The sequence below is a fragment of the Capra hircus genome, chromosome 22, assembly GCF_001704415.2.
Source record: "Capra hircus breed San Clemente chromosome 22, ASM170441v1, whole genome shotgun sequence".
Taxonomy (NCBI): domain Eukaryota; kingdom Metazoa; phylum Chordata; class Mammalia; order Artiodactyla; family Bovidae; genus Capra; species Capra hircus.
Window position 1 is genome coordinate 53146168 of NC_030829.1, and position 72089 is coordinate 53218256.

At 42.9% G+C, this 72089-nt stretch overlaps 1 protein-coding gene across 1 annotated transcript; it reads right to left on the bottom strand.

The window, feature by feature from the left end:
- CCR3 (C-C motif chemokine receptor 3) lies at window positions 9047-49227 on the bottom strand. The gene is given in 3 exon segments (XM_018038409.1): window positions 9047-9485; window positions 9488-10477; window positions 49149-49227. Coding segments are annotated over 2 exon segments (1074 nt in total). The 5' UTR covers window positions 10467-10477; window positions 49149-49227; the 3' UTR covers window positions 9047-9390.

A 72089-nucleotide genomic window follows, 5' to 3' on the forward strand; every position in this document is an offset into this window, starting at 1 on the left:
AGAGAATTCCAGAAAAACATCTACTTCTGCTTCATTGACTAAGCTAAAGCCTTTGACTGTGTGGATCACAACAAATGGTAGAAAATTCTTAAAGAGATGGGAAGCCTACCTGCCTCTTGAGCAGCCTGTATGCAGGTCAAGAAACAACAGTTAGAACTGCACGTGGAACCTCGGACTGGTTCAAAATTGGGAAAGGAGTACACCAAGATTGTATATTGTCACCCCGTTTATTTAACTTATATACAGAGTACATCATGTGAAATGCTGAGCTGGATGAAGCAGAAGCTGAAATCAAGATTGCCAGGAAAAATATCAATAAGCTCAGACATGCAGATGACACAATCCTTATCACAGAAAGTGAAGAGGAACTAAAGAGTCTCTTGATGAAGATGAAAGAGGAGAGTGAAAGAGCTGGCTTAAAATTCAACATTCAGAAAACTGAGATCATGACATCTGGTCCCATCACTTCATGGCAAATAGATGGGAAAACAGTGAAAACAGTGGCTGACTTTATTTTTCTGGGCTCCAAAATCACTTCAGATCATGACTATAGCCATTAAATTAAAAGATGCTTTCTCCTTGGAACAAAAGTTTTGTAAACCTAGACAGTGTATTTAAAAACAGAGACATCACTTTGCCGACAGAGTTCCATCTGGTCAAAGCTATGGTTTTTCCAGTAGTCATGTATGGATGTGAGAGTTGGACCATAGAGAAGGCTGAAAGCAGAAGAATTGATGCTTTTGAGCTGTGGTGTTGGAGAAGACTCTTGAGAGTCCCTTGGACTGCAGGGAGATCAAACCAGTCAGTCCTAAAGGAAATAAATGCTGAATATTCATTGGAAGGACTGATGCTGAGGCTGAAGCTCCAGCACTTTGGCCATCTGATGCAAAGAGCCAACTCATTAGAAAAGACCCTGGTGCTGGGAAAGATTGAAGGCAGGAAGAGAAGGGGACAACAGAGGATGAGATGGTTGGATGGTATCATTGACTCAATGGACATGCGTTTGAGCACGCTCCAGGAGGTGGTGAAAGACAGGGAAGCCTGGCGTGCTACAGTCCATGGGGTTGCAAAGAGTCAGGCACAACTGAGCTACTGAATAGCAACAACAGGTAAAAAGGAGCGAGGGGTGGGAGGAATCGGCAAGATCCAGAACTAAGAAATGGATCTGCTGTGCCACCAGCCCCCAGTGCTGCTTCAGGGAGAGGGTTGGGGGAATAAACACTCTGATCTCACTCTTTTCCCTTCTTCCAGCCTCCTGACGGTATTCCCCATAGACCTAGTCCAGAGAACAAGGGAGAAAACTGGTGTGGTCCATTCAGGCACAGAGCAGGGTGGAGAGTGGATCTGGATGGGGCAACAGAATATCCACACACTCCCTAACTTGATAAATTCTCATCTTGAGACAAGCTACCATGTTTTTGTTTTGTTTTAACCATCCCCTTTACCTCCTTGCCTCCTTGAAATTAAAAGACGCTTACTCCTTGGAAGGAAAGTTATGACCAACCTAGAAGCAAATTGAAAAGCAAAGATATTACTTTGCCAACAAAGGTCTGTCTAGTCAAGGCTATGGTTTTTCCAATGGTCATGTATGGCTGTGAGAGTTGGACTATAAAGAAAACTGAGCAGTGAAGAATTGATGCTTTTGCACTGTGGTGCTGGGGAAGACTCTAGAGAGTCCCTTGGACTGCAAGGAGATCCAACCAGTCCATCCTAAAGGAGATCAGTCCTGGGTGTTCATTGGAAGCACTGATGTTGAAGCTGAAACTCCAATGCTTTGGCCACCTGATGCGAAGAGCTGACTCATTTGAAAAGACCCTGATGCTGGGAAAGATTGAGGGCAGGAGGAGAAAGGGATGACAGAGGATGAGATGGTTGGATGGCATCACCGACTCGATGGACATAGGTTTGGGTGGACTCCAGGAGTTGGTGATGGACAGGGAGGCCTGGCATGCTGTGGTTCATGGGGTCACAAAGAGTCAGACATGACTGAGCGACTGAACTGAACTGAACTTACCTCCTTGCATAAAGACTAGGATGATTATATATGTTCAGTGAAGTGACCAGTTGAGGTTTGACCAATGAACAGCATCTTGATTGAACAGCAGTAGGATGAGCAGAACATCTGTCCATCTGTCCCTTCTCACATGTCTTGGGTCAGAGGAGTTGCTGTTCTGATTTACAGACTTCAGAATATTGATTAGGCCATACTTACTAGCATCTCCTAGAGTTTTGCCCCTAGCATCTGGGGCTTTTTTATGTCAGAAGGCCCCATGCGTGCCCTAGCAAGGCTAGTCTGTTTCCATCCTCCTAGAGGCTGTATGCCTATATCTGATCCTGTCCGACTGAAGTTGCAAAACTCTAGGAGATGTCATTTATATCCAAAGGAATTACGAGATGCAGTGGCCCCAAGAGGGAGAAACAGAGGATAGGTAGAAACACAGTTTCAGTTTGTTATTACCAGGGCTAATTCCCAGTTCCCTAGTGTAGGGCTTTAGTAAAGCTGGTTATCATTCAAGTCCTAAGAAATTAGGACTGTTCCTAATTTCTGTTCTGATTTACAGACTTCAGAATATAGATTGGGCCATAGCATCTCCTAGAGTTTTGCAACTTCAGTCGGACAGGATCTGATATAGGCATTCCTGAATTTCTTGCTGTGACATCATCAAAACCTCACCTCCCACCTAGCATATGGGCGTTTTTTTGTTTGCTTTACTGTTCTCTTGAGTGACTGCATGGGGCTAGCAGCAGCTCTGGTGTTGACGAAGGCCCCCTACTGGTCACATTTCCCACTGCGACTAAGTGAAGCAGGCGTTAGCAAGTAAGGGGCAACCTGAGACCAGGGATCAATTTCCCAGGACCCAAACTAAGCCACGAAGAGTCCTGTCTGCAAACTGAGAGGCTTTCTTCAATTCAGAAAGTCTAGATTACAAGAGGTAACCAGTCTTCTTTTTTTCATTTATTATTTTTTAACTTTATTTTTAAATTAGAAGATAATTGCTTTATAACATTGTGTTGTTTCTGCCCTACAACAATGTGAATGAATCATAATTATATATACACATTCCCTCCTTCTTGAGCCTCCCCCAGCCATCCTACCCCTTTAGGTCATCACAGAGCTCCATTGAGCAGTGGCCAGGGGATTAGCTCCTGCTTAGCCACGAGGCAAAATCTAGGTGTATAGAACTGTAAAGGCATTATTAAGTATTTCTCGACCTTAGTCTATATTAACATGTATTTATATCTGTCTATATGTATTAAGTATCATCGCTTTTTTCTCTCTCTGCCTTATTTCTTGGCCAGATCTGGGGGCTCTAACATCCATTTAAGTCCTGCAGAATAGTCCTGCAAACTCATGTAAGTCCTCTGTGGACCTCAAGAGCTGAAATGTGGGGTCCTTGAATTTACCGCCAGTGTGTTGAACCAACAGGGCTTATGAGGTAGAATCTGCTTGCATGTCTCACATCCCTTTAAACTGAATTAGAGGCTGAAGTTCTTCCAGCCCCAGTGAAAAGTTGTGCCTTCCCATGACTTCTGTCATCAAGCTTAGGTGCAAAAAAATCCCATAATCATTTGAACTCACTAAAAGAAGAGGGTTCCAATTCAGAAATTGAATGGTTGATCCCCGTATGAATAGCAAAGGTCAACTTGATTTGACTTTTAAACCTTCCTCCACCTCCCAGCTGGCGGAGGGATGAACCACGCACAGGGGCTGCCAGGCTACTTGTGTCTCTCCTTCCTTGGCATTCCTGCTCCTCCTCCTGCTTGCTAAACGTGGATTCTAGTCCCCTCACTGGTGGGCTCTGGGAGAGGAAGGAAAGTTCTTGCTTGACTGACCCTATCATCAGGTGGTGACTTCACCCCCAGCTCCACCCGTGAGACTGGCAGGTGTAAAGGTTGATTCTTTCTCTCATGGACTGCTTTTGTGGAGTCATTAAAGACATCCCTGGGAATATTCATCTTCAGCATAACAGGAATATCCTGTCGTTTTGGCTGTCCACTGCATACATATTTTTCTCATCCTACAGACATATTCTATCCAGGCAGTCTTCTTGGGCAAGATTAGAAATCCCCCAGTCAGCTCTTTCTCATTTGGTCTGTGGAAAACAATCCCACGTTCTCTGCCAAAATCAACTCTGAAAGCATAGATCTATCCCAAAGTAGTGGCAGTTTTTCTCTCCTCCAGCCCCAGAGCAGATGGCTGGCCTGTCTCTGGTCTCCCCATTTCCTGAATGAGAGTCAGATCTTCTTTAACCTGAGTGACTTGTATCAGTCTCTTTGTGTGGCTCCATTGGCATAGCTCTTGACAAGCTTGAGGTGAGAGATAGCACCCATCATGCCTTCCTTCCTCCCCATCCCTGAAAGAGAGGTGGTACCAGCAGACCTCAGCAGAGTTTCAAGTGTCTCCCTAATTTTAATCAATTCAATTTCTTTGTCCCCAGTAGAGGTGAGGTGTCTCAAGAGTTATGAAATATGTTTTAACAATTCCTATGTCCAGTCTGCATATGGCCTGCTTTAGAATACCGCATCTGTGGGGTCTGGCTGCCCCAGCTGAAACTTTCAGTGTGCTCTCTTGGTATAGACTGTTAGCATTTTTGCATTAGTGACCAGCATTTGACTACTATACAATCCAACCCTATTTTGATTGTTTAGAGCTGCATCCATGGTCAAGCTAGAACTAACCTGAGGATTTCGGCAGCTTGTCTACAAACCTCATGTGCTGAGTAACCCCCCTGCCCTGCCCCAAGTCTAGTCTCTCTTATTTTGGCTATGCATATCAGAGCCGCAGATCCTGTGGGGCATGACTTATCCAGGTTCAGGAAGCTTCTTCTGTAGAGACAAGACGGTAAGTGGGTCAGGGTTTGTGGACTGTGCGGCCTCTGTCACAGTCGCTCAGCTCTATTATGGCAGCACAGCAGCAGCCACAGGCCGCTCATAAGCAAACGAGCGTGGCTGTGCTCCAGGGAGACTCGACTCACAGACCAGACAGTGAGCTGCGTTTGGCCCCTGGGTCACAGAGCACCGGCTCCTGGATCGGATCAGTGCATTGAGAAGAGAAATGGCGGCCTTAACTAAACCGGGGATTTATCTGGGCAGAAAGTGGCGAAAACCTCAGTGATTGAAAGCCCACAGACTATGAAGAACACAAACCTGCTTTGTTCAGAAGGTGTGAAGATTAGAAATATGGCTCTGGAATTTGAAGAAAACTTCAAAAACTCAAGCTGGAAAAGGATCGTATTTTTTAAACCAGCAGGATATGATTCTCAGCAAAAAAAAGAGGAGCATCAGGAAAGTCAGCACTGAGGTGTGCTCAGGGTCACCTGCCATTGTCAAGGTCACCCTAGTCTTCACCACAGTACTCTCTCTAGTGCACTTTTGTGTCGTCAGGGCTGCCAGCATATTGACCTACCTGCCTGGACATTGCTCTCGCTTCCCCTCTTTGGTACATGAAAAAGTCGTTCAAATATGTAGCAAACACTTTATCCCGCAAGCCTTAACTGAGTGTGCCCAGCTGGCTTCCAGCATCCATATCTGCATCTTGTTGCCGGGGAGCTTTTCCCAAGGCTGGAAGGGCTCTGAGAGCCAGGCAGGCTGGAAGTCCTGGAAAATCAGTGCCAATCAGCCTATGACCAATAGGAGTGGAATGTTAATACCCCAGCTTGCTTCCCCCTCACGTCGGATAATGGAGGACTATGAGTTACACTGTTTCCCAACAGTTCTCTAGTGGTTTTGAGCTCCAGTTACCCCTCAGTGAAGATACACTGTAATGTACCCTTTTTTGGCCTCTTCCTCTCCTGTTGAACTTCCCCACTCCCTCCTGGAGTTTCCTTTCAAATAAACTCTTTGTTCTCCACTCCCTGCTCAGGAATTGCCTTGGGAGGAACCCAGCCTAATCAGAATATCATTTTCTCTGTTTACCTTTCTTCAGTGATTTCATTCTGTTTCTGCTGCAGGGGCTTTTGGGCACCTGTCACGTTTCATTATAGTCACTTGAGTCTATTCCACGGAATGGTGAGTTTTCCAGAAATGCATCTTATTCATCTTTGCATCACTGGCATTTTCCCTAGCCTGTCACACAGTGTTCAAGATGTGATTGCTGACTACAGGAGGCTTGATGTACAGGCAGAAGAGCGATGAAGAGGCAAGTCTGAAGAGGCTAGTGCTGCACCACTAACCACATGAAGTAGCCACTAGCCGCATGTTGGCTATTTAATTAAAATGGAATGAAAATGAAAACTTCACTTCCTCAGTCTCACTAGCCACATTTCAGGTGCCCAGTAAGTGCATGTGATCAGTAGTGATTACATTGGACAACACAGATGTAGAGCTTTTCTATCACTGCAGTTGGTTCCATTGGACAGCCTGGGGATGGGGAGCAGGGTGGAGCCCACTGAATCCGTGATTTGGTTTTGTGCAGCTTTGTGTGGGTCACAGAACTGAAAGCTTTCAGGATCGAGGGAGTATGAACCAGCACCTATAGATCCTGCACTTGCGGTTATCTAAGGGCAGATACTTCACAGTGCAAGAGAGAATCAGAGGTGTATCGCTTTTAAATGATTGCTTCATTTACATTTTGGCTGAACCACAAAAAAGAGAAAAAGTAACTTCAGAGTTTCCCAGCCAAATTGAGATTCGTGTTGTGCGGTTTAGTGTTCCAAAGTTCATATCCTGTGCTGTCCGTTTAGGGTTGGACTGAGGTAAGACCTTTTAGGCAGGGTCACATGAAGGTGAGAAACCTCAAGGCCACCCACCAGCAGTTGAGGCTGGATTGCATGGGGAGCTGAGCACACGCATCATTTCTCCAAGCATTTGACTAGAATGTGAAATGTTCTGGAGCTGGAGTGTTTTCTGGTCTTGAAGGCAGGAGAAGAAGGAGCTGACAGAGGATGAAATGGTTGGGTGGCATCACCAACTCGATGGACATGAGTTTGAGTAAGCTCCGGGAGTTGGTGGTGGGCAGGGAAGCCTGGTGTGCTGCAGTCCATGGGGTCACAAAGAGTTGGACACAACTGAGTGACTGAACTGACTGAACTGGTCTTACGGTGGAAGCCTCTGTCATTTGGATTGAATTTAGGCATTGGCAGTTTTTAAGACATGATTTTGAACTTGGGCGGCGTAGGACAAAGCAGTGTCCAGTTCAGTCTGACAGTAGCTTCCTGAGGGGCTTAGTTAAGAACATGACATGTGCTCAGCGAATGTTTATTGAGTGAATGGATAAGTGACCAGGTGAATAACTGAGCGCGTGACAGCTGAGTACACCTTAGTGAGCACAGGAACTGCACTCGGCGTCACGGCCAGTAGGAGGTGATGCTTCAGAATTGTTCACTGGGTCACAACCTCCTTTTAAAACAACAACAACAACAATGGATTTTGTAGACTTTGAGCATCTACTTTCTAAAACTTTATCAAGATCAGAGTTTACTTTGGCTATAAAGGGGCTTAGAAATAATCTAACCAGGTCACAAGGTTCATTCGTGGCAGAGGACGTCTAATCTCTTTATGGTTAGTATAATGGATACCACATATGAATAGTAGCCTAGTCTTTCATTTTTAAAATATAATTCTAAAATGTTTATTTAAAAAAAAAAAAAAAAAAAAAAAAAAAAAAAAAAAACACGTTCCCATGTTTCAGAGCCCAAAAGATGCAGAAGAGTGTTCAGAGAACCATCCTCCTTCTCTTCTCTACACGTGCCCCTCCCTAAAGACAGCCATTGCTCCTCTTTTCTTCTATGTCCATTTTAAGAGGATGGTCAGTGCATCTAAACACAATGAAAAATGTGTGTGTCTCTTTTTCTTAACATTGTTTTGCGCCCCGCTTTTTTTCCGCATCAGCCGTATACTACTCCTAGTGTTCTGACTCGTCCTTCACACTGTCTCTTGGCCAGATTATCCTCAGGGTGCTCTTGGCACCTCTCTTGATCGGTCGCTGATCTTTCCTTGCCTCCACACTTGCACTTGTCTCCTAACTTAGCTCCCTGCACAGTTCTGGGGCCTCTACTCCATCCTCCATGTGATACCAGAATTATCTTCCTGACACACCATTTTGATTGCCTTGCTCCCCGTGCCTTCCCAGTAAAGCCTAAGGTGCTCTGCCTGAAAATCATCCCCATCCCAGCCTCCCCACCTCACTCTGCCATCCACCCGCATTCGTGCCTTCCCCTCTCCTCACTGGCTTACAGTGCCTTCCCCCCAGACCTCCCCTTCCATCCTGCCACTTCTTCAGAGTCCTGCTCAAAAGCCACTTCCTCCATTAAGTCTTCCTCAGATTGCAGTGGAAATGGTCTTTCTTCCTGACCCAGGTGTAGCATTGAGTGTGTTCCTCTTTGCACTGGAGTTATTTGTTTCTGTCTGACATCCTCTACTATAGGAAAAGTTTCATGGGGGCAAGGATCGTGTTTGTCTAATACAGTTTGGCATCCTTCACTTAACCTAAGACAGTGTTTGTGCATCCTGCCTGTATCACCTAACACAGTTACTGGATACACTGTGAGAGTGGGGTAAATTAAGACAGTGTCCACACATCTCAGGGCTGTGAGAAGTTTCTATGAGCAGGACCTTTATTCTCTGTACTGCTGCTGCTGCTGCTAAGTCGCTTCAGTCGTGTCCAACTCTGTGCCACCCTATAGACGGCAGCCCACCAGGCTACCCCATCCCTGGGATTCTGCAGGCAAGAACACTGGAGTGGGTTGCCATTTCCTTCTCCAATGCATGTAAGTGAAAAGTGAAAGTGGTGTCCGACTCTTAGCGACCCAGTGGACTGCAGCCCACCAGGCTCCTCCATCCATGGAATTTTCCAGGCAAGAGTACTGGAGTGGGTTATTCTCTGTACTGAAAATGTCAGATTCCTCATCTTTTATTCTCCCCCCTGCCTTCAATCTTTCCCAGTGTCAGAGCCTTTTCCAGTGAGTTGGCTCTTCGCATCAGGTGGCCAAACTGTTAGCATTTTAGCTTGAGTATCAGTCCTTGCAATAAACTGATTTATTACATTGTATTAAAAGAAGAAATGTAATTGATTTATTAATATTTCATTTATGTTTATTATGTTTCATTTATATCAATAACTGGCTGAAGTTAAGGTTTAAGATATAAAAAGCTTGACTAGTTTGTAGCTGCATATAATAACCATCTAACATTCAGGTGCATTAAAATTATGTGACTCGAGTGAATCAAGCAAAGCTCTGCCGTTCAGGGTTCATGATAAGTCATTGCCCAGCTGTTGACATTTGGTAATGACCTTGGGGTGCATAGATACACCGTCACCATTGTGTATATATTTTAATGACTTCAAGAGCTGTAGCCATTGTGCTGGAAGTTCAAAGGACTGCTGAAGAGGTCAATGTGTTGGCTTTGTCTGGTCTGTGCATCTTCTTTAGGCATTGTTCTGCTCTTGATCTAAAATACAGCAGAGAGTTCCTGCTCCCCTGTTGATGGGGAGACAGAGCTGGCTCTTTCCAATTTTTCACTAGGAAGAAATGGCATGAATTTCCCAGGTAGATGGCCACATGTCTGTGGAAAAAGTGGCGGAGGTGCTTCCGGAACCTCTCACCAACGAAGGCATAGATCACGGGGTTGACACAGCAGTGCGTGTAGGCGATCACCTCGGTCACCAGCATGGCCAGGTCCAGCTGTCTGCTCTGCTCACAATCGGTCTCTAAGTGCATTTGAAAAGCAAGGAGTAGGACAATCAGATTGTAGGGTGTCCAGAAAATAAAGAAGACCACCATAATGACAAAAATGAGTCGAATGGCTTTGTATTTTTTTCTGCTGGGACATCTCAGCAGTGTCTTAATAATTCCTGAATAGCAGACGGCCATAACGAGCAGGGGCAGAGCGAGACCCAGGATATTCATTCTCAGAGCATGGAATTGCTTCCAGGCATTTACATTATTCTCTGGGTAAAGAGGACTGCAGATAGTCAGTCCAGCCTCCTCTTGGGTCTCATGAAAGAAAAATTCAGGGAGGGCTGCTAGCCCTGCCAGGCCCCAGGTGAAGATGCTGGTAACGATACCAAAAGTGACTGTCCGGGCTCGAAGGGCAAACACGGCGTGGACGATGGCCAGATACCGGTCTATGGTCAAGAGGATGATGAAGAAGATCTCGCTGTACAAGCCCATGTAATAGAGCCCGGAGAGCAACTTACACATGTGGTGGCCAAAAACCCACTCTTTCCACCTAACATAGTGAATCCAGAATGGCAGCGTGACTAGGAAGAGCACATCAGAAATGGCCAAGTTGAGCAGGTAGATGTTGGTCATAATACGGAGCCTCTTGTATTTTGTGAGGATCACCACCACCACTACATTGCCCAGCAGGCCAATCATGAATACCAGGGAGTACAGCGGCGGCAGGAACTGGGCCGCCAGCTCCTTGACATTGCTTTTCTCGCATGGCAGTGCCCCCTCATAGTCGTAGGGTGTGGTCCCAGCAACTTCACCCACAGTTTCGATCCCATCAACTGAAGTTGCCATTTTCCTTGTCCCTGTGATAGAAGAAGGCAGAAGTAACCCCAGTTAACGATGATCACTCCTTGTGACCCACACCAGTCAGTTTATTCACTTACCCCCTAAAACCATGTGGAATAAATAGCCTATACGTTCTTCAGCATGTATTTCCAAAGGTGTATCAGATATGCCATGGGGCAGGGGGAAGTGTTAGGAGTGAAAGATGCAGTGTTTTTTGAGAGTCAGCATGATCCATCCTGGGAAAAGAGACAAACATTGTGGATGGTAGTGAAGAGTGGAGATGTTGATCCTGAAAGCATTTGGAAGAAGAAATACAAAACAGGAAGAGATAGGTTGGGTAATGATAACAATAATCTTATAATAATTATATTATCACTGTATTTTTAAATTTTGTATTTTATGTTTTATAGTTTATATATGGCCTTGAAAATCATCCATTTAAAAACCAAATGCTAATCATAGTGATTATCATCCTTAGGAATAACTACCCATTTCCATGGCTCCATAACATAAAATGCAAAATTTTAAAATACAGTAATGGGGAAATTGAACCTTGAAGAAATTTAATAATGAGTCCAAAATCCTTTAGTAAGCAATTTCAAAAGTCCAGGCCAGATCTTCTGTATCTATGCTCAATTCTCTCATCATTGGATTCAAGTACAGTGATTTTTAACTTATAATAATTATTATAATAATGAGCTTTTGTAGTAGTTATTAACTGTTGTAACAATTATAAGCAGCAACCCCTCTTCCTGTTCCTGACAATGCTGACAAAAGCCAGTCATGTGCCTACAACAGACCCCTTAGAGCTTCTCCCTCATAAAGGGGCTGAGCATGTGCCAATGGGACTACTTCTTAGATTTTGGATTTTTAAGACCAGGATCCCTAGGGTCAGTGCCTGCTTTTCTTAGAATTACAGACTTGGCTGGAGAAGAAGGAAAAAGAGACAAGGGAATAGTCCATGAAAGGTAGCTAATCCCTACCCTGCTTCCTCAGGAGTCCTTTCTCTTTTAACCTTCTCTTTTCTGTGAAAGCACAAGTGTGACGTCATGAATGTACGTCAGCAGGTATTCTCAAGGCAGGCCTTAGAAATGCATTAATTGGAGCCAATGGCAAGGATTGTCTTTGCTTTCCTAAGAAAATACTGGGTCCCTAAAGTCAGCACCTGTTGGGGTTCTGTGGAGTCCAAGTGACCGTAGAGAAGGGAGACACAGGAGCTGTTCCTGGCCATTCTGCTTGCCAGTGAGAAGACTCAGACAAGCCCTTAACTCTGAGCCTTGTTTTCTCATCTCCAAAATAAGGATCATGATAGCCACCCAAGGTTGTGGTGAGCATCAGATCAGAGAGTCTACATGAGATCATATTTTAAACTAGAAAAACTGTAAATTGGTAGAAAGCAGAACTGAAAGAAAGGCAATGAGAAGTGGTTTCACATGAAATCAGGAAAAAGTAGAGGCTCTTGGACAGAACTTGATCTGTTTTCATAGCTCTGGCCTGGTCCATCATCTACTGATCAGTGACACATTCAGGCTTTTGAGGTTAAAAATGGAATTTGAGTAGCAACTGACTTATATGATCTTATCAGCTTTTGAAATTCGCAATGGCATAATACACAGCAGCTGAGAAAAAATACCCATCATTTGGTCTGTTATGCATTTTCGGTCATGAGAGTATCTCTCTAAACCTTAATGTTTAAGGCAAGAGTGGAAAAAGCCTCTCATTAATTATTTATATTTTCTTTCCTTTTCTCAGACAAGTCAAACTTTAAAAAAGAATTTCACTGAAGTGTTGTCCAACTTGAAGATCATCTTTAATTCATGTGTCATTTCCATAAATCCTACATGATGAGTGTAAGATGATAGAATCTTGTGAAGGGGAAGGGGCCTAGACTGCAAAGCACAGGAAAACAAGTAGAGTTAGAAGTTAAGTCCTTGACCCTTAGTTACATGAGATCAGAGACACAAAAACAGGTATAATTTTTACCTGTCTGCACTCCTAATCACAGTCCTTGCAGTTTGGAAAAATTATATAGTAATAGTAAATGAGCAACATCAATCATAAAGAAAAGGAAAAAATAGTAAAAACCACCCCAGATCTCACCATGATGAGTTTACTGCCATTAACATTTCTCTATATATGCATACGTGAATACAAAGTTTTACCTAAATTGACATCATACTCCTTTAGCTGATTCACTAAAATTGCCCATAGTACAATTCAGTTTTGCAATGTAAATGAAGTTTCTTTAGTTTCCAAAACTATTTGAATCTCTGTTACCAGCTTCCCACCTGTTGGGTAAAAGGAAAAAGTATTCACAAATTTTAGTCCTAAGTGGTTTAAATTTAGTCTTGTCCTTCCATTCATTTGAATGATAACTTTAGGTTTTACTCATCCTCTGTTAATCAGCTTATAATTTCAGTTCCTTGTCTCCTCTCATTGGTCTTTTCTAAGATGGCAGTAGAGAAGGGCCAGCATGACTGGATGCATGGGCAGAGGGAGAAGAGGGTACTCTAATTTCCTGTTGGTTCTTGATTGACGTGACTGGTGTCTGCTAAGGTGGGGGTCGACCCAGTCCCAACCCTGAGTGTTTGTGCTGGCATCTGCTGCAGTGTTTGTAGTAATGACCTCAGGATCCATTCCTTCTCAGTCCTCCCCAGGCACAGTGACCTCTCCAAGTGATGGAGTCTCCACCCAGCCCTGTAGCATGGAGAGCCACACCGCCGTTGAGTTCCTGGCCCGAGCTCTGCTCTTCCCTCTGAACTGGCAGGCACCCGGCAGACTTGCTCCTCTTTGACTCCATGTGCATGTCCTGTACGAACCAAGGGACACGCAAGCCTGCAAACCAGGTCTTTCTTTCGGCCTGACCACCAGCTTAACTGCTCTGGCCACCCCATGTGGGTAAGAAGGTACTTTGCAGAGAGATATCCTCCTGAAAGTCCCCTAGTTTATCAAACAGCTCTCCAGACACCCTAACTCTGGTCAAAGCCTGGATGGGAGAGATAGGGACACACAGCTGTGACTGCTTCCTTCCAGGGTCTCTTTTCTCATAATTTCTGAAGTCAGAAGCGGGGAGCCCTTTCCCTGCCATTCTTGTCTGGCCAGCTCCAATAAATATATGTGCAACCTTCATCTATACTATGATAAATGGGATGAGGTGATGGATATCTCATAACTTCATAAATTCACATTCACCAGTGTAAAATTTTAGTGAGTGTTGCAAAGTTGAATTGGAAAAAAAAATATTTAGAATTGGGGATTCTTCTTTAGAAAATATATTTAAGTTTGAAATGTCATTCTAATTATATTTAAAAAAATCTAATGGTGATGCTCAATGCTGGTGAGTTTGCAGTGAACCTTAGTCATTGCTGGAACACTTACTCATTGCTGGTGCTATGTGACTTGTCATAATAAATCCTGTATCTAACGTGAGCCATCAAGATACACATGGCTTTAATCCATTAGTTCTAGTCCTGTGATTTCACCCTAAGGGGAAAAGGTGGAAAATGTGTTGCTGATATAGAATGTGCACAAAGATGTTCGTTGTGGCGTTGTGCTCACAGTAGAAAACAAGAAATGGGAGCAGTCTAAATGTTTGACGCATGAAGGATGTTTTAAATAAATTGTAGTCCATTTAAAGAGTAGATTATTATGTAGTGATTAAAAGTAGTTTTGGATACCGGATAAAATCACAGACATGTTTCTAAGAATGAAGAGAATGTAAAATATGTAAACAAAGATTGCAACAACCTGAAATTATATGCACATATAAAAGGCAACAGGCAAATAATCAAAGTAGTTGCGAGAGGTAGGTGGATTATCACTTTTAAAACTGAAAAATTTTAAATTTTCTGTATTTCCTCATCAGTTAAATTGTCACTGAAAGCCAATGATTTTAGGCAGGCACTGCTAGAAGATTTGGCAGACATTTTCTAGGGTGAAAACCTAGGCAAATTACAAGATGAAGGGTTTACTCATCAGAACTTGAAACCACAAACTGAAATCTAAGGGACTTGAAGAAGAGGGCACACTAGGCAAAGCATTTGAATTTTGTTTTCAGATTAAGAGATCTTAGGGGCTAGGTTCTCCCCTTTGATCTTGGGTTGAGCTGGCATACAACCACCCAGACTTGGAGAGGGGAGGCGTCTTTTCGGGTCTTGAGACCTGCATTGGCAGGGGCTTGGCCAGCCTCCACAAGAAGAGTGAGAAGGCAGTTCAGATGACCGCAGTGGGCACCTGCGTGAGGACAGGTGGGCCGCGGGACACCAGCTCCCTGGATGCTTCCAAATTGTTCGTGTAGATTTATTAGATTATTTATGTGTATTATCTGATTAAACAACTGCCTTTCAGTATTCATTTCCAGTATGTCTTATCTTTTAGAACCATTTGTCCTATTAGATAAACTTTTGGATCACCTGGTCAATTACTTACAAAAACATAATTTTGAGTGAAATTTTGTTACATTTGTAAATAAGTTTAGGAAGAATCGATAATGTTACCTGTCAGGCTTTTATATTTGGGAACATACTATGTCTGCTTCCTCTGCTTACCATAGGGCTTTAAGTTTTTGGTGTTGCACGTTTCTTTTTACATTTTTACCTACCTTTATATTTCTCAGGTTATTGGGAATGAGATATTTTTCCCTAACAATTTTTCTAAACAATTGTTGGTAGTATGAAAGAAAATATATGTTTTAAACAGATTACCTTACCAACTTTTAAAAATAAATTCCTTTAGGACTACTAGGTAGATAGTCACATTATCTGTAAAGCACTGACAGAATTATATCCTCCTTTCTGGTATTTCTCATTTGTTTCTCTCACCTTATTGCTTTGGTGGGAACTTCCCACAGTGATGTTAAATAATAGTGGTGTTTCTTGTTCCTGATTGTAATTAGACATCCACCCTCCAACCTTCAAAGTCCCCAGAGTACAAAAAAGATACTATTAATTTGAAATCTGTTTTATTCTAAAACTTTACTAAAATGGAAAACTGCCATGCCTGTGATGAAGAGTGCTGATCCTTGACAGTAGTGGGAGTTTGGTTAAACCAGTCCTGTCTGAAAGAGGGCCATGTGCTGAATGATATCCCAGTTTAGTGACATTACTAATCTGGTGTGTGTGTGTGTGTGTGTCTGTGTGTGTGTGTGTGTGTGTGTGTTTAAGTGTTCAGTCTCTGAGGCGATCAGCCTCTCCGGTGAACTTGATGAATCTTCTGAAGTATATATAACAGCAGGGGAAGGAGACGGTGGGACGATTTGAGAGCGTAGCATTGAGATATGTGCACTAGGGTGAGTGGAACAGAAAGCTAGCGGGAAGCATATGGACAGCACAGGAACTCAGCTTGCTGCTCTGTGATGACCTAGAGGGCTGGGATGGGGTGGGGGGAGGCTCAGGAGAGAGGGGAAGAATGTGTGCTTACAGCACAAACCAATACAACATTGTAAAGTGATTATACTCCAATTAAAAATTAAAAAAAAAAAAGAATATAGAGAAGAGAGCAGGTTGTGAAGTCACTGCCTACCATCCTGAATCTGCCTGTCCATCTGGAAGAGCTCTGCCCACAGACTCCAAGTGGTCAACATTCCTGCAGGACCACCTGCTGTTAAGATCAGATTCCACACCTAAGGCCCTAGATACTTTTGGTTTCATGGGTATTGGTGCCAGGGAATCATAGTCATAAGATTTTCTTGCTTATATAGCCTTGGTCCTTTTCAGTATAGGATAATGATTGAATTCCTGAGTTTGAAGAAATGACTGTGTGACATAGAACAAGTAGGTCACCCTCTCTGCGCCTCAGAATCTTTATGTGTAACCTAGTGATAAGAAGAGTTACTGCTTCATTCATTCAGCAAATGGGGTTCTTCAGTCACTCATTCAGCAAATAGTTAATAGCAACCTATGACATGCCAGCCACTGTTCCAGCAATATGGCACATCAGTGAATGGAACAGACAAAACTCTTTGACCTCATGAAGCTTATATTCTAGTCAGGGAATAATAGATAGCCAAAAGCTACAGTGTCTCAGATGGTCATGAGTGCTGCGGAGAAAGGTAGAGGACATGAGAGAAGGCAGCAGTAGGGTGGGATTGGAGAGGTGCAGTTTAAACTGGAGAGGGTCAACGAGAAACTCATGAGATGACCTTTGGGAAAAGTCTGGAGGGAGGTGAGAGAGTGAGTTGAACAGGTTTCTGGGGGATAAGAGGAACACCAAGTGCAAATATCCTGAGGTGAGAGAGTGGCTGGACAGGTTCTTAGAGGAGCAGGAGGGTTTAGTGTGGCCGAAAGAGAAGTGAGGGATGGGTATTACGAGAGGGAGTCACAGAGACATGAGGAGCTGTGGGCAGGGGTTCTGTGGAGCTGTGCAGCCAGGAAGAACTTCGGCTTTTCTCTGAATGGAGTAGGGACTGTAGGTAAGTTTCCATTAAACTTGACATTATCCTCCTCATATTCTGTAAGGATTGTTCTGATTGCCATGTGGAGAACAGACTATGGAAGCACAATTAGAAACAAGAATCAGTAAAGAGGCTGAAGCTCCAATATTTTGGCCACGTGATGCAAAGAACTGACTCCTTGGAAAAGACCCTGATGCTGGGGAAGACTGAAGGCAGGAGGAGAAGGGGACGACAGGGAATGAGATGGTTGGATGACATCACCGACTCTATGGGCACGAGTTTGAGCAAGCTCTGGGAGTTGGTGAAGGACGAGGAATCCTGGTGTGCTGCAGTCCATGGGGTTGCAAAGAGTCGTACACGACTGAGCAACTGAACTGAAGTGAAAGAAGCACTTATGATAATACAGGAAGATGTGACCCTGGGCAGGGCATGGCAGTAGAGGCAGGAGGGTGAGAATAGGTGGATTCTGTATAAACGCGGAAGCCAGCCACAGCATTTGTTGACAGTGTATGAGTAAGTGAGAAATAGTCGATGACTCCAAGAGTTTTGTCTGAGCAACTGGAAGGATGGGGTTGACACCAGCAGAGATAGAGTCTGGGGAAAAATAAGCCTGAATTGGGGCAGGCAAGTCTGAGGTTGACTATATGCCATCCAAGTGGAGATGTGCAGTAGGCAGTTGGACATACGGCTCCAGGGGAGAACTGTTGGCTGAAAATACAAAAGTGACGGTTGTCATCACATAGATGTAAAGCCTTGATTCTGGAAAAGAGCACCAGAGACATCGGTGTAGACGGCAAAGGACTGCATCCCCAGGCATGCCAGCAGTCGGAGGTCAGAGAAATGAGGAGGACACAGAAAGAGAGACTGAGAAAGGGTGGACAGCAAGATCAGAAAAAAGGCAGAACTGGTATCCCTGAAGCTGTGTAAAGAAAGTGTTGCAAGGAGAGGGTAGTAATGTGAGGATCACATGAACCCGTGTGAGAACATCAGGACACAGTGCCAGGTAAATGCAGGTTAGTTCTTCTCCCGCTCCCTCTGCTGCCGCTGCTACCAAGTCGCTTCAGTCATGTCCAACTCTGTGTGACCCCATAGACAACAGCCCACCAGGCTCCCCCGTCCCCGGGATTCTCCAGGCAAGAACGCTGGAGTGGGTTGCCAGTTCCTTCTCCAATGCATGAAAGTGAAAAGTGAAAGGGAGGTCGCTTAGCTGTGTCCGACTCTTCACGACCCCATGGACCCTCTCCCTCTACTCACTGACATTCTCTATTTTTTCAAGTTTCCAGAATTTCTTAAATCTTTTCCAAAACAGGATTTCCTCCATCTAAAGAGAAATTCTTAGCTTTCCACAAATAACCAGTCTGTAAGCCCATTACTCAGAGTTACAGAAAACACAGTGATTGGTATCCAAAATGTTTTAAAAAGATACTTCACCCTTCATAAAAATCTGTAGTTACAGTAAATGAGTTTGAATTTCTACAAATGGTTTTGGATCTGTACCAAATTAAATAGCCTAAAAGGAACCCAAGAATATATTAATCCATTTATTTACTGACATTCCAATGAAGAATTATTGATAATTCTTTCACAAAGAAATAATTATCTTTCACAAATATGATGAATAGAGAGAGAAATGACGGACTGTACCCTCCTAAAGTTTTTGAATCTCTTTACTATCTCTGAGTTACATACTGCAACCTTTTTAAGTTGGAAGAAAAGAGGAAGTTTAAGAGTTGAACTAAGAGTATCCTCAATTGCAAGCTCTTTAGAAGCCAATCCCAAGAGCTGGTTCAGTCTTCATCAATATTAATAGATCATCCAGAACAAAGGAAATCTACCCATCCGATTTTCCATCCACCTCTCTTCTCAGCTACCCCTTCATGTATTCCTCCAATTATCTGTCCATCTAGCACCTTGAATTGCTTCCCACTAACACAGTTTTAAGCCAATCCTCCTTCCCTTTCATTTCTTTCCACAGAAAACCTGGGTAGTCAGAAAAAAAACAGTTATTTGGTACAGCACTATCCTGTAGACCTTTCTTGCAATGACGGAACGTTCTGTGTCTGTGCTGTTCAGTAAAGCACCTAATTGAGCACTTGAAATGTGGCTACTGCTGTTGAAGAACTGAGATTTTCATTTTATTCAAATTTTACCAAGTTAAATCAGAATGGCCACATGTGGCGAGTAGCCAGCCTCTTGGACAATGCAGGACCATTGCCTAGTACAATGCCTGACAAGTAATAGCTGTCTAATAAATGCTTCTTAAAGATAGAAGATGGAGCAGAATGATTTTACCTTTTTTCACTTTTCAGATTATGCGTTTGAAATGTTAGGTTGTCTTCAGGTACCACATTTTATGAGCATTGGTATCCACCTGCAGCATAGAACAGGCTAGGATGATAAAGGTCTAGAAACATCAATGGTATTTAGCAGAACTTGGAATGTTTTATATAAAAAATAAACGTCTTCAGGTTTATTTTAGTTTGTTTTCTTTTTATCCCAATATTTGTACATCTTTGATCTGGACCAAAGTTTTCTAATCTTTTTTTTTAAAAAAAGAATTGGATTAGGCAATGTTGTGAGCCAATGATCTCCTTCCCTGGAAATACACAAGAACCTCTGAAGGTTGAAATCTTAAATAGATGCAGTCTTCTTCCCAGCTGCAGGCATCTCCCAGCCTTTATATTTTAGGGTAGCACATGGACTTCCTCAGCTTCCAGTCATTAATATTATTAGAGCAAAGATTAATTCCATTCTTGGAATGCAGTCAGTTAAGTGACTTGATTTCATCCACCTGCAAAGTAACTTGGAATAGTTTTACCAACTTCTTTGTTCAAAGAGTAGATTTACTCACTATGTTCTAATACCAGGTGTTTCCATTGTGGCTGATTTTTAATGTTTGTATGCAGGCTGATATGTGATGTAATTGAAAGAGATGATCTTGAAAAGTGTTTTTTGGGGAAATTATGTCTGTGCAGTCAAAGTACACGTGGCAGGAGTGTTCAGGGTACTGAGGGTCGGTTTCCTGGCCCCTGGTATTTCCACCTTTGGCTATGTCTTGAAGAGAGAACCGTTGCCTCTCTTCTAGGCATATGTGTTACAGTTGATATCACATTTGCACACCCTTTTGTATTCTGGCACTTAAAATTTTGTTGTTATTCAGGCACTGAGTCGTGTCTGACTCCTTTGCGACCCCGTGGACTTTTGCCCTCTAGGTTCCTCTGTTCATAGCATTCCCTGGCAAGAATACTGGAGTGGGTTGACATTTTTTCTCCAAGGAATCTTTCCAGCCCAGGGATCCAACCTGTATCTCCCTGCATTGGCAGGTGGATTCTTTACCACTGAGCCACCAGGGAAGCCCCACCTGCATCTAATTCCACGTGGTTAAAAATTATATGAGAATATAATTTGTAATGACTTCAGTTCAGTTCGGTCGCTCAGTCTTCAACATACTGTATATTTATGGGTTTTTAATCATTGTCTTACTGTCGTGTGAATAAGTTGTTCCCTTGCACCTTTACAAATAATGCTGCAATAAACATCTTTGTATTTTTATTAGTTCCTTAAAGTAGATTTCTCAAAGGACAATTTCTACCTCTAGTCATATTTCTAAGGCTCTTGCTTCATTTTGCCAAATTGTTTCCAGAAGTTGTATAACAATTTGTATTCTATTTCATATTGGTCCCAGTCTCAGCAAGCACCCAGCAATACCAAGATCTAAAAGAAAAAAATTACTTGGCCAATTTTACACGCAACAAGGGTGTCATTATTTATGTAACCAATACTTAATTACTGAAGGGTTTTTTTTTTAAGCTGTAATTATTAGTCATTAGTATTTCCTTTTCTGTGAATTATCTGTGCCTTTTACCCTTTTTATTCTGCTGGATATATCTGCTTTTTTCTTATTGAGTCATGCAGTTCCTCCCCTAGAGAAATAACTCAGCCTGCATAGTTCATGGGAATCGTCACCATTTTCTGAAATGAGTTGCAGATATGCTCCAATTCCTATCACTTCCATGTACCAACGACCCCATGTTCCCACTCCCTCCCCTCAAAACACTTGTCGAACACAGTTAACTTTCATCTCCAACCGGTTGAAGGTTTCCCAGAAGATTAGAAAGACTTTCTATCCCTATCCTCTAATATAGATCCAAGAAAAGCAGTCAACTTTGTAGATCCGAACAGAAAGAGACCAAGTCAGCCGATTAGCTGATTCATCTGACAGCCTGACTTAGAGTGGATTTTCAGCGAAAAATTGAAATATAAAAATTTATATGTATATGTACAAATGTAACGTACATGTATGTACACACATATGTCAGTTATACTTTCACTGCTTCTTACTAATCAATATTACTAATGCAAAACTAGTAAAGAGGACCCTTTTGGACTGGCCATCCTCTCAATAGTTGAGAATTTATGAAAGCACAGGGAAGGCAATGTGGGCACAGTTGTGGACATGTTGACTGAAGAGGGTAAAAGGCTGAGTTTGGATGAGTGGAAAGGCAAACACATCATGATACAGGTGAGAGAAAGGCAAAATGGGAAAAAGCGAGAAGAAAACGGACATATCTTACAATCAGCTCTCCCACTTTGGCCCTATACTACCTACTGCAGCACAGCCGACCTCCCTCTACACCCCATCCCTCCAAGAGCACTCCTGGGAGGTGTAAATTCCACCTGCCAAGACTCCTTGCCCCATCTCCTTTTTCCTAGAAACCTGACTGGAAACCTCTCCTGAATAAACCACTCATGTTGCATTCAATAGGTTCTTGCCCAGATGAGAACAAAAAGAAGATGATGGTACCTGCTAATTTAGCAAAGTCCTTTATGCGTCCAGTGATAGCTTAAGGTCTTGCCACTCATGAAACGGAGATGCCATCTGATACCACCAGAGACATTAGTAAGGTAGGAAACAACACAGCTTCCTGTTTCAAAGAGTCTTAGCTTCTCAGGTTTTGCAAGTTTTTGAAAAGATAATCAAGTCTGGAGCAGTTCTTCTTTTCTATGATTGAGATCACACACTAAGCAAGCACTCAGTTGAGTAATCCTTGAGAGGAATGCTGTTGATGTCAGCAACTGTTTTGGGGGTTCTGCCTTCCCTTGGAATCGCTCATTGTTTTGGAAGAGGGATCAGTTCTCGAATAAGCATGCATTGGACCTGTCAGGAGACAGGATGAAAAATGAAATCGGGATTTCCTTGTAATTACTCTGCAGAGCTCAATGGGAGACTTTGATGAGGCGAGTTGTAGTATGGGTTTAAACAACCCAAGACGACTCGAACTTGAATTTCAGTTAGGGCACCCACAGCTGCATGGCCTGGGTTAATCGTTTAATCTTGCTGGACCTCAGCTGTCTCATCTGTCGACTGAGAATGATAATAACTACATCATAGGGTTGCCATGGAGCTAGCTAAGATAAATATGCAAAAAGTCTCTGAGGACTGTCCAAAGCTAAGCAAATGTAAGGGATGAGTAGAATACCACTGAGACCTATGCCTCCTGGGGAAGAGCCATGTGCCTGCTCTGTGTCCGTGGCACTCAGGATGGCCTTCGGCACAGAGCAGGTGCTCATCCAGTGTTTTGGGAAGAAGTCTGACCATGGATGGTGTGATCTGTGATACACTGGCTAAAGTGGACAAGGCAATGAAGCTCACCAGATGTTCATCAGACATCTGCTGTATATGCAGAAATGTGCTTTACACTTCAAATGATAAAGAAAAGGTAGGAAGGAAAGACAACGACTTTGCTGGGAGGGCTCATGGGCATCCTGGGGCCCCAGTTTGAGGAAGCTTGACAGTCAGCATCTTGGCTCAGGTGGTCAGCAGAGACAGAGAAGATTTAGGAGAACTGGAAGCCTGTCCTCTGAATATAAGAAAATAAGAAGTCACTGTTGCTTTCTGTTATCATAGAATTGGCCTTTCCCATGGGTCAGCTATTCCCTGAGAATCATGATCACATAGGATTCCTGTTAGAAATGCGGCTCAGGAGCCTGTGTAGACTCTGGAAGGGCGCCGGTGACTCTGAGAATCATGATCACATAGGATTCCTGTTAGAAATGCGGCTCGGGGGCCTGTGTAGACTCTGGAAGGGCGCCGGTGACTCTGAGAGATCTTGGTCAGGTTTGTCATGTATGTTGGGAATTTCTCCTGTGGGTTTTTTTTTTTTTTTTTGTATCAAGAGTATTCATTCTTCCAGATTGTAGCCCCGCATTAACCCTTCATTGGTTAAATGTACTCATTTGTCTTTCCAGTCTCTTATGATCGAGGAGTTAGCACTGGAGGTGACACCAAGTCTGACCCCTTCATCCTCCTCTCAGGGGTCATCGTGTTATCTAATACAGCATTCCAGCAGAGGGTGTGGTGTGGGAGCCCTCAGGGCCTCTCGGACACTGTGTGGAAAACACTCATGGAGATTGCTGCACAGGACATTAAAGTGTCTGAGAAAGCCTCAGTGAGGAATAGGTTTAAATGTGGTTAACCTTGCATTCCTCAAACCTAGTGTTAAGGCAGAGAAAACTTTTTTTTTTTTTTTTTTTCACATAACACCTGTTAATATACTTCAAGACTGGGGCTGGGTAGGAGAATGCTGCGGGTGCTTGCTAATGACTAGTCAGCATGTGGGCACAGCACAGTACAGTTGCCAACCCGCTTCTGGCCCATCTTCTCATTTTGACAAGCGTCTCCTGAGCAGCCCCTCGAGGTATGTGGGAATGCTGTTGTAGACGAGGAAACAGATTCAACAGGGAACTTGGCAAACATCGCAGAGACTAAAAGACAGAGCTAGGTTCCACCTTAGGGTTGTCTTTTTTTTTTTTTTTTAAAGATATTTTTATGTGGACCATTTTTTAAAGTGTTTACTGATTTTGTTTATTTCTGTTTCATGTTTTGAGTTTTTGGCCATGAAGCATGTGACATCTTAGCTCCCCAACCAGGGATTGAACCTGTACCCTTTTCACGGGAAGGCAAAGTTTTAATCACTGGACCACCAGGGAAGTCCCTTACCTCAAGAGTTTAGACTGTTCACTGGTGCTCATTTTTCCTGCCCTGCATCACCATCTGGAGGACTGGGGCGTTCCGCTGAAGAGAAGGATGGCAGATTGTAAAGGCAGAACCAGAGGGACTTCCCTGAGGTCCAGAGGGGCTTGTTCGGGCTGACTTTTCCCAGGATGGGCAGGAGATTTTTGGTGCTTCTTTCAGGCTACTTGAGGCAGTCAGCTCATGAGTTTCCAAGGTACACAGGAAAACCTGACCCCGAACTCTAATACCTCTGATCTTTTCAGATTCTTAATGTAGATAAACTAAAGCAGAAGCATTTTGGAGAAAACAACCAAAATAATGACACTGACAACAAACCAAACAGAAGACAGCTTAGGGATATAGGAACATCCGGGGGAAAACAAACAGACAAAAGAGGTTCGGAAGCTACATGAAAGAGTCAGAAATTTCTTGCAGGCAAGCTCAGGTCAACTCTGCCCTTGAGCGTGTGAAAGGAAGTGGTTGTTGAGCATCAGGAAGAAGTACTTGGGTTCCTTTATCCTATCTTCAATACAGCTCCTGGCTGCAGGGCCCTGGGGCAGGAAGGTGGGTTCCAGCCATTTACTTCCTCTTACTGACATGTTCCCAGGGGAACATCAACTCCCAGGGGAGTTAATGGGAGGATTCATGCAGTCAGCAGTGCTGGCCTCTGGCATTTGGTGGCCAGTATATTTCTGAATTCTCTCCATTGACAGCACCCTGCCCTTCTGTAAACCCCCCAAATCAACCGAAGCAAACCTTTACAAAAAGGGCTCCTCCCCCTTCATAGACTCTTAATACAAGACACGTTGGAGTGACCATGTGGAAGCTGTATTGTTTGGGGAGGTAGTGGACATCTCAAGATTTGAACAGAAGAGCAGATTGTACACTTAGCATTGGCCTGCAACTCAAATCTAGAATTAAACCAAGGGTAAAATGAGCCACCCACTGGACAGCTGCAAGCACCTGGCACACTTCCAAGTGCAGAGTGTGTGGTTGACCAAGCCCTGCTGCTGGGCTCTGAAACCAACACTCTGCTTTCCCCAAAGCCACGCTTCCTGTGGCTTGCCCCACCCCTGACCCAGCCAGCATGGAACCTGAAGCAGGCCCACTCCTGCAAGACAAGGTTTCCACTGATGGCTGCTTTTAGCTGGAGAGGTCCCAAGTAGACATGCTAAACTCCCCTTAGTCTACACAACAGGCTGGGAATCATCCACCATCCTCCCCTTGCTCCCTGCTTCACTTGAGGCCTGACAGTGCTCGCCCATTTCCCCTCATAGGTACCTCCTCTAATAAAGGTGTAAAACCTGCTGGGTGTCTGCTTTTCACTATCACACCCTGCATATTCACACTAGCTTCAGAATAGAGCCCAGGGTCCCTTCAGGCCATTTCCAGGAAAAATTGGGTGGTTGTTGATCTAACTATACTGTATGTTTCATTTTACACTTTTTCTTTCTTTCTTGTCAACATTTAGAAAAATCTAGTATCAAAATTAGAAAATAAATATAATGTTGAAGAGAAAAGTGAAAAATGATTTAGAAATGATGCTGAAAATACAGTTTTCTCCCCAAGATCTGGGAAGTACCTCTTAATGAGGTGCAAATACAATGCATCTCTGCATAAATGGAAAATTCACCAGATGTCTGTCAAGTGAAGTGACATCTTTTCTTCCGCAATATCTTGAACTATAAGATGGGTCCTTGGAAATGTAAAAAGAAAAGAGAGAGTGAGAGCACAGATAAAAAGACAAGAGAAACAGGAGATAGGAGGGATGGAGAGATAATAGGTATTTAAGTTAGTTTCTGAAACTCCAGTACTTTGGCCACCTCATGCGAAGAGTTGACACACTGGAAAAGACTCTGATGCTGGGAGGGATTGGGGGCAGGAGGAGAAGGGGACGACACAGGATGAGATGCCTGGATGGCATCACCGACTTGATGGACGTGAGTTTGAGTGAACCCTGGGAGTTGGTAATGGACAGGGAGGCCTGGCGTGCTGCGATTCATGGGGTCGCAAAGAGTCGGACACGACTGAGCGACTGAACTGAACTGAAGTTAGTATCTTCCCTTTTTCCAAATGGCAGCCAGAAATTTTCTACCAGATGAGAAAATGTAGTTTCTACTTTGTTCACAACTATGTAATACAGTGTTATAGAGGCTTCTAGAAAGCCCAGTGGCTAGAAGGACACCTAGAAGTGTAACTTGGGATGGAGAGGATAGATGATTTGTTTTCCTATGGGCTGTTGTTTTGCATCTCATCTCTGTAGACACAGAAAATGTTCACAACCTAAAAGTAGAGAGTTATGTTTTATTTTGTGGGAACTTTTAGGACTTCAAGCCCAGGAAGCAGCATCTCAAGTAACCCTGAAGAGAACTGTTCTGAGGCGATGAGGGGAGCTAGGTTATACAGAAGTTTGGCAACAAAGGGCAGATAGTTGGTACATCAAAAGATGATTGTTAATTAAAAAAAAACAAACCAGATATCTCCAAGTTAAGGACTTCAGTGCTTCTCTATGTCTGAGCAAGTGCAGGAGTCCGCGCCCGCATCCCGGTGCTCTCAGGGCTCCCTGTCAGGAGTGGCTGCAGTCTGATGACTGCTAGACGGCAAGTATTCTTTTCCTCCTGAGTTTCCTCAGGCCTCACTGGCTCACGTTCGGGAGTTGCAGGGCTGCAATCGCTGATGACTGTGACATCCTTTGTTTATTGATATGGCAAGAAACATTCCGTTTCTCACCCCCAAAATTAATCTGGGTACTTTCTAAATGTGTCAAGCCTCTTTTTTGAGCCGTGCAAATCCTGAACGAATTTTCAAACGTGCCAGAGCATCTACTCTGGGAAAGATAAGAGAGCTAGTGAGGGGGTTGGAGGAAAGGTGTATCAGTCCTGAGCTCCAGGCGGCATCAGTGAACTCAGACAGTGACCAGGAGTGACAGGGTGGGGGCTGCCCTGGGGGTGGGCAAGTTATGTGAGAGAAACCATTCAATAATGTAAACAACACTTCCTGCACGTTTGTGTCACGTGTCACACCAGGGATCTGCTAAGGGCTTTATGTATTTTATCTTTTTTAAGCCTCTCGGTGACCCTGTGAGGTAAACGAGTTTGTTTTTTTACCATTTCTCAGAGGAGGAACTGAGACAAGTGGGTTAAGCAACAGCTCAGGATAACACAACTAGAAAATGGTGGGGCTGATTCTGGAACTCACACCTCTGTATGCTTCCATCCCTCTCCTCTGACCACCGTGTCCGTTATTCCTCCAGGAGTCTGTGGATGAGGCCCAAGGGGTGGGTAGTGGGTCAGTTGGTGCTGGCCCTTCAATTCACTCCAATGGTCCATGCCCAAGATTCAACAGGTGACTTTTATGGCAGAACACCTTTGCTTTAATTCAACATTAAGAAAAAAAATCTGAAGAAAGCAGGCATATTACACTTCATTATAATAAGGAACAAGTTCTCCTTCTAGGGGAATATGACATATGTTGGCAGAGCTCTGCTGGGTCCCCTTGAGTCCCTTTCCCATTTCTGGCTCTCCCTCCTCAGCCTCTGTGCTCTTTTGCTTCCAGCCTCTGCACCTGTGACTGGCTGTGGAGGGCTATCCTCAGGCTCAGGAACCATCGTGCCCCCGACTCCCCCAGCCCCAGTCTCCTGCATAGAGCCAGGAGGAACCCCTCTCACTGCCTTGTTCTGAGGCAGGACACACTGCGAAGCTCCTGTCCCAGGGCCCGCTCAGGATCAGGCGGAGGCCCCTGGGGATCTCTGCCTGAGACCACATCCTGCTGCTTGCTTCCTCCCTTCTTGTCCTGTTCCCTCACTCTCTTGCTGGTGTCTTCTGAGAGCACCCACTGAATAAACCACTCACACATGAATCCTCCCCTCAGGGTCTGGGCCCTCGTAAGATAGGGCACTTAATGTAGATGGAAGTTGCTTGATTTTTCAACAGCTTATTAAGATGTAACTTTTGGACAGTAAAGTATATCCATTTAGTGTCTACAGTTTGATGAATTTTGACAGTCGTATACATTTGGGTTACAACTCCCATAGTCAAGATCAGTGTTTCCATCACCTCCAAGAGATTCCTTATGCCCCTTTGAAATCCATCCCTCCCTCCACCCCCACTTCCAGGCAATCACATCTTTCCACTTTAAGATCAGTTTCTTTGCAGCCTGCTGCCTAAACTTTAAGCCAGTGCTATATATTTTTGATTTTTGTATGGCACTACTTAAAGTTACCAATTTCTATTTTAGCTTAGAAAATGCTAGCTGACACAAACCTCCAAAATGTACAATGAGCCTGAATGTCTAGAAGTGTATTTCTTGATCATGTACAGCAATCAGCATTATTTATTGGTGGCAGTCTGCCTTTAATCATTAGTTCAGGCACCTAGGCATCTACATACAGTGTCTACTATCATTGAAGTTGGCATTCAAGACCCAAATGTATGCAGCTGCATCACCCAAGAGGAAGGAGAAGAGTATGAAAGAATGCTCATGGGAGGACGTTTATGAGCTGGTGGAGAAGTGGTTCACATCATTTCTGTCCACACTCCGTCAGCTAGGACTCAGTCATGTGGCCACCGATGAATGCGTCAGCAGCTAGAATGTAGTCTGTCTGTGTGTCCAGAAATTAAGAATTCTTATGTGTATGCGTGTGTTAATTAATAACTATCTGACCAGAAAAGAACAAGCTCAAAAGGGGAAGATAAAAGACATACTGACACTTAATGCCATTTTAATCATTAACAACAGCAACGCAATCATGAAGTGACAAGCGATAAGAGCGACCATCATCAGTGACAGGCAGTAAGAGTGACCATCATCTTTTGAGGAGTTTGGTGCCACGTGCGATTTATCCTCACAGTTCTACAGGTATGCAGTTTCCTTATGAAGATTAAAGCAGCAGGAGATTATAAAGCTGTGGTTACCAAATGGCAGAGGATAAATTTGTGCCCAGGTCTTTCTTGATGCCTAAGTTTCTGCAGTTAGCATAAAGCAGAACAAATCAAGTACAGCATTTTCCCACATCAGTGAGAGCTATGAATTATCAGCAGCAGATTTCAACATAATCCAGGGCATCAAGAGGCTGTCATTATTCAGAGATTCTAGAAGGAGCAGTAAATAAACTTCCCACAACTCAGACCTCAGGGCAGATGGCCAACCAGGCACCTGCACCACAGATACAAGGGTGGGGTCACATTCAGCCCTAGGAGAGTGAGAGAGCTCTTTGCTGTTTACCATCCCCTCTGTGTTCTAAGGAGGCTGAATCACAAAGAAAATTCTTAATGTGATGACGGCAGGGGTTCAGGGAAGAGGCACATGTTTTTAAAAAATGACTTGAGAGAGAAAAAAAAATTCTCTAGGTAAGAAGAGACAGGGTGGAATGGAGAGTGGGTGGCACATGAAGTCTAGGAAGAAAGATGAGGCTGGCACCAGGGAGACTGAAAGGGCTGTGTGGGGCCAGGAGGGAGAAAGAAAGATGCCAAGCAAAGGGGCAGCAGATGAGAAAGGATTTAGGAAAAGAAGACAGAAAGTTCAGCAGGATTTGAAGGTGGGTTTTTGTGTAGTGTGGGATGTAACCTTCCTATATCAATTAGGTTTGGTCATGAAAAAGGCTTCTCTAGGTATTTTGACCAGGAAGGGAATTAATGTAGATTCCGGTGCCTTGACAACTAGTAAATATTTTCAAGTGCTTATGGAACATTCACCAAGATAAACCATATCTAGAGCCTCAAAAAGTTCTTAAAATTTGCATTATATAGAATATATTCTCAGATCAAAATGCAGTCAATTAAAAATTAAAAACAGAAGGATGACAAACGTTTCTAAACATGTGAAAAATTAAATCACACGTCTGTATAATCCACAGATCAGAAAGGAAGTCTCAAAGGAAATAAAAATGACTTTGAACTAAGTGAAAACAAAAATACAGCATCAAGATATGCGGGGTGCAGCTAAAGCCATTCTGAGAGGAACATATTGCCACACTGAATGCTTGCATTAGAAAAGAAGAGCGGAATCAAGTCAATAATCTAAGTTTCTTCCTCTAGAAACTAGAGAAAGGGCAAAATAAGCCCAAATTAAGCGGAAAGAAGGAACCACAAAGATAAGAACACAAAGTAATGAAATTTAAAACAGAAAACAGATTAAAGCACTGAAACAAAAAGCTGATTCTTCAAAAAGTCATTAAAAATGAGTGATAAACCTCTAGCAAGATCTGAGAGAGAGAGATGACACAAATCAACAATGTCACAAATGAAAAAATGTCAAGAATGAATACAGATTCTTCAGCCATTAAAAGGGACAGTAAGAGAATACTGGGAACAACTTTGGGGCTTCCCATTTGGCTCAGTGGTAAAGAACGTGCCTGCAATGCAGGAGACGTGGATTCAATCCCTGGGTCAGGAAGATCCCCAGGAGAAGGAGATGGCAACTCACTCCAGTATTCTTGAAAGAATACCCATGGACAGAGGAGCCAGGTGGGCTACAGTCCATAGGGTCACACAGAATTGGACATGACTAATGTATGGATGTGAGAGTTGGACTGTGAAGAAAGCTGAAGAATTGATGCTTTTGAACTGTGGTATTGGAGAATACTCTTGACAGTCCCTTGGACTGCAAGGAGATCAACCAGTCCATTCTGAAGGAGATCAGCCCTGGGATTTCTTTGGAAGGAATGATGCCGAAGCTGAAACTCCAGTACTTTGGCCACCTCATGCGAAGAGTTGACTCATTGGAAAAGATTCTGATGCTGGGAGGGATTGGGGGCAGAAGGAGAAAGGGACCACCAAGGATGAGATGGCTGGATGGTGTCACTGACTCGATGGACGTGAGTCTGAGTGAACTCCGGGAGATGGTGATGGACAGGGAGGCCTGGCGTGCAGCGATTCATGGGGTCGCAAAGAGTCGGACATGCCTGAGCGACTGAACTGAAGCAACTGAGCATACACACAGCACGTGGACAACTTTATGCTTATACATGCAACAATTTAAAAGAAATAGACCAATTTGTTGATTATTAACAGAGATAAGACATTTGACAAAGTATTTCACCCCCTCATGATAAAAACCTCTGAGTAAACTGATAACTTAATAAGCATCTACAAAGAGCCTAGAGATAGCATCATGCTTAATAATGAAAGATGAATGCTTTCCTCCAGGATCATGAACGGAGCAAGAACGTTCGTTCAGTCACCTCTCTCCAACCATACATAAGTCCTAGCTAGAGCAATGAGACCAGAAACAAAATATGAGGCATATAGATTGAAAACGAGGAAATAAACTGCCTTTATTTGAGGATGACATTGTTGTCTACATAGAAAATCCCAAGGGATTCTCCCCAAAACTCTTGAAACTAACAAGTTCAACTCAGTTGCAGGAAAAAATCAGCAAACAGAAATCAATCACATTTTTATGTATCAGTGAACACTTAGAAACCAAAATTAAAATACCATTTATAATTGCTTCCAAAATCTTTTAGACTATACCTAGATATAAATCTAACAAAACATAGACAAGATTCGCAATGAAAACTACAAAATGAAGTTAAAAAAAAAAGACCTATGGTTTAGGCAGGGGGATATACACATAGAATAATGGAAGAAAACAGAAAATTACAGAACCAGACTCACAGATATATCCAACTGCTTTCTGACAAAGGCACAGTACCTTTCAACAGAAGAACAGGAGCCTTTTTCATAAATAATGCTGGAGCAATTAGATATCCATAGACAGAAAAAATAAATAAACCTTAACCTAAACTTCACATCATCTATCCTTCAATAAATTTTTTAAAAATAAATATCAACTATACTTCAATAAAAAACTTAAAAAGACACATACAAAAATTGACTCAATTTATCACAAACTTCATTGTAAAATGTAAAACTATGAAACTTTGGAAGATAGCAAAGGATAAATCTTTGTAATCTAGAATTTGGTGAAAAGTTGTTAGAGTTGACGCCAAAAGCCCTATCCATAAAAAGAATAGTTGATAAATTTGGCTTCATAAAAATTACAAGCTTCTCTGAAAGACTCTAAAAACCAGATGGAAATACAAGCCAGAACCTCAGAAAAAAAATCAGTAAACAATATATCCAATAAAATATTTGTATCTAAAATATAAAGCATTCTCAAAATTAGAAAGCAAAAAAACCCAATCTGATTAGAAAATAAAGATTTTTTTTTCCAACAAGGTAGAAATTTTAAAAGGACTTATCTCAAGCAAATAAAGAAATCTACGGATGGTTAGAAAAAAAGAAAAAGTGGGCAAGGGCACGAACCTCACTGAAGAGGACATACATATGGCAGCCAAGCACATGAAGACATGTTCAGTATCATTAGTCATTAGGAAAATGCAGATTAAAACTGCCATCACACTTATCAGAATGACAAATAAAAAGTAGTGACAACACCAAATGCTGGAGAAGATAAGGAGGAAACTGGATCACTCCTACATTGATGTTGGGCATATAAAATAATACAGACACTCTGAAAAAGAATATGGCAGTTTCCTATAAAGCTAATGGCGCCGATGGTAAAGAACCCACCTGCCAACGCAGAAAACGTAAGAGACTTGGATTTGATCCTTGGGTCGGGGAGCTCCTCTGGAGAAGGAAATGGCAACCCACTCCAGTATTCTTGCCTGGAGAATCCCATGGACAGAGGAGCCAGGTGGGCTACACTCCATAGGGTCACACAGTCGGACACGACTGAAGCAACTTAGCACACAAGCAAAACACATGCTTACCATACAATCTAGCAGTCACGTTCCTGGGCTGCTGCTGCTGCTGCTAAGTCGCTTCAGTCATGTCCAACTCTGTGCAACCCCATCCCTGGGATTCTCCAGGCAAGAACACTGGAGTGGGTTGCCATTTCCTCCTGGGCAGATATCTCAAAATAAGCATTTTTGAAGATTTTTTTTTTTTTTTAGCTGACACATAATATTGTATTAATTTCAAATGTGTAATATACTGACTTGAAATCTGTACATTTTGCAAAATGATCACCAACTGAAATGTGGCACGCATGTAATAAAATGCCTAAAGTATACTAATCCAAGTTTTTGCATGTATACGCACCCATGTAACCACCGTGACTGGACAGTGCCAGAACCCCAGACCATTCCTTAGTGCCTCTTCCCAGTCTGTATCCACAGAGGTAAGTGCTCTTTTGTTTCTATTACTGTAGATTAGTTTTGGCTGTACCGTACGTAGTAATACTAGATTGTCCTTTTATGTTGTCACGTAGCATTTTATTGTGTGAAGATACCATAGTTTGGGGCTTCCCTGGTGACTCAGTGGTAAAGAATCTGCCTGCAATGCAGGAGACCCAGGTTCGATCCCTGGGTCAGGAAGATCCCCCTGGAGGAGGGCATGGCAACCCACTCCAGTATTCTTGCCTGGAGAATCCCATGGACAGAGGAGCCTGGCGGGCTACAGTCCACAGGGTTGCAAAGAGTTGGATATGACTGAAGCAACTGAACACACAGCACATAGCTCCCAAGTTTACCCATTTTATTGTTGATAAAAATGGGGGGCTTTCAGTTTGAGACTGTTATCAATAAAATTATTAGCTACATTCTTGTGTATATCTTTAGAGTTCATATACACTTCTTTCTCTGGAGTATATACTTTGAGGTAGAATTTTGGGGTCATAGAGAAGGCATTGTTTAGCTTTACATGCTACTAAATGGTTTTCTAAGTGGTTGTATCAATTTATTATGCTTTCGCCAGTAGTACGTGAGAGTTCAAGTTCATCTCCATTCTCGTCAATAGTTGGTATTGCCTATTAGAGATTTTTCTTGTTTTCTTTTTCATTTTAGCTCTTCTGATGGGTATGGGCTGCTATACCATTATGGTTTTAATTTGCATTTCTCAGATGATTAATGATATTGATTATCTTTTCACATATATGTTGGTTATTTGGTTGTCATCTGTGCAGGGCCTGATCAAATCTTTTGCTGGTCTAAAAATGATTAGGTGGTTTGTCATTTCAGTACTGACTTGTAGGAGCTTGTAATCTGTTCTGTATATGAGCCCTTTATCTAAGAGAAGTATCTCCGATCTGCTTCTGGCTATAGGCACTTGTGCTTTTTTCTACCAGTCTTCTGGTACACCCTGATCACTCCTGATAGTGATTCTATTTGCAAACACCTCTGGGCTTAAGTTTCCAAACGCTGCTGGAGTCACCAACCAATTCTCCAGTGCTTCTGTCAGTTTCTCAGATTCATACAGGCACACCGCTTGCCCCTGCCCGGATTGTGCGCCAGCCATAAACAAAATCTCTCTGTCTTTGATCCCTTCATCTCTCACTTCTCAGAAGCAGGAAGATTTCTTGTTCCCTGAGGTAGAATGAAGTGAGGAAATAAATTTATTCGAGCAGGTACATGATGATATCATACTCTGAATAAAAGATGTCAAACTATACTCTCACCTGTGGTCACACACACATCAAGGCATCAGACTTAATCAACAAGTCTCCATACCAGCTGCCTCTTACACATGCAGCTCAATGCTGGGCACTGTGGGAAACCCACAAAGGAGGACTGGACACGGGTCCAGCTGTTGAGAAGTTTACAATCAAGTTGGGAAGAAAAGGCGTAATACAGGTTATGTGATTTAGTAAAATAATGCGTGTTAGATAACATAACATAACTTCAGAATCAAAGAGTTTTAGAACTGGGCATGCAAGACCATAAGTGCTAATTCAAGCTGGCCCTGGATGGGGAGTTTTTAGAGGACTTCCTTAAGATAGTCTCTCCTTCCCCTTTTCAGCATGGGGGTGGGGAGAAGGGGTTTCTTGGACAACTTTTTTTGCATGTAGGAGATACTCAGCACATGTTGGCTGGTTTGAGTGAGGCTTAGGTTGCAGAAATAAATAGCTACATAACGCTCATCAGCCAAATACCTACCAAGTACCAGGCACAGAGTAAATCACATTTAATTCTTGCCACAGTTCTGAGAAGGGAATGATATTGCTTCTGTTTTACAGGTGGGAAAATGGAGGCTCAGGCAAAGAAAAGACATGGTGTCTGATAGAGCCACGATTCAAAGCAGGTTGACATACTGAGGCACTTGTTACTTGCTGTGAGACACCGCCATTTCCTGTTGCTTGAACAAAGGGAAGGGGACAGTGGGCCTAGCCACTCGATGTCAGAGATTAAAGCCCAGGTCCTAGGGTACCAGGTCTCTGAGGCAGGGTCCAGTAGAAGAGGCCAACCCTTCAAGGGAGGCCTCAGGTGGCCTGACTGGTGACTCTGTATAGCAAGGCAGAGGCCAGAGGGAAGCAAGTTAGATAAGAGAAAGTAACGCGGTCAGGTGGTCTGTCACCCCTCCCCCCTTCCTGTAACTTCCCCAAAATAATGCTCAATCCCTCATGTGCCCAGTTTGGCTGGATGTCCATCTGTCCCATGAAAACCCACCTCCACCTCCACCTTGCCGTCCAGGAGTGCCCTAGCCATGCCATACCATGGAACCGTGGCTGCTGGGCTGCTGTGGCCTGGCAGCGGCATGCATTCCTCCTTCCTCTCGTCTCATCGTTCTGAAGCAGGAATTCAGACATTGGCCCTTTGTGCTTAAATCTGCCAGTTCTTCCTTCCCTGGTGGCCCAGGGGTTTAGAATCCACCTTGCAATGCAAGGGACACCAGTTTGATCCCTACTCTGGGAAGATTCCACATGTCTTGGAGCACCTAAGCCCGTGCACCACAACTGCTGGGTTCTAGGGCCTGCAGACTGCAACTCCTGAAGCCCGTGTGCCTAGAGCCTGTGCTCCACAACAAGAGAAGCCGCCGCAGTGAGAAGCCCGCACGCTGCAATGAAGAGTAGCCCCCGCTTGCTGCATCTTGAGAAAGCAAGTGTGCAGCAACAAAGAACCCACCACAGCCAAAAAATAAGTAAATCTTTAAAAAAGATAAAAACAGAAAAACTGAATCACTTTTCTGTACACCAGAAACTAACAGCACTGTAAATCAACTATGCTTCAATTAAAAAAAAGAAAAAAGAAAGCCAGAAAACAGAACAAAATACCGCCAACCACAGCTTACTCCTCTCAAGAAAACCCACAGAGGGAAAAGGAAGATAGTAACGAGACTAGAAAGTTCAGAAAAGGGAAGTATGAACTGAGTACAAGATGCCTCTCCCCATAAGCACAAACCCATGGTTTGAACTGTTTGTGTGGCATGAAGCAGAGCCCACCCCAAGATGGCAGCGGGGCAAGACCCCTGCCTCCCTCCAGAAAGAGGACTGATCTAGCAGTGGTCTCATGAGCTGGTGCGTCCCAAGTGTAAGGGAATCCCCCTGCAAATAAGAAATTGAGCGCCAGCTAGCTGTATAAAGGGCAGGCATTTGGTTTCTGCCCAAACCAAAGATTTGTGGACTCAGATGCAAAATCTGTTATGTTATCGGATCCCTTTGCCCTTGCAGATTTAAGATGAAAGAGATGCAAATATCTTTCCTGTGCATTCATGGTGTGTAGGTAGCAGTAATGTGCTGGTAAGTGTTTTAATAATCCACTAGGAAGAAAGAAACAAAAAAGGCATTGACATGTTTGCTGGTTTCCAATTCCCTGGTGCAAAGACTCTCCTTGTGGCCAGGTTCAAGCTTCTGACTTAAGGTCACTGAAGGTGGGGTTGGCCAGCCTGAGCCTACCGCAGGGTTAAACAACCATGGTGTTGCATTTACCTTATGTGCTTTATGTGCGTCGTTGGATTAATGTTCATAGATGAAAAAAGTGAGGCTCAGAAAAATAGATTACTTGCCCTGTGTCATTAGCTACTTACTGGTGGAAAGAGGAGATTAAAATTGGTCTGCTCTAGATCAGTAGTTCTGAAGCTTTTTTGATATTGGCATGAACAGCCTGTTTTATTTTTCTTGGTCTTATGAGAGGATTTTATGAGCAATAAATTGGATAGCCTATATAAGACCTCTAGTATAGATTTATGCAATTGATGATCAATAAATAACTTATTTATTACTATCATTATTTTATTATCATATCCTTATTATGTGTGAGGTAGAGACTCCTTGCTTTGATATGGAAAAAAATGAAGCATTTGTTGACATGAACTTAGAGAAGAAATTGGCTGTGCCCGCAGTTTCAGTAAAATTCTTTGAAAGGCATTTCTTATGGCACAGACCTTGTAACAAGCAGAGCAGGGCTCAAGGCCATAATTTCTCCATATATCCCAAAACAGATTTCACTGACTTCTCTTAAACTCTGCTCTTTAAGCCAGATCATAGCATATGTTGAGGTTAAGACAATACCACACCCATGAGATGCTGAGGGCAGAAACCTTGAGCAGGAGAGAATACCTTGCTGCCAAAGGATGTTGCCAAGCCAAGAAGTACATCTTCATGAGGCACTCAGTGGCCATAAACTCAGCTTCATTCCATGTTTTCTTCTCACTCCTATGTATTTTTACTTTAGAACACTGTGTACACATGGGTGTTGGTTTTATTCTCAGTGGTTCCCAAAATAGAAAACAGGTAACAAACACCTATTGAATTGTGGTGCTGGGGAAGACTCTTGAGACTCCTTTGGACTGCAAGGAGATCAAACCAGGATTTAGGATTTCTTTGACATCCTAAAGAAAATCAACCCTGGATATTCATTAGAAGGACCGATGCTAAAGCTGAAGCTCCAATACTTTGGCCACCTGATGCAAAGAGCCAACTCATTGGAAAAGACCTCGATGCTGGGAAAGACTGAGGGCAAGAGAAGGAAGTGATGGAGGGTTAAATGGTTGCATAGCATCACTGACTCAGTGGACGTGAATTTGAGCAAACTCTGGGAAATAGTGAAGGACAGGGGAGCCTGCAGTCCATGAGGTCACAGTGTTGGATGCCTCTTAGTGGCTGAACAATAGCAGTAAGTGCCTAACAAATAATTTTGTGAAAGGACATTATGACTCTATTCTCACAATAACTCAGACCAAACTAGAATCTTTATAGTAGAAAGTGTTACATGCCTCACCCTTGAGTAAAATATTTACAGAGTTAGCAAATGCGCTCTTGCCGGGAGCCAGCATGAGGAATTCCACCCGTGACAAGGTCATGCGGCAAAGCTCTGATGGCAAGGCTAATCAGACCTCAGGTTTACCCCCTGGAATTTCCTGAGCATCCACCCCCCAAAAATAAGAATCTGCCTGCTTTTCCATTCTTCTGATAGTCTCTGGAAAAAAGTCAACTCAGGGCTTTAGTCTTCTGCATTTGAAAGGGATGTTTCAGTTAAACCCCTCTGATAGCTCTCTAGCTTGCCTAACAGGTTCCCCCGGACCTCTTACAGGTTGTGAATTGCTTACAGCTCCCCAACTGCAAGAGGCACAAAGCTTAAAAGTATCTTAAAGATACAGAGCCTTTTCTAAAGAGTTAAAAATTATATTGGTGATGGGTTTTCACTGTTGACTCAATGATTGCCGCCAGACCTCCATATTCTTTATCTTTTAGGCACCTGGGAGGATGTTAATCAATGTAAACGGGAGATGGGAAAAGATACATAGTAGTTTTGATGTTAGCAACACTAGACTTTTGAGTTAATTACTTTTCTCTTTGTTATATATCACTGCACTCCTCTTGTGTCCTTACTATGTAAGAATGTAACTTTATTTAGTGCTTTCTGAGAATGGCACCAGACTTTGGGAAGATCAACACAAATAAGTCTTCTGGTTGACAAACCCTTATCAGAAAAAAGGCTGTAAAATGTTAATTGGCCCTTTTGGCTGGAAGATGATGTAAATTACCTAAGATCTGTGTATACAACTAGGTATGCAGAGAGAAAAGCCTGGTTTTGAAAAGAATCTGGGATGCTAACGCTGCATAACTTTGTGTTACCCATTGATCTCCATCAAAAGTATAAAAGGCCTTCTGAACAATAGAGGAAAGACCCCGTGTGTGTGTGTGTGTGTGTGTGTGTGTGTGTGTGTGTGTGTGTGTGTGTGTGTCCCTTTTCTCCCTTTCCCTCCCTCTCCTCTTTAATTTCAGACTGAATTCCCATCTGGGGCACGGAGGCTCGCCAAGTCTACTTACTTGCCCTGGCTGTGAAGACCCGGGCTGCAAAGGGGAGCCTAAGGCGAGGCACCCTTAGATATTCAGGCGAGCACCAGTGGCCCAACGTAGATGGTGCAAATTCCTTGTCCAGAACTTTATTGGTCTTCCACGTAATCCAAGTTATTCAGCCCTCTTTCTCCACTTAATTTTCCTACTACACTATTTCTTCCTAATCTAATCTTATATTAATAAATAAATAAGTTTTCCTCGCCAAAGTCGTCCCGGCTTCGAATTCCCTGGATCAACCGGGGCTGGACCCCGGCAGGCTCTGTGTCCTAAAACGAAGTTTACTTGTAACTGTTGTTGTTTAGTCACTAAGTTATGTCCAGCTCTTTGGGACCTGGAGGCCCACCAGCCTCCTCTGTCCATGAGATTTCCCAGGTAAAAATACTAGAGTGGATTGCCATTTCCTTCTCCAGGGATCTTCCCAACTCAGGGATCAAACTCATGTCTCCTGCATTGGAGGTTTGCTACTGAGCCACCAGGGACTCATTTTCTTATTTAAATATGTGATTTTGAGTCCTGGCTCTATGACTTTTTTAACTGACTTGACTCTGAAACTTTATGGCATTGAGACACTTGAGCCCAGAGGTTAACAGGGAAGGTGGGTTTGGGATTTTGTTTTTGTATTACAGTTCGTGGTCATTTTAATTTATCAACATAAAATTCAAATAAATGGATATTCCCAGAAGTTCCCTCTAGGACAGTTATTGGGAAAATGCCATTAGTTCCTAAAGTTTAAAATGTCCTACCTCAGAAAATCCGAAGTTGCACACATACCAAAAAGAAGAATTTCAAACTCATAGAGAAAGAGGTCAGTGTTGTGGTTACCAGAGGTGGGAGTTGGGAGGTGGGGAGAAAGGGAAGGTGGAACTGGATGAAGGTGGTGAAAAGGTACAGACTTCCAGTTACAAAATAAAAAAACACTAGTCATGTAAAACATTTTGAATATAATTGACACTGCTGTTATACATGAGAGGTGTTAAGAAAGTAAATCCTGAGTTCTTATCACGAGAAAAAATTTTTTTTCTCTTTCTTTGATCTTATATCTATTTGAAATGATGAATATTCACTAAACTTACTGTTACTTCATGATGTATGTAAGTGAAATCATTCTGTGGTACACCCTAAGCTTATACAATGCTGTGTGTCAATTATATCTCAATAAAACTGGAAGAAAAAAATAATAAAATATTTTTAGAAGAATGATTTGCAATGCCAGTTTTAATGGCTGGTAAGCATTGTATCATGTGCATATATTTACTAATTTATCAAGTGGTCCGTTATTATTAGTTAGATTGAGTAAAGTATTTCTGAATCATTAATAAGGCTGTGATACACATCCTTATTCACAGAGGGTTGTGCACATCTCTGATTGTTTCACTGGACTTGCTACTAAAACTTTGTGCCCTCTGAAAGCTTTTGATACATTATTGCCAGATTTCTCTGCCAAACAGTTGCATTTAAAGGGTGACTTTATTCCCAACAGCAGTTCATGAAAGTGTCTGTTTTTTTCACACTGTCAGCACATCAGATATTGTTATACTATTTCTTTAGGTTCTTTGATGATTCTCAATTTTATAGGCAAAAAAAAAAGTGCCAACTTGTTTTTTTTTTTTTCAGTTTGTACCTCTTGGGAAAAACAAGATTTTTTTAAAATCCTTTTTCAAAAGCCCTGGATTTCCCTCATGTTTTCCAGCATCATGTTGGTGGCACCACGGTCACTACATTGGACCTCCGTGGCCAAGTGATTCACTCTATCAAAATGCTAACATAGTTTCCTGCCATCGGAGGTTCTGTCAGAACATTACATGGCTTAATTTTAAGCCTAAATACCAACAACTTTGTTCCAAGAGGAGGGGAAGAGGAAGCATCAAATAAACGTCTTAAGAGAGGGTAGCAGCTGGCAGGAGCATTTCAGCTTTCATTTGTCTGGATTGTTAGGTTCAGACTGAAGGGCAGATAGGAAAGCCCTTCAACAGGCAGGGAAACCGACCGTAAGGAGACTTTATTTTGACACAGGTCCCTCTCAATTTTTTAATGCACTCACAACGGTTTCTCCTGCTGTGGAGCTGAAATGACCTTGGACTTCACAGAGGCATGGCACCCTCCTCGTAGATTGAATGACTCACGTTCTATTATTCCTCTGTTGAAGTTCTGAACCGAGGACGTTTGCTCTCATCTCTTTTCTCCCCTTCTGTTAGGAACAGACTGAATCTAATATTGTGTTCTTAGTATATGTTGAACTTAGTGAACTCTGTGATTCCCATGAAGAGACTCGAGTGGAAAAAGGCCAGGTATTGTAATTAAAGGCTTCTGGAAGCATCCTTTAGAGCACATGCCATTGGCTCTTGTACCCTGTTGTCCAGCGAGTCTCTTCTCTGTGTATTGCAGTGTAAGTGTGATGTGGCCAAAGAGAGCTGGTGCTTGAGATTTTTCACTGTGACAGTGCAGAATGACAAAGAAGGGGGAGATGTTGTTTTCATTTTATTTTTAGGTTAAGTTTGTATTGACCTAGCTCCCATTGCTCTGAGAATTACTATATAAAAAAATATTTTTAATAAAGTCTGTACTGTTATATCATTGTTATTGATGTAATGGGTTAAAAATTGCATACTGACTTTCATTTCTAATCCATCTATTATATCTAATGTGGACTTCCCAGACGACGCAGTGGTAAAGAGTCTGCCTGCCAGTGCAGAAAGACCCAAGAGGCGCGTGTTTGATCCCTGGGTCAGGAAGATCCCCTGGAGCAGGAGATGGCAACCGACTCTAGTATTCTTGCCTGAAAAGTTCCATGGACAGAGGAGCCTAGTGGGCTACAGTCCAGGGGATTGAAAAGAGTTGGACACAACTGAGTGACTGAGCACAACACACACATAGAATATATATTGAATATTAGTTTTATATTTGGTCGGCCTCAGCTCTACCCCCTCCTCGGTTTTAACACTTTCTTTCACTTTATTCCAGACCGCAGCTTTTCCCTAAGCTTATATCAGGTCCTCACATATAGAAAACTGCGCTTTCTTTATTTGAATAAGAAAAAGTTTGAGACTTCCAGAAGAACATTAAACACTACATACATACAGAAACAGAATATAGAATATACATTTCTAATTTAACCTTGGTATAAGTCACAACTTCTCTAGACCTGTTTTTACATTATGAAAGGAGAGTTTATCATTAGAAGAGAGAACACAAGTAAACCCTTCTGTATTTCAGGCCTGTCAGGGGAGTCAGGCTCCAAGTCTTTCACAAACCATGAGTTATTTCCCCTTCTCCTCCTGAATCTTAGCTCGATTCCCCTCTAGCTCTTTACCTATTAATAGAACCAGACAGTAGGCTTAATAACCACCACTGATTCCTATTCTGGACCCAGAATAGGTATAAGGTTCAGAGGGTGGATTTACCTGCTCCATGAACTTAAACCCATGTTTTCAAGCTCCAGAACCATAATCTCAACCACTGAACTATGCTGTTCCAAAGCAGCCTGGTGGTTCTCAAACATTTTTTCAGCACTGAAACTTTTAAACTGATATCTTCCATAAAATTGCAAAAATAGCACTGCCCTGGGTAAGAAGGAACCCAGGTCTCGTTTGCTTGGCCTCATTTACAAGCCTGGGTTGGCCCCGTGGTGCTTTCACAGAGCACTGAGCTGCAGGAAGTAGGAGAGGAAACCACTACATTCCCACAACTACACTGACCTTGATGGAGCAAAACCTACCTTGCCTCCTCTCCAGAGTCTCTGGGTGAAGACCAAGGAGTCAGGGTCCACAACAGCAGAGGCCCAAGAGTGTGACTCACAGCTTAAGTAGTAGTGTCAACAGTCAAAGGGCCGATAGAGCTGCCCTACTTTAATACTTCCGCAGGGCTGCAGAAGGGTTATCAAGAGACAAGCAGTGTTTGCATTTTCTGTGCCTTGACAGTGGACATGATAAGGGATTTGGGAACTCATTTCCCCTGCTCTTCTCTGCCAAGTAAAAACCAGAGTTATACTGAATAAAAACTGAACACCCTATGTGGCCCGTTTGAGAATCATTAATGCATCCTTAATATCTAGCCATATCTGCTAGTCATACCAAAATCTGCTTTTAGGTCTTTCAATTCAGTTCAGTTCACTTGCTCAGTTGTGTGTGACTATTTGTGGCCCCATGGACTGCAGCACTCCAGGCTTCCCTGTCCTTCATCATCTGGAGCCTGCTCAAACTCATGTCCATGAGTCAGTGATGCCATCCAACCATCTCATCCTCTGTCATCCCCTTCTCCTCTTGTCTTCAATCTTTCCCAGCATCAGGGTCTTTTCCAATGAGTCAGTTCTTCACATCAGGTGGCCAAACTATTGGAGTTTCAGCTTCAGTATCAGGCCTTCCAATGAATATTCAGGACTGATTTCCTTTAGGATGGACTGGTTGGATCTCCTTGCAGTCCAAGGGACTCTCCAGAGTCTTCTCCAACACCACAGTTCAAAAGCATCAATTCTTCAGTTCTCAGCTTTCTTTATAGTCCCAACTCTCACATCCATACATGACTCATCTAGCTTTGACTAGATGGACCTTTGTTGGCAAAGAAATATCTCTGCTTTTTAATATGCTGTCTAGGTTGGTCATAGTTTTTCTTCCAAGAAGCAAACGACTTTTAATTTCATGGCTGCAGTCAACATCTGCAGTGATTTTGGAGCCCCCCCAAAAAATAAAGTCTGACACTGTTTCCCTATCTATTCGCCATGCAGTGATGGGACCAGATGCCATGATCTTCGTTTTCTGAATGTTGAGTTTAAAGCCAGCTTTTTCACTCTCCTCTTTCACTTTCATCAAGAGGCTCTTTAGTTCCTCTTTGCTTTCTGCCATAAGAGTGGTGTCATCTGCATATCTGAGGTTATTGATATTTCTCCTGGCAATCTTGATTCCAGCTTGTGCTTCATCCAGCCCAGTGTTTCTCATGATGTTCTCTGCATATAAGTTAAACAAGCAGTGCCGGCGACGGAATGAAACACCAACACTGCAGAGTGGTTTAAATCTTTATATTTTAACACTTGCTTCTTACAGCTGCTTTATTTTATATCCCTTGCACAACAACCTACAGGGCAAGCTGCCAAGCACTGCGATTCAGAGACTATACAGTGCGCAGGCGCAGGGCGAGATAACCTTTACCTTGACTTATTTACTGCAGCTAAGACTTTGTTTTGGGGAACTTCCTTATCAACTTAGAATCTGTTTTGTCCCAGGGTCTGTTCCTTTTGAGGAATCAGAGAAACATCCTTGTGTGCAAGCAATGTTCTTTTCCCATGGGAACAAACAGGATTCTTAGCTGAACATCTCGTTTGCAAGAATGTTCAGCCCTGGTTGAGAGTCTCGTTTGCAAGCACTTCTCAACCTTCCTTAAACCTAGTTCCCTACATCTCCCCCTTTCTTTTCTTGTAGATGCTGAATAAGCGCTTGAATACGCAAAGCTTTTTTTTTTAATTGTTTTCCTTTTTGCCAGCGCCGGTAGACTATAAAAGCAATAAAACATAAAGCAACAATTAACAAAGTATTTACAAAGGATGTTGTTAACAATGTAGATATATGCCCTAAAGGATTAAGGTTATCTAATCTTTTTTGAAGACTTTTCAGTATATCAGAACCAAGAATATCAGGCAGCGTCTTACTAAAAGTTGACAATATAGTTTGTTCTAATTCCATAATTTTAACAGTTGAATTCTGGTGTCTCACTAAAGACCTTTTCGCCTTTTCCCAACCCTCACTCATATTAAAGGGAACAGGGGTTACACATAGGTGAGATGAGTTCCAATCACATTTTAACACACTCTTTGTAGCTAACACAGTCACTTGATCTCCTAACCAGGAAACAGTGTGTTGTAAATTTAATACATCAGTAGCCAATTGAGCGTCTAAATCATGCTGTTGTTGCCACAATAAATGAGCATCTTTATGCCACTCTCTGACAAAATCAGCAGTCTGTATGCCTTGATGCAAAGCAAGACCTCTACAGTTGCTGTTGCTGTTACTGAAGCCACGGCGAGAACTGATGCGATGACGACGCCAAGCATTCTTGGGGATCGATGGAGAAGAGCGTGCACAGCGTTCACAAGAAGAGCAGCAGCAAAAGAGCCCGACCATGGCCAAGTGAGACTCGCAGGCAACCAGAGCCAGCCCGTGCTTCCACAGTGACCGAAGAGCGATTACTGGAGTGGACCATCTTGTCTTCAACATTTTCCCACCAGGAACGATTTATACATTGAGTCAAGTTACAATCAGAAATTCATAACTAGACGAGGGTCATGATCCCTGCAATGTTTTCTCAGCTTCTTGAGTCAGCTTTTTCAACTGTCCCCATGTCGGTGGACTTGCCTCTCTTGTCGCAAAGGTGAAAGTCCTCTGCATTGACATTCCTGAAACTGGCGCACGATTGGGTCGCTCATCCTGCAACTTCACCAATCTCAATGGAACCCAGATCCTGGAATTATTCACAGAAATAAAAGCATACCCTCGCCCCAAGAAGTGAAGTACTGCTGGAATCCATCCCTTTATCTCATCCTTATACCATACCTGGAAATGTTCAAAGCTTTTTGTCTTCTTTTCTGAATTGCCAAAATGCTGTTCTGCTGGAGTAATCTTACTTTTTTCCCAGACATTTAAAAAGTTAAGAGTTAATAGTGTTTTATTTAATACATCCCTTGGTGATATCACACCTTTTTCCCCGTTTTATTTTTTCAATGTATTTTTGAAGACTCCGATTAGCTCTTTCAATTATAGCTTGTCCTTGATTATTATAAGGAATACCAAAAGTGTGCTTAATATGATATTGTTCTAAAAATTGAGATAATTTAGAGGATTGATATGCGGGAGCATTATCAGTTTTTAATTCTATAGGTATGCCCATAATAGCAAAACAAAATAGTAAATGAGTAATAGCAGAATCTGCCTTTTCTGAACTTAAAGCTGTAGTCCATTGAAAATGAGAATAAGTATCTATAGTATGATGAACATATTTCTGTTTACCAAATGAAGAAATAAAAACAATATCCATTTGCCAGATTTGGTTAGATTGTAATCCTCTGGGATTTACTCCAGGAGGGGCAAAGGGCAAAATAATCGGTGCACATATGGAACAAGAACGAACAATGCGTTGAGCTTGTTTTCGTGTTAATAAGTTTTTTGTAACCCTTTAGAATTAGTATGATGTAAGCAATGTTCTTGTGTTGCAGACTGTAAAGGATAAAGTAAGGCATCTATATTTGCATTTCCTTGAGATAATGGTCCGGGGAGAGAAGAATGAGCTCGAATATGAGTAAAAAAGACAGGGTTAGTTCGCCTAATTAATAATTGTTGAACCTGAAAAAATAATTTATCAATATTAGTTTTTAAAGTTACCAGTAGAGTGGCTTCAGGAAGATAAATACATGAAAAGACTGCATATTTAGAATCAGAAACAATATTAATAGGAATATCACAAAAATCCTGTAATGCCAAACAAATGGCCCAAAGTTCAGCAGGCTGCACAGAAGAAAAGGAATGTGGAACAACTTTAGAAGTAGTATCAGTCCAATAGCCAGCAGTATTTTTATTGGCATCTGTAAAAATAGTTTTTTCTTCAACTGGAATATTAGATATAGGAGATTTACAAACCATTGATGTATGTCGAAGAAAATCTATCATTTTAGATTGAGGATATTGATTAGAAAAAGTCCCTGAATAAGATGCAAGAGCTATCTGCCAATTTTCATTAAACTGTAAGCAATTAGAAATTTGGGTGGAAGTAAGTTGAGTAATAATTGTTTGAGGGTCACTTCTAATTAACTGAGTAATATGGCCTCGACCTTTTAAAATAAGGAAAGCAATTTTATCCATATAAGTAGTAAGCTTTTTTGTATAGTTATTGGGTAAAAATACCCACTCAATCAACCCTGCAGATTGAGCCATAACTCCAGTAGGAGAATAAGGAGTATGGAACACTATGAAATATATAGGTTGATCCTGTTGTAGATAAGTAAGAAACCCTTCATTCAACCGTTGCTCTATAAAGTGTAATTCCTCTTTTGCTTGAGAAGTAAGAGATCGAGGGCTGTTAAGAGCAGTATCACCCTCTAAAGTAGAAAATAAATGACGCAATTGATGTGTAGGAATCCCTAACATGGGACGTAACCAGTTAATATCACCTAAAAGCTTCTGAAAATTATTAAGAGTTTTCAAATTATCTCGTCTAATTTGGACTTTTTGAGGTTTTATTCTTTGTCGTTCTAAAATAGCACTTAAATATGAAATAGGAAATTCAGTTTGAATTTTTTCAGGAGCAATTTGAAGATTAAAATCACTTAAAGCTTTCTTTACATGAATAAAAAATTTATCTCGTTCCTCTTTACTAGGAGCTGCCAATAGAAGATCATCTATATAATGATAGAGAAGACAATTAGAAAATTGTTGTCTCACAGTAATAAGAGCACGATTAACAAACTCCTGACAAAGTGTAGGGCTATTAATCATTCCTTGAGGCAACACTGTCCATTGATAACGTTTTACGGGCTGCCCATTATTATACACTGGAATAGTAAAAGCAAATTTATTTCTATCTTTTATTTGCAAAGGAATATTAAAAAAACAATCCTTCAAATCTAAAACCATCAAAGACCAATCCTGTGGAATCAAAGCAGGAGAAGGGAGACCTAATTGCAAAGCTCCCATAGGTTCTTTGCACATTTGTTAACTTTCCTTAAATCAGTCAACATTTTCCATTTACCACATTTTTTCTTAATGACAAAAACAGGAGAATTCCAAGGAGACGTAGAAGGTTCAATATGGCCAGATTGAAGCTGTTCTTTTACTAATTGTTCTAAAGCCTCGAGCTTCACTTTTAGAAGCGGCCACTGCTCAACCCATTTAGGGACATCAGTTAACCATTTCAATGGGAGAGCTCGAGGAATCTGAGCAGTGGCTACAAGTTTTCCGTCGAGATGGTGAGCGTTGTTCCTAAAGAAAATAAAAGATTTCTTCCCCAGATATTAATAGGTATATTAACAATGTAAAAAGAAATAGATACTTTCTTTCCATTAGACAATTGGCATGACAAAGGTTGAGCGCTTCTCCACACATCTGCTATTGATCCTAAGCCTGTTAAAACAAGAGGAATTTTTTCTTTTTTCTAGTCATTAGGCCACTGCTGGAGAGAAATAACCGAAACATCTGCTCCTGTATCCACTAATCCTTTAAACTGTTTATCTTCAATAATCAGTGACATTAAAGGACAAGAGTCATTAATAAGCATTTCCCAAAATATACTTTTTCCCGTACTTTCAAAACCATTGACTTTTTTTTTCCTACCTCAGCCTTGTCGGCAGCTACCAGAAATAGGGATGCGTAAGGTGGTGCAGAAGGGTTAACAGCCTTGGAAGTTTGTTTTTTATTTAATAAAACCTTTTAAAAGGCAGCAGTCATTGCCTCTACAGAATCTGAATCTTCCCCAGAACTCACATCTCTATCTGGCTCAGTGGATGAATCTGTACTATCATCCGGAGGTTTGGGCGGAGGCCGAGGTGAAGCCCCCTCCTCAAGATAACATGAGGCGGCCTCACTATCAGCACCCATTAATTTTAAAGCCTGCATTATAGCGCTACATAGAGTCCACAGCCTTAAAGGAATCACGTTTCCTTTTTGATGCTGCCTTCTTAACTCTTTCTGCATTACTTTCCATTTTTTCAAATTTAGCTGTACTTCTGTTTGATATTGAAACCAATAACAATGCTGCTCTATAAGACAGAATGACTCACTCAAGCGGCGAGTAGACGTTTTAATTCCTATAGAATGCAGGAGCCCCTTAACCAGCTCCATATATTTGTGACTTTAAAGATGGGGAATTCCCCATAGTTTCTTCTTTTTCTTTTTTCTTTTTTCTGTTCTTTTTTTTTTTTTTCATATTTTTTCGAAAGTCCCCCTTTCAGCGTTTTGCTCCGGGGTGTTCTCCCTTTCTGATTTTTTTTTTTTTCTCTTTTTTTCGAAAGTCCCCCTTTCAGCTTTTTGCTCCGGGGTGTTTACCCTTTCGGATTTTGATTCTTTTCTCTTTTTCTCGAAAGTCCCCCTTTCAGCGTTTTGCTCCGGGGTGTTCTCCCTTTCGGATTTTTATTCTTTTCTCTTTTTCTCGAAAGTCCCCCTTTTAGCCTTTTGCTCCGGGGTGTTTACCCTTTCGGATTTTTATTCTTTTCTCTTTTTTTCTATTTTCCGAAAGTCCCCCTTTTAGCCTTTTGCCCCGGGGTGCTTACCCTTTCGGTTCCGTCGTGCCCCACGTTGGGCGCCAGATGCCGGCGACGAAATGAAACACCAACACTGCAGAGTGGTTTAAATCTTTATATTTTAACACTTGCTTCTTACAGCTGCTTTATTTTATATCCCTTGCACAACAACCTACAGGGCAAGCTGCCAAGCACTACGATTCAGAGACTATACAGTGCGCAGGCGCAGGGCGAGATAACCTTTTCCTTGGCTTATTTACTGCAGCTAAGACTTTGTTTTGGGGAACTTCCTTATCAACTTAGAATCCGTTTTGTCCCAGGGTCTGTTCCTTTTGAGGAATCAGAGAAACATCCTTGTGTGCAAGCAATGTTCTTTTCCCATGGGAACAAACAGGATTCTTAGCTGAACATCTCGTTTGCAAGAATGTTCAGCCCTGGTTGAGAGTCTCGTTTGCAAGCACTTCTCAACCTTCCTTAAACCTAGTTCCCTACAAAGCAGGGTGACAAAATACAGCCTTGATGTACTCCTTTCCCTATTTTGAACCTGTCTGTTGTTCCATGTCCAGTTCTAACTGTTGCTTCCTGACCTACATACAGATTTCTCAAGAGGCAGGTCAGGTGGTTCGGTATTCCCATCTCCTTAAGAATGCTCCAGAAATAACTCATGCTTTAATAGAATCTGACATGTCAGTGTCCTAGTGAAGAATATTGCTTTCATTGTCTCTTGCCTTCTGAAATATCCTCGGTCTACTGTGAACCAGTGTATTTATAGTACCCACAATTTGTTTTTAAATTTCAGCTGTTGAGTTAGGTGTGCTTGAAGGACTTGTGAGCACAGAACCACAGCTACACTACCTAGTTGGCCCCAGCAGCACTTTTCATCAGATAAATGGGAGAAGAGAATTTATCTTGACTGCAGGGGTAAAAATCATAGTGCATAACCAATCTGAGCAGATGAGGGTTAGGAATGAACATGCAGAAGAAACAGATAGTGGTGAGTAAAGAGAAGGAGGCCAGAAGCTTTCCATAAGAAGTATAACCTACTCAGAACCGTGGCGACTTGAATGGGATTTAAAAGCATGTCCAAAAGAAGTTTACCTTGGTGGCTCTATGGTGGTAATGGAGTGAGAGCACTTGGAGCAAGTTCCTGGAACTTTTGGCCACAGTAGAGTGTAAATTAAGTAACAATCAAATTCGTTTACTGGTTTTATTTAAGCTGAGTTTTTCGTTTTGGACTTTTTTCTTTTTCACGTTTTGAAATGCTTCAACCACATGTGAAATCTTCTCTGAAAATGACTAATCAGCCAGCATCGTTAGAAGTACATGTGGGCACCGCATACTTAGCACAGGATCCTGCATGCACATCCGCCCTTCCATTTGCTGTGGAAGACGTTTCTGTTCCCTAGTGCAGAACACCCTTCTCTGAGCTCACCTGCTTGGGACCTGCTGATGAACACGGAGGCAGTTTTCAATTTGGGGCTGCTACAAATACAGCTGCTGTGAACATCTGCAATAGATCTTTGCAGAACATAAGATTTCTTCTCTCTTGAGTAAACACCTAGGGGTGATATATGCCTGGATTTTTATAGTAGATGCATGTTGAATCTTCTTGAAAACTGCTCAACTGTTTCCCAAAGTGACTGTACCATTTTATATCCTCATCAGTAGTGTGGGAGTCCAGTTGCTCTACATCCTCACCAACATTTAGTATATTTGTTATTTATTTGTTTTTCTTTTATTATACTGTTAATTTTTTCCCCTGGTGATTCTCATGCCTTTTAAGGATTTGCCTTCTTCACATCTTCACCTTCCCCCAGCCTCTGCAGTATAATTTCTATTCAGTCAAGTCCTCCTTCCGCTGGAAATGACCTCTAAGAGCTCCCCATCCTTACTGTCCTGACCTGGATCCACTTCCCAGGCCACACCACTGTCCTCTGGAAACTTCTCTCCTACTGGGTGGGGCTCCCTGGCTCCCGGGCCCTCCATCTTCCTTTCTTGCTTTGCCTGAGAACAGACCTAAGTAACTTCCAATGAGAGAACAATGGTAGATAGAATTTCTGAATCCTTGCACATCTGAAATGTTTTCATCCTGCCTTCCTACCTTATATGCTCTGATAGAGCAGAGAAACCTTGGCTCAAAGTCATTTTCCTTTAGAACTAAAAAACCATCCATCATCTTTTAGCATCCTCTGTAGCTAATGATATTTCATCAGATTATTTCAAATCAATTCTTATTTTCAGAAAGAACCTTTCTGCATCCTTGGTTTTCTGAAATGTTCCCAAGAATGTGTCTGAGCCTGGGTGTTGTTCATGATACTAAGAACTCAATAGACTGTTTCAATCTGAACACTGTTGTTCCTTTAATCTGGAAAGTCCTCAATCTCAATTTTGTATAATTCCTTCCACTCTGATTGGTTCATTCCTATTAATCACATTTTGGATCTCATCCATTTTTCCCTCCAGGTATTTTGCTATTTTCTCCTGTATATTTTGTCTCTTTTGTGGTATGGTTTTCAATTTTAGTCATTCAAAGGAATAGAGGTATCTCATTATACTTTAATTTGTATTTTTTTAATGAATGCTGATGTTATATGTTTCTCTTTTCTTTTACTTTTAACCAATCTGTTTCTTAATATGTGAAGTTGGTATCTAAAGGCAGCGTTTATCTAATATCTTCATAATAACTTTGCAACTTTTCTGTAAGTTTGAAATTATTCCAAAATTAGAAGTTTATGTTTTAAAAAGACTTAAATACTAAGAGAAAGGATATTTTATATTTACTCATTTCCAGTGCTGTTCATTGCTTTGTGCAGATCTACTTTCACTTCTCATATAATTTTCCTCTGGTCTAAAGTTCTTCCTTTAACTTTTTTTGTAGTACACTTCTGTGGGTGATGAATTAATTCAACTTTTGTTTGAAACCGTCTTTATTTCACCCTCAATTTTTTGGATAATTCTTCAGGGTATAGATTCTCAGTTGAGTCTTTTTTCATTACTCTAAATGTGTTGTTCTAGTATTTCCTCATTTGAGTTGTTTCTAATCAGAAATATCATCATTATGTTATCCTGTGGTGTAGTTTTCTTCAGGTTACTTGTACTTGGATATCATTAACATTCTCAGATCTGTGGATTAATATTTTCAATTAAACATGAGTTTTGAGCCACTACTTCTAATTATTTTTTCACCACTGCTTATTTTTAGGCACTCTAATTATGTGTCCATTAGGCCACGTTGTAAAATTATCTCACTGATGATTTTAAAAAAATCTTTTTTACTTTATTTTACTTTACAATACTGTATGGGTTTTGCCATACATTGACATGAATCCGCCATGGGGGTACATGAGTTCCCAATCCTGAACCCCCCTCCCACCTCCCACCCCATATCATCTCTCTGAATCATCCCCGTGCACCAGCCCCAAGCATCCTGTATCGAACATAGACTGGCGATTCGTTTCTTACATGATAGTATACATGTTTCATTGCCATTCTCCCATAAAACTTTTTTTCAATTCCTTTTTCTCAGTGCCATTTTGAATACTCTATATTGATGTCATCAAGTTCACTAATCATTTCTTCTGCAATGTCCCATGTACCATTAATCCTATTCCACTTTTCTGTATGTTTTACATAAATTGCCTTTCCCTCCACCTCTGGATTATACCCAATGATATTGCTAATGATTTTTTGTACATAAAATGTTTCCTATATTTTTATAGCAGTTTCTTAAATTGGCAATTTTTTCCACATTGCCATGGATTCTGAGAAGCAAGTAAGGGGGTGATGTTAATAGTATCTGCGTTTTACAGGGAAAGTAAATGAGAAATAGAGTGAGACTGCCAAGGTGTCCGGTGAGTGGAAACCACTGTGGTTGATCCTAATCATTTATCTTTTCTTATATGATCGTATTTAATCTGGGACCATTTCCTAGTTTTAAATTTGGTTGTTTTGAGTTACATAGACATATATTACATTATAGATAGATATTCAGTTCAGTTCAGCTCAGTCGCTCAGTCATGTTTGACTCTTTGCAACCCTATGAATCGCAGCACGCCAGGCTTCCCTGTCCATCACCAACTCCTGGAGTTCACCCAAACTCATGTGCATCGAGTCGGTGATGCCATCCAGCCATCTCATCCTGTGTGTCCCCTTCTCCTCCTGCCCTCAATCCCTCCTAGCATCAGAGTCTTTTCCAATGAGTCAACTCTTCTCATGAGGTGGCCAAAGTATTGGAGTTTCAGCCTCAGCATCAGTCCTTCCAATGAACACCCAGGACTGCTCTTCTTTAGGATGGACTGGTTGGATCTCCTTGCAGTCCAAGGGACTCTCAAGAGTCTTCTCCAGCACCATAGTTCAAACGCATCAATTCTTCAGCACTCAGATTTCTTCACAGTCCAACTCTCACATCCATGACTACTGGAAAAACCATAGCCTTGACTAGATGGACCTTTGTTGGCAAAGTAATGTCTCTGCTTTTGAATATGCTATCGAGGTTGGTCATAACTTTCCTTCCAAGGAGTAAGCGTCTTTTAATTTCATGACTGCAATCACCATCTGCACTGATTTTGGAGCCCCCCAAAATGAAGTCTCACACTCTTTCCACTGTTTCCCCATCTATTTGCCATGAAGTGGTGGGACCAGATGCCATGATCTTCGTTTTCTGAATGTTGAGCTTTAAGCCAACTTTTTCACTCTCCTCTTTCACTTTCATCAAGAGGCTCTTTAGTTCCTCTTTGCTTTCTGGCATAAGGGTGGTGTCATCTGCATATCTGAGGTTATTGATATTTCTCCTGGCAATCTTGATTCCAGCTTGTGCTTCTTCCAGCCCAGTGTTTCTCATGATGTACTCTGCATATAAGTTAAAGAAGCAGGGTGACAATATACAGCCTTGATGTACTCCTTTTCCGATTTGGAACCAGTCTGTTGTTCCATGTCCAGTTCTAACTGTTGCTTCCTGATCTGCATACAGATTCCTCAGGATGCAGTTCAGGTGGTCTGGTATTCCCTTCTCTTTCAGAATTTTCCACAGTTTATTGTGATCCACACGGTCAAAGGCTCTGGCATAGTCAATAAAGCAGACATAGATATTTTTCTGGAACTCTCTTGCTTTTTCCATGATCCAGTGGATGTTGGCAATTTGATCTCTGGTTCCTCTGCCTTTTCTAAAACCAGCTTGAACATCAGGAAGTTCACGGTTCACGTATTGCTGAAGCCTGGCTTGGGGAATTTTGAGCATTACTTTACTAGTGTGTGAGATGAGTGCAATTGTGTGGTAGTTTGAGCATTCTTTGGCACTGCCTTTCTTTGGGATTGGAATGAAAACTGACCTTTTCTAGTCCTGTGGTCACTGCTGAGTTTTCCAAATTTGCTGGCATATTGAGTGTAGCACTTTCACAGCATCATCTTTCAAAATTTGAAATAGCTCAACTGGAATTCCATCACCTCCACTAGCTTTGTTCATAGTGATGCTTTCTAAGGCCCACTTGACTTTACATTCCAGGATGTCTGGCTCAAGATGGATATTAAATATTTTATATTACATTACTATTTACCAAGTTGTAAGGATACATCAATTCCTTCGTTTGCAACCCTACTGAATTACTTTGCTGACAAAGGTCTGTCTAGTCTAAGCTATGGTTTTCCAGTGGTCATGTGTGGATGTGAGAGTTGGACCATAAAGCAAAAGAAGTGATGTTTTTGAACTGTAGTGTTAGAGAAGACTCTTGAGAGTCCCTTGGACTGCACTTAGATCAAACCAGTCAATCATAAAGGAGATCAACCCTGAATGTTCATTGGAAGGACTGATACTGAAGCTGAAACTCCAGTAGTTTGGCCACATGATGTACAGAGCCAACGCTGATGCTGGGAAATATTGAAGGCAGGAGAAGGGGGCGATAGAGGATGAGATGGATGGATGGCATCACTGACTCAATGAGCAGGAGTTGAGCAGCTCCAGGAGATGGTGAAGGACAGGGAATCCTGGCATGCTTCAGTCCATGGGGTCTCAAAGAATTGGACATGACTGAGTGAACAACAACAATCTGAATTCTAGCCAGTGATTTTTTCAGGAAATGTGAAACCAGAAACAATATTCTAGGTTTCTTCTGTAAATATTGATGAATATTAGTCACATAAATGACTGAGAGGTACTCACATAACCAAAACGAAGTATAGTAGAGCTTGATTGAGTGGGGAAATTACCTGGTACTAGGCCCAGCTCTCTCATTAACTCACTTTCATGCCTACCTCCTTTCCTTATGCAGGTAATAAAAAAGGAAAATCCACTTCAATAAATATTTTTCAGGGGCTTACTATGAGCAAGACATTGACACATGACATTTGATTTAAACCTCACCACAGTCCAGACGTCGCATTATATAGGAGAGAGAAGCAATATCAAAGAGATAAGAAGGGGCAAAAGGAGAAAAGGAAAGATATACCCATTTGAATGCAGAGTTCCAAAGAATAGCAAGGAGAGATAAGAAAGCCTTCCTAGGTGATCAGTGCAAAGAAATAGAGGAAAACAACAGAATGGGAAAGACTAGTGATCTCTTCAAGAAAAGTAGAGATACCAACAGAACATTTCATGCAAATATGGGCTCAATAAAGGACAGAAATGGTATGGACCTAACAGAAGCAGAAGATATTAAGAAGAGGTGGTAGGAATACACAGAGGAACTATACAAAAAGATCTTCATGAGCCAGATAACCACGATGGTGTGATCATTCACCTAGAGCCAGACATCCTGGAATGTGAAGTCAAGTAGGCCTTAGGAAGCATTACTACGAACAAAGCTAGTGAAGGTGATGGAATTCCCGTTGAGCTGTGAAAGTGCACACTCAATATGCCATCAAATATGGAAAACTCAGCACGGCCACAGAACTGGAAAAGGTCAGTTTTCATTCCCATCCCAAAGAAAGGCAATGCCAAAAAATGTTCTACTGCTGTTGCTAAGTCACTTCAGTCATGTCCGACTCTGTGTGACCCTGTAGACAGCAGCCCACCAGGCTCCATTGTCCCTGGGATTCTCCAAGCAAGAACACTGGAGTGGGTTGCCATTTCCTTCTCCAATGCATGAAAGTGAAAAGTGAAAGTGAAGTCGCTCAGTCGTGTCCGACTCTTTGTAACCCCATGGACTGCAGCCTACCAGGCTTCTCTGTCCATGGGATTTTCCAGGCAAGAGTACTGGAGTGGGGTGCCATCGCCTTCTCCAAAAAAAAAAATGTTCTAACTACCGCACAATTGCACTCATCTCACACGCTAGTAAAGTAATCCTCAAAATTCTCCAAGCCAGGCTTCAACAATACATGAACTGTGAACTTTCAGATGTTCAAGCTGGTTTTAGAAAAGGCAGAGGGAACAGAGATCAAATTGCCAACATCTTTTGGATCATTGGAAAAGCAAGAGAGTTCCAGGAAACCATCTGTTTCTACTTTATTGACTTTGCCAAAGCCTTTGACTGTGTGGATCACAGCAAACTGTGGAAAATTCTGAAAGAGATGGGAATACCAGACCACCTGACCTGCTTCTTGAGAAATCTATGTGCAGGTCAGGAAGCAACAGTTAAAACTGGACATGGAACAACAGACTGGTTCCAAGTAGGAAAAGGAGTACATCAAGGCTGTATATTGTCACCCTGCTTGTCTAACTTATATGCAGAAAACATCATGAGAAATGCTGGGCTGGATGAAGCACAAGCTGGAATCAAGATTGCCGGGAGAAATATCAATAACCTCAGATATGCAGATGACACCACCCTTATGCCAGAAAGCAAAGAGAAACTAAAGAGCCTCTTGATGAAAGTGAAAGAGGAGAGTGAAAAAGTTGGCTTAAAGCTCAACATTCAGAAAATTAAGATCATAACATCTGGTCCCATCACTTCATGGTGAATAGATGGGGAAACAGTGTCAGACTTTATTTTGGGGGGCTCCAAAATCACTGTAGATGTTGACTGCAGCCATGAAATTAAAAGTCGTTTGCTTCTTGGAAGAAAAACTATGACCAACCTAGGCAGCATACTAAAAAGCAAAGATATTACTTTGCCAACAAAGGTCCATCTAATCAAAGCTATGGTTTTTCTATGAGTCATGTATGGATATGAGAGTTGGACTATAAGGAAAGCTGAGCACAGAAGAATTGATGCGTTTGAACTATGGTGTTGGAGAAGACTCTTGAGAGTCCCTTGGACTGCAAGGAGATCCAACCAGTCCATCCTAAAGGAAATCAGTCCTGAATATTTATTGGAAGGACTGATGCTGAAGCTGAAACTCCAATACTTTGGCCACTTGATGTGAAGAGCTGACTCATTTGAAAAGACCCTGATGCTGGGAAAGATTGAGGGCAGGAGGAGAAGGGGATGACAGAGGATGAGATGGCTGGATGGCATCACCAACTCAATGGACATGGGTTTGGGTAAACTCTGGACGTTGGTGATGGTCAGGGAGGCCTGGCATGCTGCAGTCCTTGGGATCACAAAGAGTCGGACATGACTGACCAACTGAACTGAACCTAAGGGGCAAGGCAGGGTCATGTTCCTTTCTGTGTACAAAGCCGTGCTTGTTATTAAGGAACCGGTAAAGATGAAAGAGAGTTCCTCTCCTCAAGGTGCTTTCAAAATAGCAGAAGTGAACAGATGCACAGTCAGTGAGCAGGGAGGCACCAGTTAATAAGGAGAAGCAAGCGCTGCAAGAAACGGTGCCGAAGGCAAGGGAAGCACGTCAGAGGGAGAAATCACTTCTGCCTCTCCATGGGGGTGCGGGAGGGTCAGGTGCTGATTCATCGTAAGATTAGACTTTAATTTATATATCTAAGGGAGATTATGATTTTTAATAAGCAAAGATATGAATTCTGGGTGCAGGGAGCATCAGTAAGCATCGCTGTACATAGTGATGATAAAACTTGGAGTTTGTGCAGGACTCACCCAGCAGGCCGGTGTGGGTGGAGCACAAGCCCTGGTGACTCAGAGTGTCCCCTCCGGACCTGCTCCATCGCTGTTAGCAGGGAGCCCCTGGAAACGCAGGCTGTCAGGTCCCACTCCAGATGGCTTGCAGTCTGCACAGGTGATTCACAGGCAGAAGGAATAAAGGGAAAAGTAACGCAGAAAGGTAGCTTCTGATCAGATCCATAGAAACTGCAGGATGGATCGATTAGATGAGGCCTTGGCATACGACCCAGCAATCCACTGCTGGGCATACACACTGAGGAAACCAGGATTAAAAGAGATACGTGTACCGCCATGTTCATTGCAGCTGCTGCTGCTGCTGCTAAGTCGCCTTAGTCGTGTCTGACTCTGTGCGACCCCATAGATAGCAGCCCACCAGGCTCCCCCGTCCCTGGGATTCTCCAGGCAAGAACATTGGAGTGGGTTGCCATTGCCTTCTCCAATGCATGAAAGTGAAAAGTGAAAGTGAAGTCGCTCAGTTATGTCCAATTCCTAGTGACCCCATGGACTGCAACCTACCAGGGTCTTCCATCCATGGGATTTTCCAGGCAAGAGTACTGGAGTGGGTGCCATTGTCTTCTCCAGTTCATTGTAGCACTTTTTACAATAGCTAGGACATGGAAACAACCTAGATGTCTATTGGCAGATGAATGGATAAGAAAGTAGTGATACATGTACACAATGGAATATTACTCAGCTATTAAAAAGAACACATTTCAATCAGTTCTAATGAGGTGGATGAAACTGGAGCCCGTTACACAGAGTGAAGTAATATAGAAGGAAAAACACCAATACAGTATATTAACACATATATATGGAATTTAGAAAGATGGTAATGACGACCCTATATGCGAGACAACGAAAGAGACATAGATGTAAAGAACAGACTTTTGGACTCTGTGGGAGAAGGTGAGGGTGGGATGTCTTGAGAGAAGAGCATTGAAACATGTATATTCCCATATGCGAAATAGATGACCAGTCCCAGTTTGATGGATGACCCAGGGCACTTAAAGCCAGTCCACTGGGAAAACCCAGGGGGGTGGGACGGGGAGGGAGGTGGAGGGGGGTGCAGGATGGGGGACACATGTGCACCCATGGCTGGTTCCTGTCAATGTATGGCCAAAGCCAGCACAATATTGTAAAGTAAGTAGCCTCCAATTAAAATTAATAAATTAATTTAAACAAAAGATGAGGCCTTGGAGTGAGACAGGGACTCCGTGTCTGCTCTGCCTTCAGCTCCATCACTTTCCAGCTGTGGGGCCTCCGGCAAAGTTACTTCAACTATATCTAAGTTACCTGTGGTCTCATAAGATTTTTTTTTTAATGTACTTAATTTTTTTAGATCCGTTTCCAGTTCACAGCAAAACCCAGGGGAAAGGACAGAGAGTTCCCATTCACCCACTGCCCCCACACACCTTCAGCATCCTCCATTACTGACATCCCCAACCGGAGTGGGGCTGTGTTATAGCTGATGAACCTACATTGACTCATCATCACCCAAAGTCCATGGTTTGCAGTAGGGTTCACCCTTGGTGTAGTCCAGTCTAATGCGTTTACATAAATGTGTAACAATAGGCATCCATCACTATGGTATCACCTTCACAACCCAAAAAATCACCTAAAAGTTTGCTGTGCCTTTTCATCTTTTCTCCCAAATCCCTGGCAACTGCTGACCTTTCCGTGTCTCTGGAATTCGCCTTTTTACAGAAAGTATTAGAGTTGGAATCATACAGTATATACCCTTGACCCTTGTCAGATTGGCTTCTTTCACTTAGTAATATGCATTTTTTAAAACTTCTTTGCATGGCTTGATAGCTCATTTCTTTTTAATGCTGAATAATATGCTTTTAAATTGTGATTCTGGAGAAGACTCTTGAGAGTCCCTTGGACAGCAAGGAGATCAAACCCGTGACTCCTAAAGGAAATCAACCCTGAATATTCACTGGAAGGACTGATGCTAAGGCTGAAGCTCCAAACTTTGGCCACCTGAAGTGAAGAGCTGCCTCATTGGAAAACACCCTGATACTAGGAAAGATTGAAGGCAAAAGGAGAAGGGGCGGCAGAGGATGAGATGGTTGGATGGCATCACTGACTCAATGGACGTGGATTTGAACAAACTCCAGGAGATAGTGAAGTGCAGAGGAGCCTGGCGTGCTGCAGTCCATGGGGCCACAAAGAGTCGGACAGGACTTAGTGACTGAACAACAGCAATATTCCATTGTCTAGATGTATCACAGTCTGTTTATCCATTCACACCCTGGAGGGTATCTTGGTTACTTCTAGGTTGCTCCAAATATCCAGGTGCCAGTTTTTCCTTAATATGTTTTTTTAGTTTTAATATTTTTTCTTGAAGTATAGTTGATTTACAGTGCCATAGTAATTTCTGCTATACAGCAAAGTGATTCAGTTATACATATTCTTTTTTTAAAAAATATTCATTTCCAAATATTCAATAGGGCTTATCACAGAACATTGAGTAGAGTCCTCTATGCTACAAAGTAGGACCTTGTTTGTCCACTCTGTGTATAAAAGTTTATAGATGCTAACTCCAACCTTCTGCTCCGTCACTCCTCCAAACCCCTCCCCCTTGGCAACTGCCAGTCTATTTTCTATCCATAGTTCTGTTTCTGTGTCATAGATAGGTTCATTTGTGTTATATTTTAGATTCCACATATAAGTGTTATCCTATAATACTTGTCTTTCTCTTTCTGACTTAACTTCGCTTAGTGTGATAATCCCTAGGTCTGTCTATGTTGCCACAAATGGCATCATTTTGTTCTTATTATGGCTCCGTAATATTCCATTGAATATGTGTAACACATCTTCTTTATCCATTCATCAAAACTAGTGGTAATCTGGACTCAGGCAGATCAAAGATAATTATATGGACTTGGATGAACTGCTAAGTGTGGTCATAATCTGTGGCTCGTCTCTCATGTTCTTGGCTCCCTCATTTACTTGTTTTTCACGGCGCTGGGTCTCTGCTGCCGCCTCTGGACTGTCTCTAGCTGCAGTGAACAGGCTTCTCAGTGCAGCTCGCATCTCTGGTTGCAGAGCGCCGGCTCTAGGGCACGTGGGCTTCAGTAGTTGCAGCGCACTGGCTCAGCAGTGATGCATGGGCTTACTTGCTCTGCAACATGTGAAATCTTCCTGGACCAGGGATTGAACTCTTGTCTTCTGCATTGGCAGGCCGTTTCTTAACCACTTTACCACCAGAGGAATCCGTGGCTGGCTTCTGATCTGTCTTTAAGATATAGAAAAGCCCTCTTCCTCACACTACTCATGGTTTACAACAATTTGGTAATTTACACCTGTGGGTAAAATTAAAATATTTTTCTTTTTCTTCTGTTTGGTTCCTCCAGAAATTGGAGACCCTTGAGTTCTAAACAACCTTATCAGGTGAATGGGAAAGGCTATTGCTTGGCATGTGCAGGAATCTATTAACAGATATTTTGTTGTTATTGTTCAGTCACTAAGTCACGTCCACCTCTTTGAGACCCCATGGACTGCAGTACGCCAGGCTCCTCTGTCCTTCACTGTCTCCTGGAGTTTGCTCATATTCATGTCCACTGAGTCGTGATGCTGTCTAACCCCCCATCCTCTGCCACCCCCTTCTCTTTTTCCCGTCAGTCTTTCCCAGCACCAAGGTCTTTTCCAGTGAGTCAGCTCTTTACATCAGGTGGCCAAAGGATTGGAGCTTCAGCATCAGTCCTTTCAATGAATGTTCAGGGTTGATTTCCTTTAGGATTGGCTGGTTTGATCTCCAAGGGACTCCCAAGAGTCTTCTGCAGCACCACAGTTTGAAAGCATCAGTTCTTCAGCGCTCAGTCTTCTTTATGGTCTCTCACTACTGGAGAAACTGTCGCTGTGACTATAAGGACTTTTGTCAGCAAAGTGATGCCTCTGCTTTCAGTAAGCTGTCCAGATTTGTCACAGCTTTCCTTACCAGGACCAAGCGTCTTTCATTTGCATGGCTGCAGTCACCATCCACAGTGAGTTTAGAGGCCAAGAGAATAAAGCCTGTCACTGCTTCCACTTTTTCCCTTTCTCTTTGCCATGAAGTGATGGGACTGGATGCCACGAATCTTTGTTTTTTGAATGTTGAGTTTCAAGCTAGCTTTTTCACTCTCCCCTTTCACTTTGATCAAGAGGCTCTTTAGTTCCTCTTTACTTTCCACCATAAGGATAGTGTCATCTGCATGTCTGAGGTTGTTGATATTTCTCCCAGCAATCATGATTCCAGCTTGTGATTCATCCAGCCTGGCATTTTACATGATGTACTCTGCATAGAAGTTAAATAAGCAGGGTGACAATATAGAGCCTTGGTGTACTCCTTTCCCTATTTTGAACCAGTCTATTGTTCCATGTCCAGTTTTAACTGTTGCTTCTTGACCCTCATATAGATTTCTCAGGAGGCAGGTAAGGTGGTCTGGCATTCCCATCTCTTGTAAGAATTTTCCACGGTTTATTTTGATCTAGACAGTCAAAGGCTTTAGGGTATTCAATGAAGCAGAAGTGGATGTTTTTCTGGAATGAAATTATCTAGATTTTTTTTTTTGCGGCGGGGGGGGGGGGGGGGTGGATCTGAAGAAGAGATAAATTTACCCAACCTATAGATATCCCAGGCAGAATCTGAAGGCAAGGCAAGCCATTGGCATGGCTTTACTGGCCTTGAGAGACCTTTAAAAAGTTCAATCTGAGATTCCTAATAAAAAGTTTCAGTGTAGTAAGTTTGGTTGGGCATTAGTCCGATGTGGCCTGCTTTGCCTGGTAAAGCAATAAAAGCTACTCTTTTCTGCTTCACCCAAAACTCTGTCTCTGTATTCGCATTCAGCACCGGTGAAGAGAGGATGAGTTTTGGCGTCACCACCCCAGTCCTCTGCCTGTTTCTCTGATAGACTCCTGCTCATGGTCTGTATCAGATTAAGTCTCTGCAAATACGATGTCTCTGCAAAACACTCTGGACCCCGCCTACTTTCCTCAGTGCATCTCTTGAATCCAACCAGATTTCTATCCTAACCAGACTGTGACTTTGTAGACAAGAGTGTCTCACACTGTAATGTGTGAAGAAATCCCTGAGGAGACTGGTAAAAAAAATGCAGATTCTGTAGTTTGCAGTGGGGTGAAAGTCTGCGTTTCTGATAAGCACTCAGGTCTTACCACCACACTTTAAGAGCAAGGATCCAGCACTGATTTTCAGACTCCAGCACCAATAAGAAGCATGTGGAAAGCTTGTTCAACTATAGCTTCCCAATCCAACACCCCCACATGCTGAGATTCTGCAAGTCACAAGGTGGCGCCTGAGTGTCTTCATTTCCACTAAGCTCCCAAGGCGTTGCTGCTGCTACTGGCCCACAGACCTGACCTTGAGTTAACATCAGTTTCAGGCCTTGACTAATGCAACTTTGGGACCCCTTAACTGGCAGAGAAAGAGGGCGTTTGATAGGCATGTGCGAAATTAGCTGGATGGGAATCAGTACCAGCATGCGTCAACCATGTAATGAGAGCTTTCAGAGTAGATGGATGAGTCAGTGGGTGCATACATGCACGTGACAGTCTGCAGCTTGGAACTGCGGTACAGAGGGTCAGAGTCAGCCTCTTCTTTCCTCCCTGCCTTCCCACCAGGCTCCGCCCACAATGAGCTGGTACCCAGTGCTTGCGAGTACTTGGTTCAGGGAGCTGTCATGGTCTGGTTAGCCGCCCTTGGCCCCACCTTTCATGGGCTCAGTGGCCACACCCTGGGCTCTATGCCAGCAGGAACCACCCCCAGAGATGCTTGTGTTTATGAGCAGGTTGTGGAGGGGAGGAAAGAGGCCATGAGGAGATACAGCACTCCCCCTTTGTCCATAACCACTCAAAACCTGCCCACAGTGTCTGCTTCCTGCTGAGCAGCTCCTTGAGGCAAAACTGCAGAAAGGAGTACCCCTGCCCCTTGGCACCATAGCCCAGTCTTGCCCCAGGATGCTGGGTCCAGGGACTGTCTCCTGGTTTCAGTGCACAGAAACCATCTCTCAAGTTGCTATTTTCTCACAAAACTGCTCTGAGCTTTCTTATTTCTAAGAACCAACGACCGGAAGAGACAGCACTTTTTTCTGTTAGGTGTCATCATGCCTGGATGAGCGCCACCATCTCATGGCCGTGAGCAGAGCTGGTCTGTGTGTGCTAGAAAGATAGAAGTGACCTGGGTCCTGGATAAGTCACAGAGCTGTTAATAACCAGCTCTGTGGCCATCCTGACTCTTATGTTTCTTATGATTTATCCATTCAAAAATGTTTATTGGGGGACTTCCCTCGTGGCCCAGTGGTTAGGACTCCACCCTCCCCAAGCAGGGGGCACAGGTTCCATGCCTGGTGAGGGAACTAAGATCCCACACGGTGCACACCATGGCCTAAACAATGTTTACTGAGCACCTGCTGTGGGGGGCTACAGCAGTGAACAAAAGAGGGAACATTCCTCAGGAAGCTGTCATTACATTGAGAGAAACAGTGGACAATAACTACATATTAAATATATGTAACCCAGGTAGTAATAAGTACATCTGGGAAGGAGGTCATTGATTTTTAAGGTGGGAGAAGAGGAGATTTAATTTTAATAAGAGGGTTAGAGAACACCTCCTGAGAAAGCATTGCACGCGTGTAGAAATGAAGGAGGTGAGACAGCAGGCTTTCTGGCCATGTAGGGGAGGGGCATCTTGGCAGAGGAAACAGCACGTGCAAAGGCCCTGGGGTGGAAAGGCACCTGGCATGTTCAGGGGCATCCTGGGAGCCAGTTTGGCTGGAACGGAGTGAGCGAAGGAGACGCTATAGATGAAGTCAGAGAGGGGAGGAGGGCAGGTGGTGAATAGCCTTGCAGGCCAATGTAAGGACTTGGAGGTGTGCCTGACCTGAAGTAACCCTTGAGGAATCACTCTAGCTGCTGTTTTGGAAAGAGATTGTGGTCTTAGTTCGTTTGGATCAAAGTGGGGCCAGTGGATGAAGTAAGAAGGTATTAGAGCCTTTATATATTTGAAAATGGAGTCAACAAATTCTGCAAAAAGATCACAGGTCAGATTCAACAGAGTAGACTCAAGTGTTACTCCAAGGTTTTGGTAGCTTCCATCAGAAGAATGGAGCTGCCATTTACCTCTAGATGTTCATGACAGTGACAAAATTTGGGGAAAAGATCAGGAATTTGATTTGAAATGCTTTTCAGAGACCCAAGTGAAAGCACTGAGCAGAGTGTTGGGTATGAGCCTAGATTTGAGGGGTGGGATGGGCTGGAGGTGAACATTAGGGCGTCCTCAGTGTGAATATGACGTTTGGACCCACGAGAGAGAATGGTGCCACCAAAGGTGTGAATGTAGATCGGAAAGAGGGGAGGATGCAAGGACCATGCCTGGGGCATGCCAAGGTTAGGAAGTTGGAATATGGAGCAGAAAGCTGTGGGTATGGACAAGGAGCTGCCTGCTGCCTGTGAATCATGGGAAAACCAGGGGAAAACTGTGTCGTGCATCCACAGAGGAAGAGTGTCAAGAAAAGGGATCAACTGTGGTGTTAAATGTGCTGAGCAGTCAGATCCAGCGAGGCTTGAGAACTGACCATTGCATTTAGCCACCTGGAGGTCACTGGTGAACCTCCCAAAATCATTGGTGGTTAGGGGGAGAGCAGGTTCCAGAAACTTTGGGTGGAGTGTAGCTGGATACAAATAAAGACAACTCTTTTGAGTATTGTAAAGAGCTGTGCAGAAATGAAGCAATAATCATATGAGACTTCCCTGGTGGTCCAGTGGCTGAGAGTCTTCACTCCCAGTGCAGGGGGCCCAGGTTCAATCCCTGGTCAGGGAACTAGATCCCACATGCTGCAACTTACAAATCTCACAGTGCAGATCCCATGTGCCACACCTGTGATTCAGTGCAGTGGAATAAATAAATAAATAAATTTTTTTTTTAAAGAAATAACTCAGTAGTTAAAGACGAAAGTGGAATCAAAGGAGACTTTGCTGGCTTACTTCTTTGTTTGCTTACTTGTTTCAGATCAAGTGAGAGCATGAGTGTATATTGATGAGAATAACCTGACAAAGCAGGAAAAATTGGTGATGCCAGAGAAGATGACTAGAATGATGTCCTCGTGCTGATGAGAGAGGATGTGATCCCGGGCAGCGTGGACGAGATGGGCTTGGAGCACGGAGAATCTATCCGCGTGGCAGGAGGGAGGCAGGTAGAAGGGCCAGGGAAGGGTGGATGGGAAGGAGGGAGGTGGGGTGTGTAAACAGTCTCTTCTGAGCCTTCTGTCTTCTCGCTGACGTGGGGAACAAGGTCATCAGCTAAGACTGAGGATGATGGAGGTGGTGCTGGAGGCTCAGGGAAAAGGCAGAAAGTGTGACATAATGTCTAAGAGGGGAAATGCCGTTGATGGGCATGAGGGCCCCTTTGCATGTGGCCATCAGTAATTTAGGGGGGTCCCAGTCAGTTCCATGTGTGGTTTCCTCCAGCCACGTTCAACTTCTTGGTGGCTGTGGGGATTCGGATCTGATCAGGACTGGATTTGTGCCAGGTGGACACAACCAGATCAGAAAAGAGTGAAGGCGTCGAGGATGTATGTACAGGAGGGACTGTAATGATGGCCCCTGGACTTTAAGGTGATGGAAGTAAGGGCACGAGGAGGCTGAGGGTCAGGAGAAATTGAAACGTCACTGGTTGCACTGGGGTCAAAGAACCACTGGAGCTGAGATGCTAGAGGCAGTGAGAAGGAAAGGTGAGTGAGAGGTGAGGGGCTGGGATGTCGGGACCCGAGACAAAAAGGACACAGATGTTGATGACGGTAAAATCCCAGGATTAGGGAGGGTCAATGGAGTGAGTGGCTAAGGATGGGGGAATATAGGACCATCAGAGGACAGGAATTCAGGGAATCCCGGGTGAGGGAGCTAGAGGAAGCCTGCGCTTTTGGTAGAAGATGAATATGGCTTCAGAGCCCTTCCATCTCGGTACACCCTGGCTTTTACAGTGTGGCTTTATTTCTTCCCCTGAAAAGGCAGATTCTGTTTCCTGACTGGCTCGGCTTGGCTCTGTGGTGAGTGATAGACTGCAGCACAGGTGATCCTCTGTGGCCTCAGAGACTTTTCCTGAAGATGCTTTATAGGTTCTTCTCATGCCTGAGACCGTCAAGCATAAAGCCAGCCTGGCCGACAGGAAGACGAGAGCCACGTGGAAAACTGAGGCACTCCCGTCAGCAGGCAGCGCCCACCATCAGACGTGGGAGTGAGGCTGTGTGGGAACACCCGCCTAGCTCACAGTATCATAGAACAATCTCCTTGTGGTTTTAAGCCCCAAAGCTTTGAGATTGTTTATTAGGCTGCAAAGACAGAGAGGTATATAGATAGTGAAATGAGCAATTGTATAAGAGAACTTTATAGAGTGGTACCAAACAAGAGCTACCATCCAAGGTTTTTAGAAAATTCCAGCTTGTTTTTATTCATGTATTCATTGGCCATGCTGGGTCTTCATTGCTGATTGGTCTTTCTCCAGCTGTGGTGAGCAGGGGCTACTCTCTAGGTGCCGTGCACAGGTTTCTCATGTGCGGGCTTTGCTTGTTACTGGCCCTGGCACGTGGGCTTCAGCAGTTGGGGTAGGGTCAATAGTTGTGGTGCACGGGCTCAGTTGCTCTGTGGCATGTGGGATCCTCCTGGACCAGGAATCAAACCCTCTTCCCTGCGGAACAACCAGAAAAGCCCAGAAAATTATAGGTTGTAGTCATTCTAATTTTTGAGTTAGTTTGAGTGATGCCTTGCTCTTTATTGTCCAAATGTCCAACCTATACAACTAGGTGCGAATAAGAGAAAATATACCACCCCCCAAAAAAACTTAAAACTCTCTGAGCTCCAGCATCTGCGTGTCATTAATGACTTCCTGCTATAGAGGGTCAGAAGGCTTCATGGAGGACGTGTCCTCTTGGGTAATCCAGGCAAGATGAGAGGCATCATCAGGGACATGTCCAACACCCTCTTTTGCTTTGGGAGCGGGCCCAGCACAAGGTGCCAACTGAGCAGAGCAGAGGGACTGTTAGACCTTTCCCTGTAGTTTGTCGGGTTGGGGGTTGTAGAATTCTGGGGGCCCACAAGAGAGCCTGGGAGAGGCCAAGTTGGTAGGGAGAGGCAGAGATTAAGGAGAGAGGAGAAATATGGAGTGAGGAAGGGTGGTGAAGAAGGAGACTAGGGAAGGAAATTAGACAAAGAGAAACAGGGTAGGAGGGCATGGGGATGAAATGAGGTAATGTGGAGGGGACAGGGGTGGGTTACGTCTGAGGATCCATTCTTGTGCCCCAGAGGCCCTCCTCTTCATCTGTGGGACACTCACCGGCCTTTGGAGTCTGAATGCGACCTGGGAGCAGAAGCCACCTCCTTTCCCCACATAGACAGAGAGTACATCCCAGGATTAGACAACAGAGAGCTCTCCAAGGTCATGACACTGTACCCCCTCCCTGGGAAATTAATCTGCTAGTGCAGCATTTGAATCTGAAGTGGGCTCCCTAGAGCCAAGGAGCCTGGCCTCACCCTGTGTTAGTTACACAAAGCATAAGCTTTCTGGGATGTTGTTGTTGTAACAGGAAAGAAGAAGCAGAAATAGGCCTGGGTTAGGACTAGATGTCATGGTGAGACATAAAAAGGAAGTCTGTGGGATCAAAGTGGAGGGACCAGTGGGCCAGGATGGGGCTGACACTGGACGGGGTGCTGAATCATGAAATCAGAGTCCTAGACAAAGTCAGAGTCAGAATCGTGTGGTGTGTGCCTTACTGCTACTCTCTCCATTTCCACCACAACAGGACCTTTGCCTAAGTGCAGGGTCCTGTGTGCTGGTCGGGAAGAATCTCTTGGGTATGATGTTCAGTGACAAAAGCAAGATGGAAAAAAATGTGTATCATATGCTCAGGTACCTGTGTTTTAAAAACAAAAAGACCGAGTGTGTGTGTGTGCAGGTACGTATGTGTGTTTGCACTAAGAAGTTTGCCTCTCAACTTTGAAAGGTCATGGGGCCCTGGGTGTAGGTGACAGGAAGAGGAAACAGAATGGGCCACTGAGCAGCTTCTTGTTTCAGCCTCAAGTTGAAGGCAAAAGAAGTCTTCTCAACTCACATCAGGGCCAGCCCAGGTCTAGAGAGAGATCATGTGATATGTTGGACCACATGCCTGGTGGAAAACCAGATCCATGGTTCTCAAACATTCAATTGAGGGCATACTAAAACACAGAATTTCTGATTCAGTAAGTCTAGGGAGGAGCCCAAACCTCACATTACTAGCAAGTTCCCAAGGTGCTGATGCTTATGGTCTAGGGTCCTCACTTTGAGAACCTCTGGTCTGGAGGGCATCTTGGGACTCAAACCCAGACAAAACCCATGGTACCTGATTTCAGGACCTAATAAAGTTCAGGTTCTTGATGTCTCGTCACAGAAAGAATTCATTGGGAGACAAATTTATAGGTAAGAAGTAGATTTATTCAGATTCAGACAGAATCACACTCCACAGACAGAGTGTGGGCCATCACAGAGGGCAAGTGCGGCCCCCAAATTTGGCGTGGTTAGTTTTTATTGGCTGGGTAATTTCATATGCTGATGAGTGGGAGGATTATTCCAACTACTTTTGGGAAGGGGTGGAGATTTCCAGGATCTCGCCCACTTCTTGGTCTTTTAACAGTGCCTTGGAACTGTTATGGCACCTCTGGGTGTGTCCTTTCACTTACTGATTGAGGATCAAATTCTAGTCTTGTCTGCCGTCTTGGTCCCATTTGATTCTAATTCGTTTATGTTGTGTCCTTGGCTGTGTCATTCTTTCAAAAGTTGTGCCCTGCTCCTTTCCCTCCTGTTACAGTATGACATGAAAATTATCAGAAGCCTGTATTTGTCAAAGGTGGTCCTTCTCATAAAGCTTCTTGAAGATGAATGCAATCATTGTTTATAAATGACAGAGTTTTAAAAAAAGGAGGATGCATAGGTATACATCTGATTGCAATGTAATCTGGTAAAGAAACTTGGTTAAAAGATTGGGATTAAATTTAACTGATTGTAATTAATATAGCAACTGATCCTAGTTAAATATTTCTCTCTGAGATGACTCAGGGGTCCTCTGAAATACCTTCAAGTTACCTGGAAGTCAAAAGTTTTCACTTGGGCTCAGTGCTCAAGGATAAGTTGTGTCTAGCTCCTTTTGATCTGTGAACTGTAACCCTCAAGGCTCCTCTGTCCTTTCTCAAGCAACAGTGCTGGAGTTGGTTGCCCTTTCCTCCTCCAGGTGACCTTCCCCATCCAGGAATCAAACCCTTAACTCCTTACCCATCTCAATCTTTATAGGTGGATTCTTTACCACTGAGTCACCTGGGAAACCCAAAAGAACTTTTGGAAACTGCCAGACAATACTTAAATCCATTTACCCAACTACATTTAATCCTATTTTAGAAAAACTTTTTTATTTTATTTTATTATTATTTTTTTTTCTTTTTACTTTACAATATTGTATTGGTTTTGCCATTCCTCAACATGAATCCGCCACGGGTGTACAGTTCAGTTCAGTCGTTCAGTCGTGTCCGACTCTTTGCAACCCCATGAATCGCAGCACGCCAGGCCTCCCTGTCCATCACCATCTCCCAGGTTCCCTCACACTCACGTCCATCAAATCAGTGATGCCATCCAGCCATCTCATACTCTGTTGTCCCCTTCTCCTCCTGCCCCCAATCCCTCCCAGCATCAGAGTCTTTTCCAATGAGTCAACACTTCGCATGAGGTGTCCAAAGTACTGGAGCTTCAGCTTTAGCATCATTCCTTCCAAAGAAATCCCAGGGTTGATCTCCTTCAGAATGGACTGGTTGGATCTCCTTGCAGTCCAAGGGACTCTCAAGAGTCTTCTCCAACACCACAGTTCAGAAGCATCAATTCTTCGGCACTCAGCCTTCTTCACAGTCCAACTTTCACATCCATACATGACCACTGGAAAATCCATAGCCTTAACTAGATGGACCTTATTCGGCAAAGTAATGTCTCTGCTTTTGAATATACTATCTAGGTTGATAATGACTTTTCTTCCAAGGAGTAAGCGTCTTTTAATTTCATGGCTGCAGTCACTATCTGCAGTGATTTTGGAGCCCAAAAAAATACAGTCTGACACTGTTTCTACTGTTTCCTCATCTGTTTCCCATGAAGTGATGGGACCAGATGCCATGATCTTCATTTTCTGAATGTTGAGCTTTAAGCCAACTTTTTCACTCTCCTCTTTCACTTTCATCAAGAGGCTTTTGAGCTCCTCTTCACTTTCTGCCATAAGGGTGTTGTCATCTGCATATCTGAGGTTATTGATATTTCTCCTGGCAATCTTGATTCCAACTTGTGTTTCTTCCAGTCCAGTGTTTCTCATGATGTACTCTACATAGAAGTTAAATAAGCGGGATGACAATATACAGCCTTGACGTCCTCCTTTTCCTATTTGGAACCAGTCTGTTGTTCCATGTCCAGTTCTAACTGTTGCTTCCTGACCTGCATACAGATTTCTCAAGAGGCAGGTCAGGTGGTCTGGTATTCCCATCTCTTTCAGAATTTTCCACAGTTTGCTGTGATCCACACAGTCAAAGGCTTTGGCATAGTCAATAAAGCAGAAATCGATGTTTTTCTGGAACTCTCTTGCTTTTTCCATGATCCAATGGATGTTGGCAATTTGATCTCCGGTTCCTCTGTCTTTTCTAAAACCATCTTGAACATCAAGGAGTTCACGGTTCATGTATTGCTGAAGCCTGGCTTGGAGAATTTTGAGCATTACTTTACTAGTGTGTGAGATGAGTGCAATTGTGCGGTCGTTTGAGCATTTTTTTGCATTGCCTTTCTTTGCAATTGGAATGAAAACTGACCTCTTTCAGTCCTGTGGCCACTGCTGAGTTTTCCAAATTTGCTGGCATATTGAGTGCAGCACTTTCACAGCATCATCTTTCAGGATTTGAAACAACTCAACTGGAATTCCGTCACCTCCACTAGCTTTGTTCTTAGTGATGTTTCCTAAGGCCCACTTGACTTCACATT